This window comes from Zingiber officinale, chromosome 1B, assembly GCF_018446385.1.
Source record: "Zingiber officinale cultivar Zhangliang chromosome 1B, Zo_v1.1, whole genome shotgun sequence".
NCBI lineage: Eukaryota > Viridiplantae > Streptophyta > Magnoliopsida > Zingiberales > Zingiberaceae > Zingiber > Zingiber officinale.
The window spans coordinates 101,078,928-101,149,038 of record NC_055986.1 but is presented as its reverse complement, the minus strand read 5'-3'; the positions used below and the strand labels follow the sequence as shown (position 1 = coordinate 101,149,038).

The 70,111-nt window shown below is 37.6% G+C and overlaps 7 protein-coding genes and 1 long non-coding RNA gene across 9 annotated transcripts; 5 read left to right on the top strand and 3 right to left on the bottom strand.

Annotated features, from left to right (window-relative positions):
* The first annotated feature begins 7,879 nt into the window (after positions 1-7,879).
* LOC121981970 lies at positions 7,880-8,308 on the top strand. Its single transcript, XR_006111980.1, has 3 exons — positions 7,880-8,041; positions 8,139-8,198; positions 8,281-8,308. It is a non-coding gene; the product is annotated as an uncharacterized LOC121981970 (long non-coding RNA).
* A 4,319-nt stretch (positions 8,309-12,627) lies between these two features.
* On the bottom strand, positions 12,628-15,438 carry LOC121970465 (guanine nucleotide-binding protein subunit beta-like protein A). Its single transcript, XM_042521215.1, has 2 exons — positions 14,503-15,438; positions 12,628-12,890 (listed from the first exon to the last, which is right to left on the bottom strand). Exons 1-2 carry the CDS (start codon positions 15,376-15,378, stop codon positions 12,792-12,794), a joined length of 975 nt encoding a protein of 324 aa, XP_042377149.1. The 5' UTR covers positions 15,379-15,438; the 3' UTR covers positions 12,628-12,791.
* A 136-nt stretch (positions 15,439-15,574) lies between these two features.
* On the top strand, positions 15,575-17,563 carry LOC121970458 (threonine synthase, chloroplastic-like). Its single transcript, XM_042521203.1, has one exon. It carries the CDS (start codon positions 15,648-15,650, stop codon positions 17,301-17,303), a length of 1,656 nt encoding a protein of 551 aa, XP_042377137.1. The 5' UTR covers positions 15,575-15,647; the 3' UTR covers positions 17,304-17,563.
* A 10,146-nt stretch (positions 17,564-27,709) lies between these two features.
* LOC121970451 lies at positions 27,710-34,680 on the top strand. Its single transcript, XM_042521193.1, has 9 exons — positions 27,710-28,100; positions 28,424-28,608; positions 30,138-30,316; positions 31,024-31,308; positions 31,402-31,460; positions 31,587-31,623; positions 31,714-31,785; positions 33,693-33,993; positions 34,131-34,680. Exons 1-9 carry the CDS (start codon positions 27,968-27,970, stop codon positions 34,521-34,523), a joined length of 1,644 nt encoding a protein of 547 aa, XP_042377127.1. The 5' UTR covers positions 27,710-27,967; the 3' UTR covers positions 34,524-34,680.
* Positions 34,681-36,198: 1,518 nt separating this feature from the next.
* Positions 36,199-40,657, top strand: LOC121970442 (ER membrane protein complex subunit 6-like). Its single transcript, XM_042521183.1, has 4 exons — positions 36,199-36,417; positions 36,995-37,190; positions 39,574-39,593; positions 40,198-40,657. Exons 1-4 carry the CDS (start codon positions 36,311-36,313, stop codon positions 40,226-40,228), a joined length of 354 nt encoding a protein of 117 aa, XP_042377117.1. The 5' UTR covers positions 36,199-36,310; the 3' UTR covers positions 40,229-40,657.
* Positions 40,658-41,611: 954 nt separating this feature from the next.
* On the bottom strand, positions 41,612-53,691 carry LOC121970430 (probable isoprenylcysteine alpha-carbonyl methylesterase ICME). 2 transcript variants are annotated; one of them, XM_042521170.1, is made up of 12 exons: positions 53,357-53,691; positions 50,703-50,779; positions 50,436-50,505; positions 50,272-50,352; positions 50,089-50,163; positions 49,900-50,001; positions 48,228-48,365; positions 47,727-47,792; positions 47,467-47,610; positions 46,432-46,522; positions 44,652-44,834; positions 41,612-42,132 (listed from the first exon to the last, which is right to left on the bottom strand). In XM_042521170.1, the coding sequence occupies exons 1-11, from the start codon at positions 53,608-53,610 to the stop codon at positions 44,673-44,675; spliced, it is 1,260 nt and encodes a 419-aa protein (XP_042377104.1). In that variant the 5' UTR covers positions 53,611-53,691; the 3' UTR covers positions 41,612-42,132; positions 44,652-44,672. The 2 variants fall into 2 exon arrangements, with proteins under 2 accessions (XP_042377104.1, XP_042377096.1); XM_042521162.1 differs by having other exon boundaries at positions 41,612-42,137; positions 53,357-53,690.
* Positions 53,692-64,262: 10,571 nt separating this feature from the next.
* Positions 64,263-66,573, top strand: LOC122040511 (cyclin-D4-1-like). The gene is made up of 6 exons (XM_042599857.1): positions 64,263-64,589; positions 65,319-65,408; positions 65,550-65,648; positions 65,755-65,956; positions 66,038-66,159; positions 66,325-66,573. Exons 1-6 carry the CDS (start codon positions 64,377-64,379, stop codon positions 66,571-66,573), a joined length of 975 nt encoding a protein of 324 aa, XP_042455791.1. The 5' UTR covers positions 64,263-64,376.
* A 105-nt stretch (positions 66,574-66,678) lies between these two features.
* On the bottom strand, positions 66,679-69,195 carry LOC121970422. The gene is made up of 7 exons (XM_042521149.1): positions 68,712-69,195; positions 68,455-68,541; positions 68,160-68,378; positions 67,865-68,029; positions 67,722-67,775; positions 67,504-67,650; positions 66,679-67,300 (listed from the first exon to the last, which is right to left on the bottom strand). The coding sequence occupies exons 1-7, from the start codon at positions 68,904-68,906 to the stop codon at positions 66,911-66,913; spliced, it is 1,257 nt and encodes a 418-aa protein (XP_042377083.1). The 5' UTR covers positions 68,907-69,195; the 3' UTR covers positions 66,679-66,910.
* Positions 69,196-70,111: the final 916 nt, after the last annotated feature.

Sequence of the window (70,111 nt, the reverse complement as noted above, 5' to 3'; positions counted from 1 at the left end):
CCTCCCTCCGACCTCCAGCGCCGCTTCCTCCCAGCGTCAGGGACCTCCATTGCTGCCCTCGTCGCTTGCGGTCTACCGTCCTCCACCTCCTGCCGACCTCCAGCGCCACCTCCTGTTTTGTTTAGGTATTCTCCAGCAAGCCTGATTTTTTGTACGCTTTGAACATTTCTTGGTCGCCCGTTTCGAAATTCTCCATAATAATTCGTCGATTGTTTTTCCCTCGACTGAAATCCTTGTCTTTTAGAATTTGTAATGTCTCGTCTGCCTTTAGCAAAATGATCAGTTGGCGTTGTTGCCTTTTGTGTTTTGGCCATCAAAAAGTTCAGCTTTTCCTATTGTTCATGAAGTCTCTGTTCATCTCCGAAAACCTTCTTCAAAGATCCCTTTTTTATCATGGAAGAATCGTTTTCTAAGTTTCAAGTATTTATCTGTTAAGATTATGAAACATTTACATTACGTTGCAAGGATAAATATATATTTGGTCCTAAAGTTTTTGCATGTGCTAGTTGCTAGTTGCTAGTTGCTAAGATTATGTTAAGATTATATTCTGTTAGTTAAATGTGCTAGTTGCTAGTTGCTAGTTGCTAAGATTATGTTAAGATTATATTCTGTTAGTTAAATGTGCTAGTTGCTAGTTGCTAGTTGCTAGTTGCTAAGATTATGTTAAGATTATATTCTGTTAGTTGCATGTGCTAGTTGCTAGTTTAGGGTTTTCCTATATTTGGTCCTAAATATATATTCTGTTAAGATTATGAAACGTACACGACCTTCCTTTTCATGTGCTAGTTACTAGTGTGATTATATTATCTATATTCATTGATGCACCAGAGTTTCAAGTAATTATCATGGAGGGTGAATCTACGAGTTGTCGTCATTTGAATTTTAACGAAAATAAAGCTAGTCGGGAAGGGGACTTTGATGTTATTGATGAAGGTAATAAGATTTATATTGGGAATGTATGGAGTTTCAATATATCAAAATTTACTGGATAAATTTATTTTTTCTTTGTTTGTCTGATTTTATAGGCTTAAACATTGAAACAGATTTGGATATACCACAAATGGGGTTGGAATTTGATACAGAAGAAGATGCATATCAATTTTATTTGTCATACGCTAAAAAAGTGGGATTTGGCATAAGGAGAGGTAAAATCCACAATGATAAATCGGGTAAATTACTTGATAGAGTTTTTTATTGTTGTGCCCAAGGCAAAAGAGGAAAAGACAACGAGATATTTATGTCAAAGCAAGTGTTGGGGATCTTGCGGCCGGCTAGAAGGGGGGTTGAATGGACGGCGCCCCCAATTACTCGCTTCCTACGTATTCGTTAGTGCGCAAGCGGAAATACAAATACTAATTACGAATACAAAAGCTAATGACAAAGAAAAGAACAAGCAAACCAATGCATGTTGATGTAACGTGGTTCGGAGATGATGCTTCTACTCCACGGTTGTCCGTAAGGTGGACGATCCCGATCCTTGGGTGGATTAGCCCCCTGCAAACTCCGGCTAATCAAGTAACTCCTTGTGGGTGGAGAAACCTTACCACAACACCAACCAAGAACACTTGGACACAAGAGACCTTGAGCACTTTGGTGACTACTAATTTGGCTTTAACCAAGTCTAATTTCGTCACCTTGGCCGGCCATCCCAAGCTCCTTTTTATAGAGCTTGGAGCAAATCAGTAAGCTGATTTGTCCGTTACCAATTGACTGGTCCTTGCACCAGTCGACTGGTGCCAGCCCAATGGCTCTCTCAACGGCTCTCTACCAGTCGACGCTACAGTGCACCAGTCGACTGCTACAGTGCACCAGTCGACTGCTACAGTTACTGCTACATTGCCCGTTGACTGCTACAGTACCCCCCACGGGATTTTTCCTCGAGTACAATCTCTCATGCACTCGTACCCTCACGACTCACTTGACTCTTCTTTGCAGCCTTGACTTCTTATCTTCAAGCCTACTTCCTTTGGCTCTCGTCCCTCGGATGCATCCAAGCCCGCGGCTCGTCCACAATGTCATCCTTCGCGTATGCCTCGAAGTCGCTTCCTTCGGCCCTTGTCCTTGCTGCCTTGTCCACGGTCCCTCGGATGCTCCATCCTTCACCGGACCCGAAGTCATCAAGCTGAATCATATGTGTCCTGCAAACCTGCACACTCACATACACATATCAAATAACGAGGGTAATCCTAACTTAAACCCTTTGCCCAAACACCAAAACACATGGTCTCGTGGACCATTGGAATTGCTCCAACAATCTCCCCCTTTTTGATGTTTGGCAATACATTTAAGTTAGGGAAAACAAATAGCAAATAAACATGCTAAAAACAATGGACTTACGATGCCAAGGCTACACACTTGGACTTACACCGCCGAATGGACTTATGTTGCCAAGGCTACACACTTGGACTTACACTGCCGAATGGACTTACGTTGCCAAGGCTACACACTTGGACTTACACCGCCGAATGGACTTAGGTTGCCAAGGCTACACACTTGGACTTACACCGCCGAATAGACTTACGTTGCCAAGGCTACACACTTAGACTTACACCGCTGAAACAATGCATCATGCATTTGAACCTATCCCAAGGCTTCCCCTACACCTAAGCTCCCCAATGAGCTAGGATTTTCCCACAGAGATTTTTAAGAACCTATCACAAGGCTCCCCCTATGCAAAGGCATTTAAGGTTTTCCCAACTAAACCTTACTTCTCCCCCTTTGCCTAACATCCAAAAAGTTCTCCAATAATATCCCAATTGTTGAAAACTTATCATCCAAACTGACCCAAACTCATGTATTTATCCCCCATGGATTCCATACATTTAAACGAGTTGACACGGTCACAAACAGCACTGAAAAACAATATCAGACTAGTATCAGTCGACTGCCCCTGAGTGCCAGTCGACTGCCTCCTTCGACAGAACCTTACAGAAGCATTCTGTGGTCGAAATCTACTGTTATCAATCAACTGGTCTCGGAACTAGTCGACTGCCCTTATAAAAATGAGCTTACAGAGACATTCTGTGCTCAAAAATATTGTTACCAGTCGACTGGTACCCTATTTCTGAAAAAATCAGTCTTTTCAGGCCAACTTCAGAAATGCACCAGAATTTTCCTATACCTCCAAAAATCCCTAAATTTTGTGGAGAGGTCTATTGTACCCTTGTCTACTTGGAAAAAATATATTACAAAATGTATCTATCACCAATCCCAAGATTGACACAAAATCCAAAACTAGCTAAATGGTTCAATTGAACCTTGACCTAAAGTCCTAGTTTTGGCTTCCTCTTGATGTATTTGCTCATACCAACCCATAATGCATCCCTAGCATTGGTTTATATGCCATTTATACATCCAAAATCAATTATCATGTCATATGACCCCAAATGTCATATTTCTTGCATGAAACACAAATCATGTGTGTCAAATCCCTAGGTTTGAGACTCAAGTCCGTCTCTAAACCACTTGGCACATTCCATGACCCAACCTAGACTCCCAAGTAGTACCCACCTGAGATCCATTGGTTATGGATCCTAAATTGACTCTTTGAGCTCCCCCTAGAGCTCTTAACCTTAGCCATCTTCTTAGATGCTTTCTCCATTATGGCTAAACCACAGTGGTGCACCTTGGACACATTATCCTTGCCATAATCATATGCAACACTAGCATATTTCTTCTCATTGGTTTTAGATGACTCTCCCTTGCCCTTATCATGTGTCACCCTAGCACATGGTCTCCTTTTGGCTTTGGAGGGACTAGATCGGTATCCCAAGCCCGATCTATCATTGTTGGGTCTTTGACTACCCAACACCATACTTAATTCCTTAGATCCAAAATTGAATCTCTTAAGGAATTGTTCTAACTTATCAAGCTTTACCCTTAAAGCTTGATTCTCCTTCTCTAGGTTCCTAACCCTAGAGTTAATTTGTCCACCTTGGACATTCCTAGACCTACCCTTCCTAGGCATATGTCTCCATTTCTTGGGATTAATGTCTTGGTTCTCTATTACCTTCTTCTCCTTAGGTAATGAGAATTTAACTTTCCTAGATCTATCATGCATAGGTCTCCTAGGGTTATGATCGATATTTACCCTATTCCTATCATGATATTTAAATCCAAATTTTGCATGGGTAAATGATAAGAATTATTCCTAGCATGCATGGAGGAATTTAAATTGGACTTCAAATTTAAACTAGGGTTTACCTTACCCTTTACCTTTGGAGCTCCCCCTTGACTCGAGCCTCCATTATTCCTCCACTTCTTTTCCCACATCTTCAAATGTGCCAATTTCTTGAGCTCTCCCTTCCTTGGGCATTTGGTGTGGTAGTGACCCATTTCTTCACTTGTGAAGCATCTAATGTGCTTCTTCTCTTTCTTCTTCTTCCTACAACTCACATTAGTTTCTAAATTAACTTTAGTGAGTTTAGGGTTTACCTCCTTTATCTTCTTGAGCGAAGGACACCTACTCTTGTAGTGCCCCATCTTACCACACTCAAAACATTTGATGTGGTCCTTTGTGCTCTTCTTGATAGTTGAGGTGGAGGGTTGAGCTTCCAAGATCTCCTCTTCCTTGGATTTCTCTTCTTCCTCTTCACTTGAAGATGTGGATGATTCCACTTCTTCCTCCCTTGAAAATGTGGATGGCACCTCCTCATCTTCCTTCTCCTCCTCGGATGTTGAACTCGTGTCAACATTCGATTGGTCCTTCTCTTCTTGGACCAATGAGTCTTTCTCCTTGGGTTCCTCCTCTTCTTGGATTTGTGTAGAACTCTCATGAAGTGAAATTACCTTTTTCCAAAGGTCGTTTGCATTCTCGTACTCACCTACACTCAAAATTATGTTAGAGGGTAATAGATTTAACAAAGTTTTTGTTACCTTCTTATCCGCCTCCGCTTGCTCTCATTGCTCTTCGGTCCAATGCCGAGGTCGGAGGCGTTTACCCTTCTTGTCCGTAGGAGCTTCAAATGGGTCACTCAAGACAACCCATTGGTTCCAATCCATTTGAAACCATGTCTCCAACCGCTTCCTCCAATAATTGAAGTCTTCTTTGTCGTACGGAGATGGAATTCGGATATCCCATCCGAGCGGTCCTTCAGACTCCATCTTCTTCCTCTAGCCGCTCTCTTGGCGATTAGTCCAACAAGAGCTCACCTAGCTCTGATACCACTTGTTGGGGATCTTGCGGCCGGCTAGAAGGGGGGTTGAATGGACGGCGCCCCCAATTACTCGCTTCCTACATATTCGTTAGTTCGCAAGCGGAAATACAAATACTAATTACGAATACAAAAGCTAATGACAAAGAAAAGAACAAGCAAACCAATGCACGTTGATGTAACGTGGTTCGGAGATGATGCTCCTACTCCACGGCTGTCCATAAAGTGGATTAGCCCCCGGCAAACTCCGACTACTCAAGTAACTCCTTGTGGGTGGAGAAACCTCACCACAACACCAACCAAAAACACTTGGACACAAGAGACCTTGAGCACTTTGGTGACTACTAATTTGGCTTTAACCAAGTCTAATTTCGTCACCTTGGCAGGCCATCCCAAGCTCCTTCCTATAGAGCTTGGAGCAAATCAGTAAGCTGATTTGCCCGTTACCAGTCGACTGGTCCTTGCACCAGTCGACTGGTGCCGGCCCAACGGCTCTCTACCAGTCGACGCTACAGTGCACCAGTCAACTGCTACAGTGCATCAGTCGACTGCTACAGTAACTTCTACAGTACCGTCAACTGCTACATTACTCGTTGACTGCTACAGTGCCCCCCCCCCCCCACGGGATTTTTCCTCGAGTACAATCTCTCATGCACTCGTACCCTCACGACTCACTTGACTCTTCTGTGCAACCTTGACTTCTTATCTTCAAGCCTACTTCCTTTGGCTCTCGTCCCTCGGATGCATCCAAGCCCGCGGCTCGTCCACAATGTCATCCTTCGCGTATGCCTCGAAGTCGCTTCCTTCGGCCCTTGTCCTTGCTGCCTTGTCCACGGTCCCTCGGATGCTCCATCCTTCACCGGACCCGAAGTCATCAAGCTGAATCATATGTGTCCTGCAAACCTGCACACTCACATACACATATCAAATAACGAGGGTAATCCTAACTTAAATCCTTTACCCAAACACCAAAACACATGGTCCCGCGGACCATTGGGATTGCTCCAACAGCAAGTCGTGATGAAACTAGATTTGGTTGTGAGGCTAACATGAAGAGTAGTAATCGGAGAAAAAGTAAGTTTACTGTGGTGTAATTTGTTAAAGAGCATAATCATTATCTCTCAAGTCCAAACAAAACTCATCTCTATAGAAGTCATAGAAATATATCTTTTTATGCAGCGAAACATATTGAGTTTGCAAGTGATGTGGGAATCCCCCCAAAAGCATCTCATGATCTTATGGTGAGACAAGTAGGTGGGAGGAAGAATTTAGGATTTATTCCTAAGGATTACAAAAATTACTTACGATCCAAAAGAACAATAAATATGAGAGTTGGGGATACAGGAGCTGTATTGGAGTATTTGCAGAAAATGTAGTTTGATGATCCTAATTTTTTTTATGTTATTCAAGTTGATGAAGATGATTTGATTACTAATATTTTTTTGTCTGATGCTAAGATGAGAGCTGATTATGCTAATTTTGGAGATGTTATTTACTTTGATACAACCTACAGAAAAAACAATGAAGGTCGGCCAATTGCATTGTTTGTGGGTGTTAATCATCATAAACAATCGATACTTTTTTGTGTTGCTTTATTATATGATGAAACTAGTTTGACTTTTGAGTGGCTGTTTAATACATTAACTAAAGCTATGGGTGAGAAAAAACTAACTACTATTCTTACAGATCAAGATGCAACAATGGCAAAGGCATTAGATTCTAGATGGTCTAAAATACATCATCGTTTGTGTATTTGGCACATTTATCAAAATGTCGTCATACATTTGAGTGGAGTTTTTTCTTAGTTTAGAGACTTTTCTAAAGATTTTGCCTCATGTATATATGATTTTGATGAAGAGGAAGATTTTATTTCAGCATGGAACATGATGTTGGCCAAGTATGCACTTGAAGACAATGATTGGTTGAGGCGCATGTACAACATAAAGGAAAAGTAGGTTTTAATATATGGACGGCAAATGTTTTATGCAGATATGACTACAACCCAAAGAAGTGAGAGCATGAATAGTATTGTGAACAAATATGTCACTTATAAACACAAGTGTTTAGACTTCTTCAATCACTTCCAAAGACTCCTTGATGATCGTCGATATGAGGAATTAAAAGCTGATTTCAGATCAAGTACAACTGTTCCATATTTAATGTTTCCAATTGAGATTTTAAAGCATGCTAGTGAAATTTATATTCCTGAGGTATACAAGTGTTTTCAACAAGAATGGTGCTTATCTCATGATTCTAGTCTTGAAATTTGTGAGGATGCTGATACATTTACAAAATATAAAGTTACTCCTCACAAAAAGAGACACCATCATATAGTTACACTTGATAAGAAGTCTAAAAAAATTGAGTGTAGTTGCAAAAAATATGAATTTGCTGGAATTTTGTGTTCTCGTATTCTGAAAATATTTACGTGGAATAATATCATGAAGACCCCAAGTCAGTATGTACTGAAAAGGTGGACAAGAAAAACAAAAATTAGATTTTTTGGAGTTAATGATTCAATGACCAACAATGCTAGTTTGGATCCAAAAGTACTTCAAAACATGCGATACAAAGATTTGTATGGGTTGAATGTTCAGTTGGTTACCAAGGCAGCAAAAAGATATGACACTTACAAGGTTCTTAAAGATGTTATGTTGAGCTTGTGTAAGATGGTGGATGTTAAGTTACAAGTTAATGAATCTAATATCCAACAATTAAAAGTGAGCCAAGAATCTTGGGAATTTGATTATGGTGAAGGGAACTCTACTGGAGTGAAAGGAATTAAAACCAAGAAGAAAACAGTCTCAGGTAAAAAGTTGAAAGGTGGGTTAGAGAAGACTTCAAGGAAAAGAAAAGCATCGAGCAAAACAAATCAAGCTTCAACGATTGTAATGGTTTTTACTCCATAACTTCCAAATTTTTATTTATTTGGTATTATTTGTTAAATTTGAACAACTTAAATTAATTTTTCTTTTCTATACACAGGGTGTAGATCAAACTATTTCCAGCATGGCCATCGTACAATGTGACCGGATCAATCAACAAGTTAGTATTTGTTTGACTTATGTTAATCTAAGAAAATTTATGTTATAACTTTCTAAAACTGTATTTTATTTTTTTGTTGTAGTCTATTAATTTCTCATCAATTGGTAGCTCTGTTGATAATGTTAGTATGACTGAGACTCAATTCCCACCATTATTAGCATCACAACTTTCTCAGGTATTTATTCCTCCTACTTGCAACTTGAATTGCTTTCACTGATGTTGTAGTTAGCAGCATTTGCCATTGTTGCACTGATTGCAAGTTGTAAGCTTCAAGTGCTTGATCTTGACCATGTGCATCTTCTCCTGTCAGTCAGCTCTGTTTAATTTAATGTCATCAATAACACCAACAGAAGCATTTAATAATTAACATGTACGAGGCATAACTTTGTTTCTAGCATCTAATTGAAGATTCACTGAGATGTGTTGCATCAAAGGTTGTCTAATATGATAATTTGTTTATCTGCTTCAGAGCTGTCGGGTAGCTAAAGATTGAATTCAGTTCAGTGCAACGATCCTTGGTGTATGTGATCTGGTAGTAATTATTGGATCCTAAACTTTGCACCAATCTTGTCGCTCTATCTGAAGTGTATATAGCCTATGCATTTGATAGAAAATCTTACACCATTTAGTAATTTAGCTTGGTTTTTTAAATAATTTACAGTTGAGCAAGTTAGTATTTGTTTGAAGGATGTTAATTTAAGAGAATTTATGTTATAACTATCTAAAACTATATTTTTTTTTTGTTTTAGCCTATAAATTCCGTGCCAACAATTGGTAGCTCCGTTGATAGTGTTAGTAGGACTGAGACTCAATTCCCACCATTATTGGCATCAAAACTTTCTCAGGTATTTATTTTTAATACAAGTTCATAATCTTTCATTAAATGACCTAATTTAATACTGATATTTATTTTATATACAAATTACACCATTTAAGAATTTAGCTTGGTTTTTTAAATAGTTTACAGTTGAGAATACACTTGATAATGTTTTACTATTATGTCATAGGTGCATCAACCATCTCATCTTGGTTATTTTCCGACAAATTACCTGGAATAATGCTACAAAGGGTATGGTGAATTTTTTACTTTTGGTTTTGTGATTAAAGTGTGTATGGCATAATCTGTGTTAGATGACATAATACTATCAATTTATGGTGCTAAATGCAACTCTATGACTTAACCAAGTTAATTGGTTTTTTTTTAATATTTGTTTTCTCTTTAGATGTTATGGCTTTTTTTATGAATTTCTTGAACAACGAATTGTAAGTCTTATACCTACACTGTGCAGATAATCTACAAGAGAATGGTTGCTATTGCAAAAGTACGAAGAGATATGAAAGTTGCTGTTGAATTTTTCAACAAGTACTTAGACATGTGGGAACTTATCCATTAGTATTTGAATTTTTCATTAGTGTTAAACTAAAGTTCATGTTGATTTGTTTGTAAAGATTTGGTTTGGTTATCAGAATTTTATTGTGAATGTATTGATGTGAGATGTGCATTTGATCTTGTGATGATATTATTTTATGGTGATAAGTGGATGAGATTGTGATGTGTTTGATTGGCATTCGGTTGGTTTTGCTATATTGTGATGTGTTTACATCTTGTATGAAGAACCTGCCCTGTGGTTTTGTCATCTAAGATATGTTTTGAGCTACTATGGTTTTGGACTGAAGAAAAGATATATTCTCCCATTTTTCCTCCTATGTAGATAAATCTGTGGCCACCTTTTCTTTTCTTTATTTTTTTTCTTCCTCCAGCGGCTTATGAAAAATGAAACTTCATAAAAAAGAATGATAATGCATGAATATGGCTCACGAAATGCATGAATATGCTTCTACTTCTGCATGAATATGGTGGCTTATGATCATGCATGAATATGCTTCTGCTTCTGCTTCTGCTTCTGCTTCTGCTTCTGCTGTGGTTTTTTTCTTCCTCCGGGGGCCTACAAATGCATGAATATGGCTCATAATCAAACAAGCCAAAGCATGTTGCCAATGATTGCACACAGAGCTGATAGAATAATGATGAAATACTACTAGGAATGTTAAAATAATTAGAGTTTGAATCTAGAATGGAATACAGTATTCTAGAGGTCGACTCAAAGATTGTCAATAATTTAACTCTGAAGTTGCACGTCTACATAAGTTACATAAAAAAATAAGTTACTTCAACCACATATTCATCATCACAATCCAAGTACATACAACTACAACGATAGCAACTCTAATAGCAATTCTAAATTTCCTATTCAATGAACATATTTCATCACTCAACTGCATTATTACATGGTTGTTGTTCACATCATCCAGAACATCCTTGTATTCAACATCATCCTCGTAACTAGTACATTTCTTCAATCCACTAATTTCCAACTTTAATTTGTTGTTATTCTTCTTCAACTTATTAATAATTGTCTTACTTTTCTCTGACGATTCTGGGTCAAACCATGAGAAGAAGTCATATCCTCTTTGCTGAATTTCAAATCAACTTAATCAAAACTCAATAATTAAAAAACATACAATACCGTGTTGATATAACAAAAACATACAATTTTTGTAACATTTATGTTGTTTTCAGATAGTGTAATTGTCTTTCTCTGATCTGTAGGAACGTGACAGCATCTTCTCAAAAGACTTCAAATGAGCCTAGGATCATCGTCCAGACAAGAAGTGAGGTTGATCTTCTTGATGATGATGGCTACAAATGGCACAAATATGGGCAAAAAGTAGTAAAAGGAAATCCTAATCCAAGGTAGTATCTTAAAGTACATTTTTACAATATTGTCATTCTCGTTTGCATGTATATTTTGATTGTATTTATGTCTTATTTTCACTTCTCTCTAGTAATTTAGGATAGCATATTAGTTACAGGAGGTTGTAATTGTGTTGGAAAGTTATTTTATCCTATTAGCAAGCCTCAAAAATATTAAACTACCAATGGAGAGAGACCTGGAAGATCAACAGTTTACTTCTTTATTTAACTTTCTTCTATGCTTGTTATTTAAATCTGGATAAGTTCTCAGATTAATCCTTTCAAAAAATAATCTTTGGTTATTGGTATTTCATAAACAATTCCACATGGATCATGCAAATGCCTTTTGACAATATGGATCATAAAATTTAACATTGTTAAAATGACAAGACAAACAAAATGCCAGAAACAATTAAGTAAACAAAATACCTTTTGACAATATGGATTTTAGCAACTAGCAACTAGCACATGCAACTAACAGAATATAATCTTAACATAATCTTAGCAACTAGCAACTAGCACATGCAAAAACTTTAGGACCAAATATATATTTATCCTTGCAACGTAATGTAAACGTTTCATAATCTTAACAGACAAATACTTGAAACTTAGAAAACGATTCTTCCATGATAAAAAAGGGATCTTTGAAGAAGGTTTTCGGAGATGAACAGAGACTTCATGAACAATAGGAAAAGCTGAACTTTTTGATCGCCAAAACGCAAAAGGCAACAACGCCAACTGATCATTTTGCTAAAGGCAGACGAGACATTACAAATTCTAAAAGACAAGGATTTCAGTCGAGGGAAAAACAATCGACGAATTATTATGGAGAATTTCGAAACGGGCAACCAATAAATGTTCAAAGCGTACAAAAAATCAGGCTTGCTGGAGAATACCTAAACAAAACAGGAGGCGGCGCTGGAAGTCGGCAGGAGGTGGAGGACGGTAGGCCGCAGGCGACGAGGGCGGCAATGGAGGTCCCCGACGCTAGGAGAAGGCGGCGGCGCTGGAGGTCGGAGGGAGGGAGGCGGCGTTGGTCGTTGAGAGGGTAAGGCCTTTGCGCGGAGGTGGCACTGGAGGGAGGTCGCGGGAGGGACGCAGCTTCAGAGGGAGGCCACAGTCGACGAAGGCTTTGGTTGCGGAGGAGGCGACGCTGGAGGTCGGAGGGAGGGAGGTGGCGCTGGTCGTCGAGAGGGTAAGGCCTTTGCGCAGAGGTGGCGCTGGAGGGAGGTCGCGAGAGGGACGCGACTTCGGAGGGAGGTCGCAAACGACGAAGGCTTTGGCTGCGGAGGAGGCGACACTGGGAGGAGACGACGTTGGAGAAGAAATCGAGAGGAGAAAGAAATCACAAGGCTAGGGCGCTGGAGCTTGACACGTGAGAGAGTTTTATAATACTTGTGCGGACCAAGGAGGGACCAGGAATTTTGGGACCAGAAGATCCGACCCACGTAAAGACGCCTAGTTTCAGGGGAAGAAGCAGAAATCCATAGAATCTTTTTAATTAAAAGCTTAGAACCAAAAACTCAACCGACATATTGATCATGCACATTTTTTAATTCCTAGACTTGGGTTTTAAAATGTAAAAACCGCTTTTGTAAAAATTGAAAGTAAATAGTTCATTCAAGCCAGCAATTAATACGAGCGAGTACTACACTTGTGTAGCATGGTGGAAACTTGAGAAAAGCAACTTAAAATTCCAATGACGGACAAAATGAGACATAAGCAGAAATGAGTCGGTATCTTAAAGCTAGGAAAGCATCAATAGAATTTGTTCATTCAGAAATAAAATTTTGGCTAGTAAAATGTAACTCCAAAGAGGAGAAACTCCATCCATGTCTCTAGTATCGTATCTCCCACACTCTGATCGCTCCGTCCGTGTAACCGGTGAAAAGAGTACTGCCATCAGCGCTCCAAGTCAAGCTTGTGCAATACAGCATCTGCGTACATTTAAACCAATCAAAGAAACATGAATCAGATAATTGAACTAACTTGATTGGTATTTGCTAATTAACTATCCAATAAAAAATTTAAGCGTACAGACAAATGAGAGATGTAAAATCACTTTCAGAATCTGATGAGGATAAAACAAATAGTTCAGCAATGACAATTTAAAGTTTTGACCAAAAAAATATAGTATCAGCACAGAACCATGTTAAGCAAAAATCTGTCCAGCATGACAAAGAAAAACCCAAACCAATCTGTTTAAACTTTATAAATTCAAAGAAAGGAGAAAGTATTAAAAAACAGCGACTAATCAACAGAATTGAATATATAATAAAAGCTATCAAGTTTGCATATGGTTTTAGTGGGAAAAAAAATTCCTTGCCGCTTGTATAACCTTCAGTCATACCTATCATGTCTAATATCAGGATCCAACAATATGATCACCTTAAATGCAAGAGGACAAGTAATTCAGCCTATCATGAGACTAAAGTAACTCAAGAATTGAAAACATCAGCTCAAGCATATCTTAAGGTATAAAAGAATTTCATTGATTGGCATTTTTCATCTCCCATCTGAAATCATGAGTTTGATGTAATATGTAAAATCTTAAATGTTGCATTCTTCCAATCTTTAGCAACCATTGCCTAAATCCTTCAACTTTAAAATCTTGGTACTTCATCTTTATGAATAAACAAAACAACAGAAATGATAAAATTTCTACACCTTTGAATAGTTCGCACTTTATTTCATATATACTAATCTTGCACTCACAACATCAACATCAGTGAACAATGTTAATCCCAACTATTTAGAGTCATCTGTATGCATCTTATTCGTTTATTCAATAGTAAGATACAAAAAACTAGTATGCATGCTTACAGAATTAATAAGCACTGATTGCCAGGGCTTAAAGTTATCACTTTAAGACATTTTTTCATCTAGGTTTGAAATAGACATTGGCAATTTTTGCACTCCACAATTGAAAATCATACAAATCTCTAAATTAACAAAAAAAAACATAACATATACTAAAAGAAATTTCAATTTAATTCTCAAAACCAAATGACAATAAGAAATCAAGATATAAAACATATCCTCCGAAAAACCACTCCAAATAAGAAAGAAAACAATGCCTCTACTTTTTTATCATATTTTCTGAAGAATAGTTACCAAACGAGAAGCCAGATATGAAAATGAACAATTAAGAAATGAATCCGAGAAATTAAATAAAAAAATCTGTTTTTTTTAAGTGTACAGTTCAATCCAATGTTTTGAAAAGTAAAGTGGAAGATTTTGTGGACTCTGAACAGATAATTAGTTCAACACGCTGGGCAAATCAGAACCTGGCTCAGATCAATCAAAAACAAAGAACTGGCGGGGCTTCTGGTTCACATATTCCAACACATTGGTCCAATCACATCTAATCCACAATCACACTCTACCCATGATCTCTTAATAATAATAGAAATTAGAAAACTGAAAATGTATCGTTATCAAAGCAAGAGCCTCAAAACACATTAGAAACCAAATAAGAACATTAATTAGAGTAACAAAAAACTAACCATGACTTAATCTTGCAGTGAAGTAAAATGAAAACCTAATTACCTGGTTCTTGGTGGCAGTGGTCTCAGGCTTAAGATCCTGCACAACAGACTTACTCTCGAGGTCCCAGATCTTGACGCTCTCTTGAGTGGCAGCGCAAAGCCAGTAACGATTGGGGCTGAAGCAAAGAGCATGAATAATAGCTCCTGCATCAAGCGAATAAAGGCGCTTTCCCTCGGCCAAATCCCAGAGAAGCGTAACTCCGTCCTTGCCACCACTAGCACAAAGGGATCCATCGGGGCTAACGGCAACTGTATTGACGTAGCCACCATGACCAGCAAGAGTGCATCGAAGTTTGCAGTTAGACAAGTTCCAGACTTTCACAGTACGGTCCCAAGATCCAGAGACAATGGTAGGCTGGTAAGCATTGGGACTGAAGCGGACGCAGCTGACCCAGTTGGTGTGCGCATCGGCATCCTGAATGGTGTACTTGCACTCCCCGAGGGTATTCCAAAGCTTGATGGTCCGGTCGCGTGAGGCCGACACGATCTGGCGGTTGTCGACGGAGAAAGCGACGGAGATGACGTCCTTGGTGTGGCCGCAGAAGCGACGAGTGGTGAGTCCGGTAGCGAGATCCCAGAGGCGAAGGTCGCCATCCCAGGAACCGGATAAGGCGAACTGGCCATCGGAAGAGAGGACCACGTCCTGGACAAAGTGAGAATGGCCGGTGAGTCGACGCCGGGGCACACCATAGGAAGATCCCCCTCCGGCACCATCAAGGCTGGCGGCAGGGGCGTCCTTGGTGAGATGCCAGACGAGGACGGACCTGTCCCGGGAGGAGGAGACGATCATGTCGGAATTGTCGATGGGAGCGGCGATGGCAGTGACCACGTCTGAGTGGCCGCGCATGGTGCCTCGGAGGACCAAGGTGTCAGCCATCTTGCTGTCGGCGGAGTAGAACACAGCAGCGGGGACAATGAAGCGAGGAGGGCGAGCGTTGGGCGTATGAGATGTCAATTTATAGTGAAGGGTTTGGCGTCTCGGCTAGGGTTTCGAAATGGTGTGGTGGATCAAATCGTTAAAGATGCTTCTTGGGCCTGTTCCCGGCCCATTACAAGTTTTGCAATTAACTCTTCACTTTTGGCAATTGCCCAAATCTCCATTCTATCCCCACAATCTACTCTCTCCTCCCCGACGCCGCCGACGCCATGGCCATAGCTTCCCACGCCGCCGTGTCCTCCCCTTTGTTCTCCTCTCCCCGTCTCCACCGTCAACTTTCCTGCAACGACGACGCCCGACGAGTCCCAACCCTAAAAGCGTCCCCTCTCCTCCGGAACCCTAACGTTCCCTTTCTCGTCCTTCGCCACTGCCGTCGGGGGGTTGGGATCTCATGCTCCGCGACGGCCAGTGAAAGCGGCGGAAACCAGCAGAAGGTCAAGATCCGGCGGTCAGCGGATGAGAACATCCGCGAGGAGGCTCATCGTCGCGATGAGGCGAGCGGCTCGCATGGTTTTTCGGCTTGCTACGTGCCCTTCAACGCCTCTGCTGATTCCACCGAAACCTACTCCCTCGACGACGTGGTATACCGTAGTCGCTCCGGCGGCCTCCTCGACGTCCGCCACGATTTCGCTGCTCTGAAGCGCTTCCCGGGCTCCTACTGGCGTGATCTCTTCGATTCTCGCGTTGGCCGCACCACCTGGCCGTATGGCTCCGGCGTCTGGTCCAAGAAAGAATTTGTTCTCCCTGAGATCGATCCAGATCACATTGTCTCCCTCTTCGAGGGAAACTCGAACCTCTTCTGGGCCGAGCGTCTCGGCCGCGATCACTTAGGCGGTATGCCTGATCTCTGGGTCAAGCATTGTGGCATCTCCCACACCGGTTCTTTTAAGGACCTCGGCATGACCGTCCTCGTCAGCCAGGTTAATCGCCTTCGCCGCGCTCCCCTCAACCGCCCGATTGCCGGCGTTGGGTGCGCCTCCACTGGGGACACTTCTGCTGCCCTTTCGGCCTACTGTGCCGCCGCCAGGATCCCCTCGATTGTCTTCCTCCCTGCAGATCGCATATCTCTCGCCCAGCTTGTCCAGCCGATTGCCAACGGCGCCACAGTTCTCTCCATCGACACGGATTTTGACGGCTGCATGCGCCTAATCCGCGAAGTTACTGCCGAGCTCCCCATCTACCTCGCTAACTCCCTCAACTCCCTCCGCCTCGAGGGCCAGAAGACTGCCGCCATTGAGATCCTGCAGCAGTTCGATTGGGAAGTGCCAGACTGGGTCATCGTCCCAGGCGGCAATCTTGGCAACATCTACGCCTTCTATAAAGGCTTCGAGATGTGCCGGGAGCTTGGACTGGTTGACCGTGTGCCGCGTCTCGTTTGTGCGCAGGCGGCCAACGCCAACCCTCTCTACCTGCATTATAAATCTGGGTGGTCTGACTTCAAGCCGATCGTTGCTGCAGACACATTCGCATCAGCTATCCAAATCGGTGATCCGGTCTCCATTGATCGAGCTGTTTTCGCGCTCCAGGCAACGAATGGCATTGTCGAGGAGGCAACGGAGGAGGAACTTATGGACGCCATGTCCCTCGCTGACCGCACAGGCATGTTTGCCTGCCCTCACACAGGAGTTGCTCTCGCGGCACTGTTCAAGCTGAGGGAGAAGGGAGTGATTGAGACCAAAGACCGCACCATAGTAGTTAGCACTGCGCATGGCCTAAAATTCGCACAGTCCAAAGTTGACTACCACTCCAAGGAGATATCAGACATGGCTTGTCGATTTTCAAATCCACCAGTAAACGTGAAGGCTAATTTTGGCTCTGTCATGGATGTCTTGAAGGAGAAGCTCAATGTTAAGGTTGGCCTTTGAACAATGTGAGTTATCTCAAATCTCAGATTCATTGGCTTTGAACTCCCTCCGTGTCTTATTTTTCAGTAAGAATTATGATCTAGTGCACCAATGCTTTGAAATCCCTATTATTTCTCAACTTAAATGATGAGGAGTCAGATAACTGTAGGATGCTATTGAGGTGAGTTTCATTGAGTTTGTGCCAGTATGTTCTAATAGCATTAGCTTTGACTGAGTATTAGGATTGTTATCGATTTTGAGATTGCTGAATCACTTCTTTACTTTCCTTTTTACCTGAATTGTGCTTCTAATCTATATGTTAAATTATTGTCTGAGTGTTTGCAATGGGATAGAATAAAGTTAAGTCTTGCAGTAATGGCAACCTCATTGTTCAGTGAAGAACTTAGGATTTTGACAACAATTTTGAGAATTTTATCTTCTTGATGAAAGCACTTTCTCATGGTTGACACAATCTGGCAGTTTGATCATAGAGATTTGTTTTCGAGGCGACCTTAAATTGATGTTAAAACTGAAAAGTATGAGGTGAAATAGAAACTTAAAATGGTCATGAAAACACAAAAATACTTTATTGAATCCATTGGCCCATATAGATACCCCTTAATCTGACCTCCTTCCTTATCCAGAATTCTTTCCTTGGAGCCCCATTGTCTATGTGGCTCAAGTGAGGGAGCTCCCTCATTTATGGCAAAAAGTGGCTCCTTAAACTTGCTCCTTGCTCTTTTTTTTTTTTATTTTCTGTAAGTTTATTTTTTTAAATAAAAACAATAAAATATCAAAAAATAATAATTTGTGAGAAAATATGGAGCTCATAAAGGAGTTGGTGAGAGGTGTCTTTATAGTAGAGAGGTGTGTGAGATTGTTTACTTTTGACGTGACACTAATGTGACATCGAGGGAGTTTTTGGAGAGCTCCCGCCATGTTGTGGGAGCTCTCCAAGAGCTCCACATTAGCGGCGCATCAAAGTAAAAATTTCTATATATCTCTCCATTATATAAAAAAATCCTCTAACTAATTTTTTTATGGGCCCCACACTTTTCCATTATAATTTATCTTATATATAAATAAAATTTAAGAAGGGGAGCCTTGGCGCAACAGTAAAATTGTTGTCATGTGATCAAAAGGTCACGAATTCGAATCCTGGAAATAGTCTCTTGCAAAAAGCAGGCTAAGGCTGTGTACAATGGATCTTTCCCCGGGATCCCGTATGACGAGAGCTTCGTATATCGGGTTGCCCTTTATAAATAAAACTTAAATTCATAAATTATCACTAAATAATATTAATAATTAAAAAATAAATTACATTATTTGAAATAAAAGACCTAAATAAAAAATTTATTGATTTGTTAATTTAAATTAAAAAAAAAAAAAAAAAAAGGAAGAAGCAGCTTCTTCCCAAAAATGAGATAGCTACCTCCCCTATACCACATCCACAATGGGAGCTCCCATTCAAGGAGCTCCCATTGTGGATGCTTGTAAATCTCCCATTATGTTTCTAGATTTCTTCATAATTTTCTTCTAATATAAAAGTGTTTATTCTCTCTGTAAAGACATTTGTAATGACTACGAGCATCCACAATCGTTGGAGGAGCTCCTTCGTTGCCACATCCACGCCACGTCAAAAAGTAAAAAACCTCACACATCTCTCCACTATCAAAAAAAAAAAAAAACCTCTCAACAATTTTTTCATGGGTCCCACATTTTTTTAAACCCCCACACCATATATCTATGTCATAATTAAAAAACACCTCCAGTATTATATTTAAATTAAAAAAATTATTTTAATTAAAAAAATAAAAAACAGGTGAAGGAGCGGCTCCATCTGTGGATGCCCTAAGAGGTAAGAACTAATCCCCGTCATCTTCAACATCAACAGTCTCAACTCTCAAGAATCAAGATCAAGGCCCAGCAGCATTTTCTAATATTTTTCAGACTAAGGTTTGCAACTTCCATTGTCCTCTTTTTTCATCTCTGGAGATATGCCATTATGTAAATGATTTATGAGACATAAACTTACTCATATTTGGTCGCGGGGAATGGAAAGGAAATGTCCTGGTTCCCTCTATGATTCACATTCCATTATTTGGATGGAGAATTTAAGACTCATTTGCTCATGGTTGATATGGTGCTTGTGAACTCCAAAACATGTTCGGGTGGAGCAGCGTGAGTGCAAGAATGACAGAATATCAGGTTGGAGGAATCGATCAAGTTGGTTAGACTAAATGAAAATTTATGATTGGTGAATTGGGTGAGCTAGTTCGTTCAATTGGGCTAGATGGGTTGAATAAGTTTAGAGCTTCGGGAGGGTTGGGTAGCCTGACAAGATGAGTTGTCTCATATAACAAAGAGTAATATGGTTTATTTGAGTGAATAGAGAGAAAGGGAGAGGCAAAAGAGAGAGGTGGCTTGTGAATATGCATTTTGTGTCCTTCTCTCTATTCCTCTTATTTTTATTTCTTCACTGGAGTAAGCCATGAACCAAGCTGATTGTCCATAGAATCTCCCATGAAATCCTATTTCGTTTGGAACCATGTCATTCATAATGTACAAGAAACTTAGAGGTAAGTTTTTATTGGATCAGTTGAGCTTCAAATTAATAACTTTTAGTTATTTTAAACATTTGAGTTTCCAAGTAGCAGGTGGAAACAGCATCCAGAAGCAGAGGTGCAGAAAAGGATAACAGCAAAAGCACTTTACAAAGAATATCTGTCACTTTTAGTTGGTGCAATTCTATCTAGTCCCATCATTTTCTTGTCCCCTTGCGCTTGTGGTTGGCAACCATTTTCTTCAACAATGCAAGCTCACTGTTTATAAAATCTAATGGGGAACATCCAGTTTAATCAGTTAATCTATAACCAGAAGGTCCCACTTTAGAACGACTGTCCTCTACTATATGAACTTTCATGGGCAAAAATCAAGGCGTCCTGTTTTTTTAAATCATTAAAGGGCATTCCTTATTGTTAATCAAAACACACCCCCAACAGAAACCTGTGTATAGCTCTCCAATACATTATTTTCATACTATTTATCGTCTCCACAGTTCTATCATAACCAGTTAACAAAATAAGTCTTTTCTGTAATCTCCTATAGAAAAAAATAAATATGTATTAAAGCATCGATAAAATCATAGATATTGTAATATAAATATTGTCGAACAAGATAAATTTTTATTTTAGTAATTATAAACTCATAATTATTTATTTTAGTAATTATAAACTCATAATTATTACGACATGAATATTGTTGAATAAATCAAATTCATCTGGCATTACATTTAAAATATGTGGCAAAGATATCGAGGATAACATTGTCATTGCACAGGAAAAGATGATGGGTGGGACGTTCTTTTGATTAAAAATATAAATTTTGATGATTAAAAAAAAAATGAGATATCTTTTGATTTTTGTCAAACTTTCATAAGTTGTTTAGTGTTATGCCCCTTAGGACTTAGTGTGGATGTAAGAAGCAGAATGTATTTTTTAAATAATTAGGGTTCAATTCTCATGTAGGATATATCTATAACGATTAAATCACTTGTGAAGTTAGAATTTATATCAGGAGCTATTGTACTTTCTTAATTTATAGAGCCGGACTCTATTCCAAAATTAATTGAATTGTAAAATCATTATATCTGATTGATCAGTCTGAATTGGGGAGGATGGAACCTTGGATAGGTGACTTCGATGTTGACCGCGAGGGAACTTTAGATGGGTGGGACCTTGTGCTGTGAGTGAACCTGCGTATCAAGTAGAAGAATTAGAAGCAAAAAAACATCAATCATCGGCTCAGGGAGAGGTCTCTGGTGCAGACACTACAACGTTTAAGTCAGACAAGCGGTAGTGGAGAAGATAAAGAATAGAAACGATGAACCATCAACTTTGATAGCGAAGCCTCGCGTACATGCACTTGTAGATGGAGATTCCTTATATAGTGTTACATTTCTTCTCTGTACGAATCTCGATACATTATTAAAATAGGGCTGACCATTATAATACTATGACATCTTTCCTAGAATAGACCTTTCAATTCCTACGCTTTGCAAGGTAGAAGTTTCCGGTATACAACTTGCTCAGGGAATATTCCTATGATTTCCTAGCAACGATTACATAAAATGTCAAAAAGAAATGTTGAGTTGGTGGACCATTGATGCACTCTATAATAGGCTGGCTAAGTCTCCTCCATCATTCGATCGGACCTTGCTCTCGGAGGAGGTAGACTCGGCTAAAGGTTGTAGACCACCTTGAGGACTCGGCCTATTTAAGAACTCAACTTGACCTCTTTAAGGACTCGACATGGCCTCTCTGAGGATTCGGAGTCCGATCAAGTGGGGGGACTCGGGATCCGATTGGTTAAAAAGTTTGATCGATTATATCGTTCGGTTGAACCATGCGATTATGTGCTTCTAAATCGAACTAAAATGGCTCAGCTAGGGATTACCGAGAACCATGAGAACTCGAGTTCCGATTGGACAAAAAGTCTAATTTGCTGGACTTTTTGGCTGAGCTATATAATCATGTTGGCCCCGAGTATTATCTCCTCTTTGATTTGATTACCATATTCGTTATTGACTCCAATCCCAACTTTGGAAGCCCTGCCTTAATCATCTTATCGCTTATATTAAAAAAAAATGTTTAGTGTTCCCCTTCGATGATTCAAGGAAAAAAAACTTAGGATGTCCTTTTTATTTCTTCCCCAATTTTCAGTTTAGTTTTACACTTTTACTCTATACTTTTACCCTGCTAAGCAAGAATGACTGCTTTGCGATATGTTGCAGGCCCTTGTGCTCCCCCACATGGATCTGCCAATCGCATGTGCGGTGCAGGCCCCAGATCGTGGTGCGCCACTAATTCACCTTTAATGGGCAGGTTTCGTGGTTGGTTTGCAAATTAGGAGAATAAATGAAATCTGAGATGTGAATTTATTGTATTTTATCATATGCAGCATTGAGTATGCAGTGCATGAGTGGGTGCCATGTGATGCACGGCACGGCATGTCATGGCATGGCATGGGTGCTGCTGTTAATAATTGAACATCTAATTCGTCTGTGAATAAAATATATATGGCTGGAAGACGGAGGAGGTTGACCTAACCACACCTGCCTAACTGGTCACTTTCTTAATGCTGCCGTCTTCTTGGACGTCTTGTTTAATTAAATGGGCCAAAAAAAAAACATTTAGTTATCGAAAGAGCTTCCCTACTTTTATTCTTTTAAAAAAGTTAAAGCTATGTTATCATATTTTTCATATTAAAAATGTTTTAATCTCCATGGAGTTCTATTATTACAATCAATAACGGATCCAGACAAATATTTAGAGGGGTGCTAAAAAAAAAGACTAAAAAAAATCTTACTATCAAATAAATATATTAAAAGATAAAAGTACTAAATTGATAATGATAATGATAATGATACAAACATAAAAATATGTGCATATCAATAATATAATTATTTTTTGATACTTGAACTACCGAATAAATCATATATCAATTCCCTCTCTCTAAAAATATAAAAAAAGGGAGTCTGTGCACCGATATCCGCCATAAAAGGTCCAAGCCATATCAGATCTAGACATACAAACAAGAGGAGACAACTTGATCCTACGAGTGTTCATCTGTTGAAAATGTTGTAAAATTTACTCATTTTCAATTGTAGCAAAAATATCATTCTCGATGTATACTATCAAACTGTCATTCATCCACTCATCCCTGTCCTATTACACAAATCAGTCTTGATAATTTTCATCGCAGAAAAAACTCTTTCAACAGAAGCAGTTGCAACTGGTAAAACTAATGCTAACTCGATCAAACGATATACCAATGAAAAAATTATATTCTTGCCCGTTTCAACCATCTTTTTAGCAAGACTTCCCAAATATTCAATCATAGAAAATTCACCTAGTACATTTTGAATGTAAGTCTCAAGTTGGTCCTCAAGTATTACACAATCAGTCAATGAAAAGTCCTCCGGATAAAGTTCAAAAAGGTGAAGTAGCTTACCAATATCAAATTGAGAAAAATAGTCCTTTGGATCTAAGCAAGCAATGTAAGTAAGTACCTCCGTACTTGATTCTGAAAATCGATTATTCATCTCTTGAACCATCATATCAAGAACCTAATATTGTAACAATAAAAAAATGAATAAAAAACATTATTAGAAAATTAAAATTCAATAAAATATTTAAAAATAATACCTGACAAAAAATTTTAACACGATAATGATGAAAATTAGTAATCATTTGTCCATTACGTCTACTGTAACCACGAGTTCTCATATTTTTCTTCCATATTCAGGACTGGGATCATATGGTTACTACAAAATTTGTTGACGACATCCAAAAAATTCTCCCATCCTTCCTCACTCAATTTTTGTAATCGATCTTTCATTGTCTTGATCAAACTGACAGCCAGTACAATGTTTTGATCCTTTTATTGTAAGGCAAGTGACAATTCATTTGTGATTCCCAATAAAGATTTCATCAAATGCATCACAAATACAAATTCATAACTCTCCATCTTATCAATCAAACTGATGGTGATACCACTATTATCATCATTAGTACCATCATCATACACATTTTCAAGCACTTTTAAAGCAGAAGTCCATGTAGACATCAAACGGATAATAGTCATGTAATGTGAACCCCAACAAGTATCCCCTGGTCGTTTTAAACTGATTTCCTGATTTTTCCCTTTTCCACTAACAATATCTCCTTTCTCCAAACATTCTACAAGTTTATCATGTTCAAGTTGTTGGTGCGGTTAGCACTAACGGTCTAACTCAGGTTTTGATGAATAACAAATCGGGTTAAGTTAGGTTTGTCGTGATCTAACACTCTGACCGAGTGTGCAGACGAAGTCCAGACAGGTCGACGGACTGACCAGATGTCTGGTACGAAGTCCAAGCGGGTCGACGGGCTGACCGGACGCTTGACGAGAAGTCCAGCTAGGTCGACGGGCTGACCGGATAGCTGGCGAGAAGTCCAAGCGGGTCGACGGGATGACTGGACGCTTGGCGAGAAGTCCAGACGGGTTGAAGGGCTGACCGGACGTCTAGCAGGTGAGTAAAGGTAAGTCACTGGAAGGGAGTGACTGTGAGGACGCATTCCCGGGAAGGGAACATTAGGCGTCGATCCAGCTTAGATCCATTTCGGATATCTAAGTCGAGATCGTGACTAGATTCCGGTCTCGGAAAGACGGAATCTAAGTCATACTCTTTTTGCTAAACTATAAACTGAACTAACATTCTGTTTTGCAGGTTATAATTTATATATTTACCTCGGACTAACCTTATTTTGCAGGAAATGTGCTCCCTGGAAAAAGGTGGTCCGAGCGCCCGGAGGGGATCTAGGCGCCCGGGAGGCGAATTTTATCAAAACTCGTCGTCGTCACGTGGAGCTCACTGGTTGGACTTGCCACGTCCCACCAGGGCGCCCGGAGGGGATCTGGGGCGCCCCCGAGCTTCATATAAAATAAGGGGCAGGGGTGGAGCTTCTACAACAACTCTAAATTGACAATCTGCTCTCTTGCGCTCCTGCAATGCCGCGACTCTGCTCCGACAAGCCCCATTCTTTTCTTATTGTGTTACATTTGTCGGTATTCTACTTTTAGCTTTTCTGTACCTAATCATTGTAATACATTATTCGAATTGCTAGTGGATTGCCCAACGAAAGTACTTAACGAGTACGAGCCTTGGAGTAGGAGTCGACATAGGCTCTGAACCAAGTAAAAAGAACCTGTGTTAGCATTGTCTTTCTGTTATACTTTTCCGCTGCTCGTTTCGAACGTTTTTTGATATTCACCATCCAACACAAGTTGTCTAAACTTTTTTTTCTTTTGCATGAAGCACCAGTAATATTCACAATCATAGTAACATATTGGAAGAAATCACTCACAATTTGATTGCTTTTAGCAACTGCAACAACAACTAGTTGAAGTTGATGAGCAAAACAATGGGTATACCTTGCAGATGAATTTTCCTTCAATATAAGAGCCTTCAATCCATTATACTCACCTCGCATATTTGAAGCTCCATCGTATCCTTGACCTCTCAATCTTGATAATGACAACTTATGTTTTGCAAACAATTCATCAATAACCTTCTTCAAAGAAATAGCAGAAGTGTCGGACACATGTACAATAGCAAGAAATCTTTCAATAACACATCCATGTTTGTTCACGTATCTTAAAACAACTCTCATTTATTCTTTGACTGAAATATCTCGACACTCATCAACCATAAGAGAAAATATATTGTCTTTTATATCATTAAGAATGACATTTGTGACTTCAGTAGCACAAGCCCGTGTTAAATCCTTTTGAACTGTTGGAGACTTCATTGATTGTTTCCAGGGGCATTTTCATTCATGGTCTTGGCAACCTCATCATTTCTTTGGGTATACCACTCAATCAATTCAAGAAAGTTACCTTTATTTGAGGAACTCAATGACTCGTCATGTCCACGGGAAGGCAAACCTTATTTCACAAGAAAGCGTGTAACATCTAAAGTTGTCGTTAATCGAGTGTGATATGCAACCTCCATTCCACGCCCCTGTGCTTGTAGCAAATGTGACACACTTTGTCGTTGATTTTGAAAAGCCTCAAGTTGTGTTCTTGCATCATTGTGAGCACTAGCTACAACACCAACATGCGTATTAAATACTTCCAGTGCTTTTCTCCAATTAGTCATCCCTGAATTAGTAAATGCCTCATCTCCAACTCGACATCCTCTATGAGAATTTTTAAAGAGAACACCAAAAATAAAAAACTACATCTTTTGATATGTTGTACTCTAACTATAAAAAAATTTTAAACCAAGCAACTTGGAAACTTCTATGCTCTTTACCAAATTATCTTTGGGGATAACTATAACCAAATGGTTGACAAGGTCCTCTAATCAAATATTTTCTTCGAATCTTATCTCTAATAAAAATATCCAATTCATTAATTAGTTTGTGTAGCCCTGGGTCACTAACAACATCATCCGGGTTGAATTCAACGCGAGAATATTTTTTCTTACTATTTTCTTCCATAGAATTCTTAGAAGACTCAATACTTCATTTTAAAATTTTTTCCATAACCTATGTCAATTTCTCAAAATTATTAATTTATGCAATCAACATAACAATTAATGTACTACCAAGTATAAATCATGAAATTAGAAATTAGATAAAATAAGAAATAAGATTCACCTAAAATTGAAAAGATTTTGCTTGTTGTGGAGGATCACCGGTGGAGCACAGTGGCAACGGCGTCAACAATGGCAGTGGCATCGACGGAACAGGCGACCCACAAACAGTAGTGGTGTCACTGGCGTGAGACGTCGACGAAGTGAAGAGGCGACAAAGATGAGTGCAATGATTTGCGGAGACCGGAGAGGGGGAAACAATGAGATCTCTTAGTGAGATTAGGGTTTTTGGTTTGAAGAAGAAAGGGTTGGCTTAGAAAAAGAAGGTTTGGCTGTTGAAAAAGCTGCTAGAAAAAGGGCCGGGAACGAGAAAAAAATAAAATGAAAGCTGCTTGGTAAAGGATCGACAATGAGAAAGGAAGGAAAAAGGTGTTTTTATGACACTTTTGTGAAAAAATTCAATAAATTTAAAAAATTATAATTATGCCCTTTATTGTTTAATCATGATTATATATTTATTTATTTATTTATATCAGAAGCAAGGGGGTGCTTCTGCACCCCCTCGCGTCCCCTTCCTCCGCTAGTGATTACAATTTGTAGTAGTTATACTGGATCTACAATATTTTTTTAAAAAAATTCAATTTATCAAATATATTATATATAAAATACTTTTTTTATCAATATTACTTAAACATAATTAATATCATTTAAAAAAATATTATAGTATATATTTATGGTTGTTAAAGTAATCAATGGATGCTACAATAATTTTAAATTTTTTTTGATCAAGTTTAAAAAAATCAAATTAATAAAGAATTTATTTTACATAATATTTAAAATTAAATTTATTTATTTTTAATATATTATAGTAGTCATTATAACAATTACTCTGTTAACTAATATAACAGAATATTTTTAAAATAAAAAATATATTGAAATATCATTTTATTTTTTTAAGTAAGAGATTATTTTTTCTATCAATCTAATAATTTGGGGTGTCATTTCTACCCTGCTTGAATAATATTTCGATACCATGAAGAATAACCCTATGACTTAAGTATTATTATTATTTTTGAATAATTTAGCTATTCAATTTTTACATCCATCGGATCGTCCAAATAATTATTCGATTTCATGGGTCAATTCAGAAAATTACTTAATGATATTTCAGATAATTAATTAGTAAATAAAATTAGTTAGAGATTTTTTTATTCTTTTTAGGCGATTTGGAAAAGTCTCAAATCTGTCAAATTAACTACTATTTCCCCTTCTCCTTTATTTATTGCGTCTGCCTCCCTCCCTCTCCCCCTCCCTCTCCATGTGAATGAGTGTTTTACCAGTGAGACAGTGAACTGTTGTGTGAATCGCAGAGGACATCCCTTCTTCTGTCCTATTGCCACCCTTCTCGCTTAACTTTGGCCTCATGCATTTATAGACTCCCGTCCCCATCTCTTCGCGGCGTGCCCGAGAAGGGAACCCTAAAAGCTCGCTCTTTTGGTTCCCGCGATGCCCCCCTTCTTCTGCTCAAGGTCGCTCCCATGAGTACATGGCCATGCCGATCGACGGGGGAATCGTCCTCTTCTCCCTCCTCTTCCTGGCGTGTCGTCCTGTCGCAGCGGCCTCCGGAGCATCGCGTGTCATTGTCGGTGGAGGAGGCATCTCCCCAAAGTCTATACTCGGTCCGTTTCTGCGTAGATCGCGTCGGTCTACGCCTTTGTCTTTACTCTTCTCTCCTTGCGTGCCCTACTTTTAGTCCATTTCTAAGACCAGCTATGTGGATGTGGGCTCATTAAGTCGTTTTCGTAGAAAAAATTGCATTTTTGATTGATTTTCTGGATATGACGATAAATGTGTCTTCTCTCGCTATCTTTCGTCGGGTATAGACAACTTCGGAACAGTGTTACGGAAAAAATAGTGTTTTTTTTTTTTAAATTTTCTTGTTGTTAGTTGAGTTGTTTGGATGTTGATATGGAAATTCTCTTCTTATTTTGGCGTGATGAAGGTGGGGAGAATTTGGCGCCGTGGGCAAATGGGCTACTGAAGTTTTCTCCTGTGGCTTCTGCTCCTGCCCCTGATGGGAAAGCTCCGCTGGTTTTGGCACGGAAAAGAACAAAGCGGCCAGATATGCTTAATAGCCTCAGGATGTATCGTGATGGTTGGGATGTTACTAACAAGCACTACTGGGCGGTAAACTACTGCAGTTCTTTGACTTGATGGACGTGTTTTGTTATAATTTGGAAGAGTAGATACACATAGATTTCTCAGTCCTTTAACTTGGCATCGATGAAGATTCAGTTAGTCATACTGTAAAATCTCATGATTCACTGAAGCAGGGACAAGATAAACTGGAGACTAACTAATATTTAAGAAACAATAATGTGACAAACTAATTTCAAGTGTTCTCTACCTGACCTAATCTCATCGCATCTTCAACTTTCCTTGCAAGGTTAGACCTTAGTGCATTCTTATTTCATCAGCTCATTTCCTACAACATAAACTATAGAATCAACACAAAAATTATGACCTTGGAAAGATGGGTTCAAACTAAGATATTAATATGGGGCAAGAAAGTATCAATATTAACTCATTTGCAAAGCAAAAGCTAAGAGGAATATGACAAACTGTTAATAGGGAATTATGATGTTTTACTAGCCTATGGCTGACGATCATTAATTTTGTGACATGTATAACTGTTCTGTGCTAATAATTTACAGATTTCCAGTACTTATGGACCAAATCTAGCATCCACTCATAAGTTTAGTTTGCTATGCACGGGTGTCTAACTTGAATACTAGAAATTGACCTGTTCACTAACAAGTTCTGTGCTTATTTTTTCTTCTTCTTTAGGTCCACCCTATGTATTTGTTTTTGACCCTTTCTTTTTTGGTTTCTAGATTAATTCATGCAATCCTTTGGCTAGCTAGCTAATCTTGAAGTTGTTAATGTTACATGGCATTTTCCAAGATGCATACTCAGAGGAACTTTTTGTCCATTGTATAATTTCCAAATGCTGTTTTAGTCTGATTTGGGGTGGGTCTGATGGTTGTTTCCATGAGACATGCTTACTTTGGAGGACACAGACAAGTCTCAGTTCCACATGCTAGCATAGGGGTTCTTTGTGTCCATAATTCATACATTTGGGAGTGAATTTCCCAAATGGGTCGATCGTTTGTGGTAGTGAATGGACATCCTGCATATATATGGTATAAGTGACAAATTGACTTCTAATTGTATAGTCTGAGTGGATTAGCTTAACCAAGGAAAGAGCTTGGACCTTGGGCAGGTTGATTGACACCAGATGGGTCTGGATCATCATTGTTACCATGAGAGACAGCAAGTGAAGGACATAGGTTCCTTTGCAAAGATGCTGATGTAGTTAGGCAGAGGCTTCACTGTCATATTATTATGTTAGTGGTTTGTTGATGTCTCTATATGTAGGAGTGAGCCTTACTTGAAATGGCTTAGTCCTTTTCTAGTGAATTGGCCTCCCACATTGTAGTTCTCCACTGGCAATCATGTTAACTTTTCCCTTAACTTTATAGAAAGAATCTGCTGCATCTTGGATTTCCTTTGGCTGGTTCCCTTTCTTCCTTACATTATGATCAATGGCAATAGTTTTGAGTTCTTGCATCTCAACCTTGCATATTTATAACTGAGGTATAGCGTTGAATCACTTATTTGATTTTATTTATTTTATTTCTGTTTTTCTTTTGCAGTCTGTTGGATTTACAGGTGCTCCTGGATTTATTCTTGCATTCATATGGTTCGTCTTGTTTGCATTGGCACTGGTTACACGAAGATGTTGCAGATGGAGAATTGAACTTGACAAGGAAAAATTGATTTTCTTAAGGCAGATGTCTCTTGTCTTGCTCCTGGTTTTCACTTGCGCAGCATTGTAATTCTCTCAAGCTCAAGTCTTAGTTGTCTAGTTTTGAATCCTTTTGCTTTGCATTTTGGAGCCATTGATATCCTTTTTTCTATGTGCTTTTGTGGCCACTCAAGGCTATTTTCTCACAGCAATAATTGGTTTCCAACAGCTGGTGTTTGGTTTTGTGAATTGTTAAAATCGAATGAGGATATAGCCTCCTATCATAATTTCTTAAATGTGATCTCTCATGTCCCCAGGGCGTAGTACAGCTGGGGGTGCACGGTTTCGTGGCCGAGAGGTCCAGGGTTCGATCCTCGGGGTGTCATTGCCTGGGGTTAGCATCCCGGCTATGCGCTTTCAGCTGTATACCTGCATTTACCTCCCTCCATATCCGTAGGACCGGCTCTAGGGGGGCCGCTAATGCGGCGGTTCCACATTTTTTTTTTTTTTTTTTTAAATGTGATCTCTCATATAGCTTGGTGTTATTTGACATCCTAATTGTAAAACCCTCTTATGTTTGACCTTAACTTCTATTCTACTATAAGTTCAATGCCCACAGAAAGCCAACAAGATGCAACTGGAATTCATTTATTTTCTTTCTTCCTCCCTTTTTTTCCTTTTTTAAGAGTTTGTGCTAATCATTGACATAATGAAATAGCACATCAACTCAGGAAAATGAGTACTGGTTTTACCTCTTTGAAGTTCTAACTTATCTGTTAGTGTATCTCTCTCAGGATTGGATGCGTTCTTCTTTCAGTTGGTCAGGATGAGTTCCATGGTGAAGTAATGGACACCTTAAATTTTGTTGTTAATCAATCAGATTTCACTGTAGACATCATTAGGAACGTCACAGATTTTCTGTCACTTGCCAAATCAATCAGTGTGGATCAGCTCTATCTTCCATATGATGTTCAGAACAAGATTGGCAAATTAAATGTGGATTTAAATGATGCTGCTCATACTCTATCAGGTGAAACAGCTGAAAGTTCTGCAAAAGTAAGACGAGTTTTCGACAACATGTATGATCCCAAAATTCTTTCCTGGTTTATTTGGTGAACATACTTGCACAAAATGCCTAACATGCCTTCTTGCTTTGATGTCGGCCATGGCAGACGTTTCACATTAATCCTGGTAGCAGCTATAATGCTTCTTTTAGCCATCATTGGTTTCTGTATGTAATCAATTTTCATTTTGCAAAATTTACATCTTATTTCTAGTGTTCTCTACCTTCAAATTTCGACTGTTTGCACTTTATTTGATGCCTATATTAACTCATCCATTGGCTTGTTTTCTGCAGTGTTGTCGGTTCTTGGGCACAAACATGCAGTCTACATGTGAGTTCTTGGTTGCAAAGTAGTTTGAAATTTGTTTGTTGGATTTAGATTTTGAGCATCATTACTGACACTGTTAATTTGAATTTTCAGATTTATCATAACTGGGTGGTTGCTTGTGGCAGTTACATTCATACTCTGTGGATTTTTTATCATTGTCAGCAAGTAAGATACACACAACCACTTTCCATGTTTATTACTTGGTAATTATTCTTATGATTTAAAATGAATTGTCTTGTTTTTGAAAAATAATAAAAGGAAACCGAGCATTGGACAAAGAAGAAAACCTCTTGATTTTGTATTCCACTTTGTAAACCGATTAAAGTATTTTGGTGCATAGGCAAAACTTGTTGCTTCATGACATTTTATTATGCTTCAACAAGCTATTTCAGTTTGTAATAGCTTTCTTTGGCCAGTACTTTAGTGAGTACCATATTCTTTTCCCATGCTTTGTTGTCAAAGAAGCGTCAACTTCTGGTGGATCTACTGTCATATGAGGTAGTGACTGATTTGCTTTAGGATGTTAAGGACTAACCTTTTGGTTGTCGAAATGAAAGGCAATTACCCTTGTTTACTCTGAAACATGGAATGGGGAAGGAATTCAAAGTGGAAAAAAATCCCTAGGGAAAGTAAAGAAAAAACAAATCTCTACGGGAAGGGACGGAGAAAACAAAAAGAAAAGAAAAGTGAAAGAGAAATACGAAGGAAGAAGAAAATAATGGCGGCTTTGGAGCCACACAAGGTGACCTCATGCCGGGCCGCAACACACAGCTGCACGAGGCAAATCTTGTGTGGAGCGCCCAATTGCAGGGGCACGAGGTGACCTAATGTGGGGCCACCAACCACGATTGAGCAAGGCGAGCTCACGTAGGGCTACCAACTGCGAGAGGTGACCTCGCGTGGGGTTGCCAACCGTGGCCGCGAGAAGCAACCTCTCGTGGGGCCACCAACCGTGGTAGCAAGAGGCCACCTCATGTGGGGCTGCCAACCTCGGCCGTGAGAGGTGACCTTGCGCGGTGCCACCCATCGTGGCCGCTCGAGGCGACCTCACGCATGGCAGTCCATAGAGGCCACGAAAGGCGACCTCGCAAGAGGCCTCCCACCGCGGCCATGCATGGGGCCTCCCACCGCGGCCATGCAAGGCTGCTGACTAGGGTCGCCGAGTGGGACCACGGTTGCCGGTCACGCTTGCAGGAGGCGCAATCATGAGTTGAGAGAAATTCGACTGCATCGTTGGGAGAAATTCGACTACACCATTGGGAGGGAGGAAATTGCTTTCCGTCTGATTTAGACTGATGAAAAAATGATCAAAAAATCATTTGCGGATGAAAATCTTTCCACCATGGAAATCGGTCTGCCCATTAGGTAAACAAAAGAAAAGATAGTCACATTGAAATAAACAGGGAAAAGTCTTCCACCATGGAAATATTTTTTATTTTTGTCCTCCCAAGTAAACATAGGGTTAAACTTTGCTTCCATGATTGTGCATGGCCAGTGTCTTGATGCACTAAACCATGGAAAGCTGAATTTTTAGTAGCATTTACACAGAAACCAAGATCTTTGTAGTTTCATTGGCATCTGTTTAGCTGGTTATTTAGACTATAATGATTGCTTAGTTATATACCTATGGAAAATAATAAATTCGGTTTTCAATTACAATTAGGAGTAACATTGAAAACTAAAATATATTTCACACATTTTTATCAATTTATTTCCTGAAATATTTATAATTTTAGATGCTTTCAATTTAATTAAAGATTCCTAACCGAGTTAAACAATTGTTCTTCCCTAACAATTAAATTGGTGTTTAGATGCATTTGACAATGTTTATATCCATTCAATATATATCATGTCTGACAATCTAGCTGATGAAAATCACTTGTTCATATTTAACTGATTTATAATCTTTGGAGAATGGTTTCATGATCACAGAACTACAAGGAAGATCATAGACACTAGCCAGTCTGTTATATGTTTTTCTTTTCCACATGCAAGAATTCATTAGTTCTCTGAGTAAACTCGGCTAGTTCCCAACTAAGCTGAAATTTGAAGATTCTATCATTTTGTCTCAGTGCCGTTGGGGATGCTTGCGTGGCTATGGGTGAATGGGTCCACAATTCTCAAGCAGAAACCTCACTTAGTAGCATTCTCCCTTGTGTCGACGAGCAAACAACAAATCTGACATTGTACCAGAGTAAAGATGTCATCGTCCAGCTTGTTGGTGTTGTCAACACTGCAATATATTCTCAAGCTACATCTGTGCATTACAACCAATCTGGTCCTCTAATGCCATCTCTCTGCTCTCCTTATGATTCTAACCTGCACGACCGACAGTGCAAACCTGAAGAGGTTTCACTGGTGAATGCTTCAACGGTACATGTGCAGATTATTTCCTTATACATTTAGTGCATTCGTATCTAATTAGTTCTAAGGTTTCCAACATTCTATCAAAGATAATATGAACTCTCCGTCTATTAGCTCATATTCTATCTGTCTGTGGACAATGTCAGGTTTGGCAAAACTACACTTGTGCTGTCTCTGAATCAGGACTCTGTGTCACAGTCGGAAGGGTGACCCCCGACATTTACCAGCAGTTGGTTGCAGCTGTAAATGTTAGTTATGCCCTCGATCACTACACACCATTCTTGCTGAGCCTTCAGAATTGCCAGTTCGTGAAAGAAACTTTCGACGCGATCACAACTTTCTTCTGCCCCCAGCTGGAGCTTGATCTCCGGGTTGTGAATGCTGGACTAGGCCTCATCTCCACAGGGGTCATGCTCTGCCTCATCTTCTGGTTCTTGTATGCAAACCGCCCCCAAAGGGAGGAAGTGTTTGCGAAGCAATATGAAATAAAGACTGCAGTAGTCAATCAAACTCCCACCCCATCTCAAACTCCCTCCTGATGTGAAGCCTCTCCGTAGTCTGTACTTAACAGCATCTAAATCTTTTGTCGATGAAATGCATGTTTCATTTGCCCATTTACTTGATGTAAGTGAAACGGCTTTAAGTAAATCCTCTACATGCTTTGCACAGCAACTGTTGTGAAAGCAGATTTTCTTATGTTTCTGCTATGTTTTCTAGAGATTTAAACACAATGCCTCGATGACATGCACTGAAAGATGAGAACTCTTTCGCGAGCAAAGTTTGAATCCATGGGATTCTTGTTACACTACTAGACGACGATACCCACTGAAAGATGATAAAACTCTTTTATAAGCAGGTTTGGGTCCACGGAATTCTCGTTCATGCTTTGTCACACGAGGCATTCTTGAACTCCTCTCGGTATATTGTTTTTTGATATAGCAAAATAGTGCATGCTTTTCTCGTTCATGCTGTTCTTTCAGCGTCAGTTATATCAAAAGGATAAGGTTGTGTTGTACATAACTGCTACAGATAATACTGATTTAATCTATTTAAAAATATTTAGATTGTAGCAGTTAATTTCATAATTGTTACAATACAAATTTAATTTGTTGATCTAATATTTATATTATAATAATTATGAAATTCATAACAGTTACAATTTAGATTTGTCCTCTTCAATAATATTTACATTGTATTAGTTACAAATTGTAGTTATTACAATTCAAATTTATCATGTAAACCTCTTTAGATTTCTGCTCTATTTAATTTTGTTACATCATTGTTACGTTTAATTTTTTTTTTATTTTTAAAAATACAAAATAAAAAATAAATAAATAAATAAATTACGGATCAAATAACGGTAAATTAGAGAAAAATCTTCAATCACAATGTTAACTTTGCATGTAATCCTCATGTCCAAAAAACTTTGTTTCCACTCCCTGCATGCAAAGTATTACTTGTTTCAACTCCCTCATGCAAATATTGATACCTAAATTGCCCCTCAAATTTTCTAGGTACAAAAATTCTAAAATTAAGTACAAAAAGTCCAAAAATGAGTATAATTCTTCTTAAAGTCAGTACTTTATATTAAAAATCGAGTATATTTTCTATCAAAATTGTCTCTCTTATTTTTTAGGTATAAAAAGTCTAAAAATAAGTATAATTCATGTTAAATTCAGCACTTTACACTATAATCTAGTACTCTATTCTAGGATCGAGTATATTTTCTATCGAAATTAACCCTCATTTTTTTCGGTACAAATAGTCTAAAAATGAGTATAATTCCTATTAAATTCAGCACATTAAACTAAAATTGAATATATTTTGAGGTGAAAAAAGAATCGTACTCAATTTGATAGAAAATATACTAGATTCTAAATTAATATACTCAATTTAAGAGGATTTATATTGATTTTTAGACTTTTTGTACCAAAAAATATCATGGGCAATTAGATAAAGATGTTTAACTAGGGAGTGAAAATAAATATTTTCATGGATGAAGACTACATGTAAAAATTTATTTACTAATAGGGACTGTATGTAAAATTATCCATCAAATAAAGCAACTTCGTGTCGAGCGCGCACATGGCCGGCCTGGAAGATTGAGGTAGCTCCTAAATGGGCCGTACTGGGGTGCTAGGGAGGCCTGCTGCCTGTTCGAGAGGCCATGGTTCCATCTCAATCAGACGCAGATTGGGCTATTTGAACGACGTTGCCGAGGGCAAAGTAGTTCTTCCAGATTCCAACGCGGTGCTGATCAGATCAGGTCGACGAAACTTGTTTTCTGATTGTAGGGTTGTCACTCGCGAGTAAGCCAAAAGTTGCCATGGCTGGGGAAGGAGATCTCAGAACCTCCGCCAAGGAATCCGAAGATGATTTGCCCATCTTGAACGCCGAGAATCTCCAGAGCAATATCAAGTCAGTCTATTACAGGTGATCTCCTCAAACTACTTTATGCTTGCGGTCAACATCTGCCAAGAGCGTAAAAAGTTGGATTTTTTTATGCCGATGATTTTGCATATTTGTGACAGAAGACCGTTTTCCTTTTTCTTTCTTCACAACAAGTTCATGCATGCGATTGCAGCTTCCCGTCCATTTTTGGATTTATAATTTTTTTTTATTTACAATTGAATATTTTCTGGCGATCAATTAAGCCCCAGAGTTTGAATCCATACCTTAACAATGTTTGTTCTTAATCAAACATTAGAAACGTATGAAGCTTGTTGACTGTTTAAGTTTGGTGAAATTCTATTTCTTAGAAGCACTGCTTTTTTATATGCTTGCGTTGATAGTTCCCTGCTATTCTGTGTAACCTGAAAAATAGTGTGAAAACTAGTAAAACTTAATGAGGGACGAAAATCTACTTCCTTCTGTAATGGGAGTTCTTTTTCAACTAAGCTTTGCACCAGAGAGATGATGATAAATCTATTGTCGAGTTTATATGCAGTTGGTTTTCATGACAAGTTTGTTGAACATAATCAGATGTTTGATGCTTGTATTTATTTTGCAGCCGTACCTTCCTGTCTATCATTGGTGGTGTGGTTGCTGGAATATGGGGATTTACTGGCTTGACGGGGTTTGTCTTTTATTTCTTGGTCATGGCAGTTGCTTCTTTGGGTCTTGCAGCTAAAGCAAAATTTTCCGTCAACAAATACTTTGATTCTTGGAACCGGATACTAATTGATGGAGTTTTTGGTGGACTCATGGTATGCTTATAAAATGAATTTTTAGTAGTAGAATGCACCATTATGTTTCTTTCTGCTTCTTCCTATGGTTCTGCACTGAATTTTTGTTGGAGTGTGTGAAGTATTTTTTTGAACATTTGCATCTATTTAGTTAAGGGAGCTTGAATTGCCCAGCGGGCGAGCCTGATTCTTATTCTATACACTTGACACACAAAAGTTAGTTTAGTCTGATAATAGAAATTCTGGCATAAATGCTTCATTCCTCATAAGGTTATATTACTGATACCATGGCACTATCGACCTTTTCAGCTATCTCCTAACTCTTCCTTTGAAAATTATTGCCAAATTCACTATTTTCTGTACATAAGGTTTATATGCCAGAAAGTTATCTATTACTAAGAAATTTGATCATTGAATGCATCCTTTATTTCCATTAGTGATGTTTTGGAGAACACAAGTTTGTTGAAAGCTGCACAATCAGGAAGCAAGCATCCTACTGATTGCTTTAAAGTATGAATGAAATGCACTCTACCTGTTGCTTTTAATATGAGATACAACTCTATTCTATTAGTTGCTTCTTAACATGTATAAGACATTAGGACGTGATTGCAGTTTAAGATGTGGGATAGATTATGTCTAATGTATTTTCAGGAGTCTTCTTTGAATGATGCTTGGTTTGGTTTTCTCACCCCATGACTTTTAGGTTCATATTTTGGTTGGTTTTTTTCCCAATAGTATTCGATCATGAAGAATTGCTGCCAAAATTTATCTTTTTAGTAGTGTAGTTCTTTTCGTGTTATCTTCTGCAAAGTTGTAGGTTCATCCAAAGCAATTGTTTCACAAGATTCTCATGTGTTTATGATTTCATGTACATGGGAAATGAATTGATTGGATCAGTGAACAGAAAGAAAGAGAGCTAGAAAAGCTTTTCTCATCTCCATAAATAGCAAAAGTCAATGTCAACAAATAACAAAAATTTCCCTAAATTTGCTTGCAACTTATTTAGTGTATGGAAAAGTTGGATAAGTAATTAGTATTAACTGCAAAACTCAAGATTTCGTTTGGTGACTTTTATGGCTTCATAAAAAGCCCACCAACAGAAAATTAATCCATAAATGCTTCTTTGAGAGGTTGAATATTCATGCAGTTGATTTAGAAAAGTGTGTCTTACATAATTCAAATCAATTTTACTTTTTCCAAAATTGTGCCAAAAGGATAAAATGGCTATTAAAATTTGCTAAAGTGACTATAGTGACTATCATGTATATTTTAGGGCAAAAATCAAGAAGGCGCTCATTTTTTTTTTCCAAATCATCAAAGGCCCTCTTTGATTTTTTTTTATCAAAAGGGTGCCCCACTCCACTTAAAATGACACAACTATTCTTCAGTAGTGTTCTTATTATTATTCCACCTATATCTCCCGCTTAAATCCTAAATCAGTCGGGCGCGTTGTAGCAATTACGAAATCGTAGCTACTACACATGCAACTATAGCTTCGTAGCTCCTACAACTATAACAATTGTAGCTTGTAGTTGTAGTAGTTAGCGGTTTCATAACTGCTATAACAATTGTCGCAGTTACTAGTGGTTTTGTAACTACTACAACATGGAAAATAACCTTAATAAAGAGGACTAAAATTCTTCGGACCTTTCGAAAAAGGTTTTAAATGACATTTTTTGGGCCTAAGACTGGGCCGTTACGGGTTACACTCAGTAACAAATGTAGATCTCTTAACGAGTTTCGATTTGATATATTGCATCTCATGGTTCAATCTAAGTCAAAAGTTATTGTCTTCCAAAGCTTACCTAACATTTATGTTGTAGCAGTTACGATTTCATAGCTACTACAACTGTGTGACAACTCAATTGTAGCAACTATGAAACCTGATTCAAGATTTAGGCGAAAAATATAGGCAAGAGATAATAATGGAAATAGTATAGTGAAGGGTAGTTGGGTAATTGTACATGGGGGCTAGGGCACCCTTTTGATAAAAAATCAAAGTGGGGTGTCATCTCGATGATTCCAAGAATAATGGGCCCTTTTGATCTTTTCCCTATATTTTACTTCATGTTAATCTTGATGTATAAAAATGGATACAACTGTTAAACTAATTAATATACATATGATTAGATTAAAACTGTCACTACTAAATGGAGGCGAAAAATTTGTTGTTTGTATATTGTAGGTATGGCTACACGTGTTTTTTGAAAGTCAGAAAATTATTCTTTTATTGTTGAAATAATTTTTCTTTAAGACAGGATTTTTTGTTTGCATTTACAATATAATTGTCATAGCTGTTTTGCAAAATCACTTTCATCAGTGAATGTGCTTCATAAATGCCTATCTGTCTTTTTTGCTCATATGGTAGCTGATTAACCTTCTTATCATTTTTCCTTTGTTGCAGTCGTTCGTGCTCTCCTGGGCGTATCCTTGTTTTATTGTTTTTTTCTGACCTTTCAGTTTAGCAATTCAAACTATTTGCATAATTCTAGCAATACTGTTAGTTTTCTTTTCTACTTGTTCTTTTTTGACCTTGGAATGTATGCATTTATTTTAGTATGTCATTTATTTAAACTCCATTCTAGTTGATCTTGGTAAAGGCTGTCATGAGATACCTTACCTGAGATATACATCGCACTCATTGGCTTTCTGTTAGCAACCAAGTTGGAGAACAATGGTAAAGGTTTAGAATTGCTTTTGTAATATTGAAAGTAGTGTGAGAAGTAAGAACCTTACTGATCTAGTATTTTGCTTGTGTAACCTTTGCTAAACTAGTGATTGTTTTGATATTTGACTAAACAAATATGAGGACTCTAGTTTGACCTTATCATGATAGTCTTCTTAAGTCGTAGATGTTTACTGATGCGTATATAGCAAGTTCTTTGGATGTTTACTGATGCGTATATAGCAAGTTCTTTGGATTTATCAATGATTTGTATTACTTTGTGTCTTCCGTCAACCACAAGCTAAAATCGTAAGGGTTCGTGTGATGCATATGCTTTCCCATGTAAATCCTTGACATATTCAGATTTGCATATGACATTGTTCACATATTCTGAAGAAGGGCACGTAACGCAAGATGATGACTTAGAGCTTCATAATTATCTTCATCTACAGTCACGGAGCAGTGTCTACCTTGTTAGTCTCTCTTGTTGCCAAAGCTACTTAGACGCAGTGGAGACCATCATCTTCGATGTTCATGTGTTACTTATTTTGGTACTTCAATTGACGGCTCAATTTCAACTATTTGTTTACCTATGCTCAACTCGAGGATCTCAGGGCTTCGATTTTCGTTTGCTGATAATTGCTCCTGCTCAATTTATTGCTTTTGTTTTTCATCTCTGCTCAAGATCATGTTTAATTGGGAGGAAAAGTAGGACTAGGGAGATGGATAAATTAGTGAAACAGGAAGGATATCTGGAATGCAGTTCTTGGAAGACATTTACTGGTAAGGCATTTCTGACTAAATGATTCTGTTTCTAGTTGTTTCTCAAATTGTAGGTTTCTGCTCAATACCTCATACATGGTAGAGCTTATCCAGCACATTCCCTTTCTATAATCCTGAACCTGAAGTCAGAACATTAAACTACCCAAACAAATCATTAGGAGCAGCACTAGCCGAGAAGAGTCATCCTCACCGTCTTCGTACAACCACAACTTGCAGCAACTATACTCATACCCTTTGTTTGTGTCGCGACACATTACCATTGTCATTGCTCTTAAGCCATGACCACAACCAACAAAGGAAGAATGTCTGTGAACTAATTAGATCCAATGACAACCTACCAGACCAACAAGTAAAATCTCTGTAAGCTCATCTGCAGATAAAATCTCTGGAACCAATGGCCAAGGCAACCTGTAATCCTACCTTGAGCTTCCAAATCTTTGGCGCTAAACAACCACTGCCTTAAATTTGATCAAGCTTTCCCTAAATTACTCTCGAAAATAACCAGAATCTAAGATAACGAGTATTGGATTCGTATTACCCAAGCTAAGCAATGCTTCGACCAGAATGACACGATCAAAATACAATAATCCATGACAGAGAAATCTTTTACCTATTCAAGCCCACCTAGAGAAGACTTCATTGCAACACCAACCTGAAGAAGACAAACCACCAAGAAAACGCATGCTCGTCTGGATCATCAAGTATCATTCCAGACAATGAAGTTCTGACGTTCCTCAATTGGATTAATGCTAACTGGTAGAGGCTTGAAGTTTCAAACAACCCCAAGTGCCAGTCATCAATTTTAGTTTTCTTTAGATTATACTTGAGAATTAGAGAATTAGTTCATCGAGCAACCAAGCAAATTTGACGAAAGGAGCAAATCTCGCTGGCTATTATAAGTGTTTGGGTGAAATATAGAAACAGCTGTAGCCGATTTAAAAAGGCAAATGCAGGATCAAATGGTAACAATGCAAAATTGAAACCTGAGAGAAGGTTTTTGTCAACTAATAAGAATAACGACTTTGCGATTAAATATTGCTAATTGTAATATATACAATAATAATAACAACTAAGCATTATCCCATCTAATAGGATCGGTTATATAGATCCTTTACTAATTGTAAGATATATAAAAAATCTAAAAACACATAACTTGATTCAATTGAATCAACACAAATTATATCTGTAGAAGGTTCAAATTGTGACTAAAAAAGCCAATGTAACACCAAATTGTCAGATGTGTGAACTACTTCAAATATAAATTCTTGGCATCAGCTGCACTATTTCACAGGATGTCAATCATTTTATGCCATCGAGCAGTCACTTCATTTCTTTGGTATGCCACTGGTATGCTTTGGCTATCGCTTGATTTCAATTCCAACACTTGAAGGGTTCCACAAATTACAGGGTTAAGATTCTTCTGGTGCTGGAAGAGAAAAATTGTGGTACTTATTTGATTTCACATAACACCGGAAATTCTGGTACTTCCTTGATTTCACATAACACCAGACAAACCTATCCTGCATAATTACCAATGAGGATTTATATAATTGATAGCAGCTTCAAGGGAAGACAATAGACTGCATAGCCCAATCTAAACATCATTGGAAAAGTTTCAGGAATGATAGACAATGACACTCCAAGTACACACTTGATATTTATATTGATCACGTCTAAATTTTTTTTAAAAATAACTATATCAGACACTTGAATCTGCATCCATATTGGATACTTGTACCCGAGACCAAGTAAAAAGGTGATATTATCTCACAGATGGGAGTATACAGCAGCCAAATGTAATCCTGTTCGGGCTAAAAATGAATGTTCAGCCTTCAGTTAATATAAATAAGAAGACGTTCTGGTTTTTGTCCAACTTCACAGACATAATTTAGTGCCTCAAAATATGAGTTAAACCATGCTGAAATTAGTTTCATGATTTACTTTTTTATTTCAATTAGGTTGCTCCATCAAATTAATTTGACTGAGGGATATGAAAAACTAATTGGGATGCCCAATCAACACTTTTAGGCAAAAGAATTAATTTGAAAAAAAAAAATCTGATCAATTATCTCTCCTCTTCTATTCCCCCTCTCAGATTCTCTAGTCTTGCCTCTTATTCTCTTTCTAACCTTTGGGTAGCCATTCTTGCCAGCAATAACACGTAAATTCCATCAAATGCTGTATCAAAGGTGCAGCAGATTCCATCATTTTGCTGGCCTAAACACTACTTATTTGCTTGCCTAAACACCTTCACCAACACCCCAATACAACTGTGCTGCTTGTCCTTACAGATCCAACACCATGGCATTCTATGGAGAAGCGCTACCATGTCAATAGACCGTGACTACAGAAGATACCTCATCATTGCCGCCAGCCCAAACAAGATCAATCTAAAAGCTGAGTGCCCAGAATCTTTTGTTGGTGTGACGGGAATGTGGTCTAAAAGCTGAGTGCCCAGAATCTTTATTGGTGTGACAGCAGTGTGGGGGAAGCATTGGCAGGGAGGAAAGATGACAAAGTACAAAAAATGTGTACCTCAATTGACGATGGCACATACAGTTGCATCTGAATCAGCAGTCTTGCATGAGAAAGAAGATATGAGACTAGAAACTTGTGTAATAGACTAGAATCAATATAGCAGTGGCACGGAGACCTCTTCTAATGACTTAAAGAATAATCTTAGTGGTCTCAAGCCCAGATACAGAGGAGAGTTTGAGTTAGGTTCACAGTTAACGTAAAAGATAGGCAAATGTAATGTATGGAGGATCCATATAGTTGATCCCATTAAAGACTTGATTGTTACATGACATCTGGAGCACTAGTTGCTTCTCTTCTCCTAGTTTATAATTGTCTATGATGCAAAATTAATTTTTAAGAAGAGGATTATGATGGAGAAAGCATGAGGAAAAGCTAAGATCTGTCATCTCACAACTGAGAGCGTGAGATCAAGGGCAGAAGACTAGCAGTGAGGATCTGCTGATATCCTAACCTCAGGGATGGTGAGTGAATCCAACATCAGGGAAGAGGTTGGTTCAATGAAATAAAAGATAAATTCTGTGTGCCTCAGGTAAGAGTCTCCTGATTTTGTGAGGAAGAAAATAGATATGAGAAACTTATTGCTTGACAACAAATAATGGAATGCCTCTTTTTTACACTTATAAATAACTTAATCTCATTAAGTTGTAAGAGCATCCACAAGTTTCCCTATCACTATATCTAAAATTTAGAGTAAATAACCCACTTTATAAAATTTAGACAATCACTTTTCACTACACACTACATCAACTACCCTAAAAATTTCCATCATCCTTAATTTTTTATTATTTCCTTCTCTTTCTTCTATTTTTTATTATTATATTTACAGAATGAATAGAAGGAGAGAGATTGAAAAGAAATATTATTTTATTTTTAGGGTAGAAGCTTCATTCTCTAAATTTAAAGAATCACTATTCATCAACTCTAAATTTAGAAAATGGATAGGGTAGCTTATGCACAGATTTTTTAGTTACCCTATCCAAAATTTAAGGTAAAATCTTTAGATAGGGTAGTTGATGTGGATGTTCTAAGTAAAATAGGCTAACTACACTAGAAATAATAAAAGAAAAAAATAAATTAAATTTCATATATCGTAAAAGTACAATATCTCCTGAGAACAATATTAGAAGAAAGGAGAGAGAAAAGAGAAAGGAGGGATGAAATCTAGACCACAAAACATTAACTAAATGATATTAACTTGGGATCCTTTTCATCTTTCCAGCCTTGTCAAATAAATTTGACCCAAGTTGATGACTTGATGATTGTGATTTCAATTTTTAAAAAAGCGCATTTACCTAATTGCAACATTGGGTATAGTTCATGAATGATTTAAGATATTAGCCATGACTCAAATAATCAAAACTTAAAATGATAAGTGCAGGAGGAAAGTACCCACGATTTGAGTGCATTACATAAATAATTTATAAATGATGGAAGTATGGTGGGAAAATATTCAGATAACCATTAAATAGCATAAGTGTACTATAGATTGTCATTACCTAGATATTCTGTCTGTATTCTCAGAAGGGACTTATTTCATGAGCCAGTTTCAGTTGCCACTCAGGAACTAACCGTCTTGCTTGAGGGGCTGTTGCATGTTTTGCTAATGCAACTGCATCACCAGCATGAATTACCGAAATAATATCTTCAAGAAGTTCATCTCTACCACCTCTTAGGGGATCCTGTTTGCAGAAGATCTGTTGTCAGAGTAAATCAAGAAAGTTTTTAAAAGAAACACACAACTATTTGAAGAGGAGGAGATGGACACAGCATAAAAGATTTGTTCTGCCGTTGCGTCAAGAAAGTAGGTGTGCATTAAGAGAGCAATATATGGTGCGACTAACATCTACAATGACCTTCTAGAATGCCACCCTATGCTAACTTGCTTCTCACCTGATACAGAACCCATATTACCCTTTACATTCTTCTTCACCCAGTCAGTTACTCTTTCACTCATTTATTCTGTTTCTAGGTTATTGGCCTTCCAATTTAAAATAGGGGAACATACAGATGAAGACAAAGAATACAAGAGGTGAATCAGCAAAAATATTTCTCCTTTCTCTCCAAATGATCTCAAATACATGTTAACACACAGCAGTTCATACATCAGTGTCAGGCCACTATTTAGTATTCACTCTAGACTCTATATTGGAATCAAGTTCAAGGCAAGCAATTTTTTAAATATAAATTATTTCATGCTACAATTATGTTAAATGTAATATTTTGAACAATTTTAAATTAAGCCAAGCTCATAATGTATCTTACTCCAACATGCTAAAGCAAAGAATCGAGTTTCTCTGGCTGTTGTGATTATTCAACTTAACTCTGGATTTGTGGGTTTTTAATGTGCTTTTCTTATACAACAAGAAAAATCAGTTGTGTGCCTAATTTTTACCAGAGATGAGAAGATTTTGGCAGCTTTTCAACACAAAAAATCAGCAATTTGCAGCTCCTTTCTCACTTTTGGTTCTGTCCAAAAATGGAGGGAAATGATGGAGGCCTTAAAAACGGTTAAAAAACTGGTTTAGCCCAGCATATCTTACGAATAACAAAATCAAAGTGGGAAGCACTGTGAATTTGTCTACTTGAGGGGAAAGGAGCCAAATGACGGCAATGAATGGGAAGGCAACAAAGTTGCCTTGTCCACTTCAGTTGATGAAGAAAAAGTAAGGGGAAAGAATGGAGCAATTCAGAGCTCCTTTTCCAACTTCTGATTCTATACAAAATTGGACAGAAGAGAATGGAAGAATTGGAAAGTGGTAAAAAGACTGGTTTAGCTCAGTATGTCTTTGGAACAACGAAACTAAAGGGCCTATTGTTATTTTCTCTCATCCCTCTTTTCGTCTCTTTTCAAGTAGACAAAACAAAAGAACCCCGTCCTCTCCTTTCTGTCTCCTCTTTGTTTTTCCCTAGCTGAATAGTGCAAAGAAGGCACATAAAAGAGACAAAAGATTGAGAGAGTTAAAAATAGATGGATGGATCAAGAAAGGAGGAATAACGACAAATGGTTAAAAGTAAAAACTAAAAACTAAAAAAAAGGCGCAAATTAGTTTCATTTGGAAACCTATTATTTTGGTGGCCAATTAAACTGGTTTAAGCCAGTAAACCAGTTAGTGTGTCATATATAGACCAGTTTTTAGCACCATGATGGATTATATGCCATAAAGATATCTTTTGATTCTTCAGTAAATAAAAGAACACAAGAAAATAAACAAAGGATATCAGCTTAAACTGGGGGAAAATGATAAAATAAGTCAATTGTTCAAATGCTCAAATTACCTGCAAAAACAAATCAGTGTGCGTCTTGCCTTCATACAAGACTAATCTAGCTTGAGCTCCAGCACTCTTAAGAGCATTAGCGAAGTCTTCACTGCAAAATTAGGTAGGTTGCCCACAAAAGGCCAAACCAAAAATTTGAATCAAATAATTGGAGTATTAATATAAAACAGTGAGAAGAACAAAAGAGGCAAAAACAAATATTTTAGCAAACAGGTAAAAGAAAGATAGGAAAAACAGCTAATCATCTTTATCTTTTTATATATAATATAGTTAACAAAATGTCACTGCATCCTATAGTAATGATTTCATAATTAACCTTCACATTATAGCCAATTTGTTTCAACTGATTACTGCAATTGGTAAAGCTAACAGAAAATAGTCATCTGAAACATGGCGCTTAAAATCTCAAGATTAAATGGTGATGCTGTTCTAGTGACAGATCTGAATTTAAGGTTAATTATAACTATTGCCAGAGTCATTATATGGAGTTTTCAAGTCCAAGGAATTAGATTAAAGCAAAATGCACATACCAAATTTGTCTCAGAGATCAGAAGTGATAAATAAAATAACGCATGGCGATATGAATAAGTTCTAACTTCTAAGAGCTAGTTATTTCAACTTCCAACAAATATGTTTTTTAATAGAGTATAACTGTTGAATTTAGATTAATGGAACAGAATTCAATTTCTGAGTTTGAAAATTTGAGTTTCATTCATCTATTCTTATAATGACAGTATGCAGACAAATATAGAAAATTGCTGAGATCAACAATGCACTATGTTTGAATACTAATTTGATTGTCAAGAATGAACATATAGAAACCTGAACAAATAACTTCATAAGCATAAAATTTAAACAAGTATGATGGTAGGAAATAAGGTATATACGATACAAACATACTAAAGCAAGTCCTAATTATTTTACATAACTTTCATATTTTCAAGTTCTTAAGAAATTTCAGAAACTGTTGTTCAATCAAGAGTATATTTTTCATTGTAATGTTTTAAAATCTCCTATAAGTTTGTCATGACCAACCTTGCAATAGAAGGTATCGAATAGTCGCCTGTTCCATGGAAAAGAATAATCTGCGGGAGATAAGAAATAGCCGGCTCAACACTCTTGTCCCGTGCAGTTAACTCTGGAGAAAATAGCTGCAACGATTCTTCCCCTTCCATTATGCTGTCATAGGATTTCAAAGTTGTGGCATTGATATACGAGAGTGCTATTAAGTAGAAAATAGAAAATAGAGTAAAATAACACAGCAGTGCCAACCATGCAAATGACAGAAGCATTACCTGAGAAAGATTCTGCGATACAGGCCACGATTATGGAAGTGATCGACCAACTTGAGCAAGTTGTATCTGTTGAAATTCAAGAACATCTAAGAATTTCTATTTTGTTATAAACTGAGTACAAGAAAAAGTAAATACTAAACAGGACATGGTGGCAAAAGGCGAATGCGCTCGCCCCCAGCACCCCCGCCAACCCGTCCCAAGGCCAACACGGAGGAGGTAAATCACGGGCGGCTACTAGCCTTTGGAATAGTGACTAGCGCATAAGGGAGGCATTTATCTCGGCTTTGCCGAAATTCGAACCCAGACCTCATGGTGGCAACACCTCATGCGCTAGCCACTAGACCCATCCGAGGGGACCAAATACTAAACAGGACATGCTCTATACAATCATAATGCAACAGTAAAAAAATAGCTCTGATTTGGAGCAGTAAACTGAATTAATCAAACTAAGAATAACATGACATAAGACACCAATGGAACTTAGAAGAACTCAAGTATTACCCCCCAGACAAACCAAAGTAGGTCTTTATTTGGGATAGACTCCAAGTTGTCTTTTCTCCTTTCGATTGTTTCACTGCCTGATCCAGAAGCACACATGCAGCTATATGTGCACCAGCTGATTGGCCCATTAGATGGATCCTGCATATTAAATAATTTATAAGGTAACATATGTGAGACATTTGGAATGCTGATATTACCCAGCATGCACAAAACTATGGCCATTACACAATTTTTTTTTTTGCCATTACATAAACTTTGTTGTGCCATAGTTCCTTCTATTACTTTATTAGGTACCTTTACTAGTCAATCTGCTTAGATTGACACTATGACAATGAATACATCAGCTGCCATTGAATATGAGTAATTATGTTACTCAGATTTGGACTTGAGTACCAGTATGCCAAGGTAAGAATGAGGATCTTAGAACTAAATGTTCTTATATAGGGGATGGGCTTCTACTCCTTGAATAAACAAGAATAGACTCAAGTCTCAAGGAATGTGTTGAGAAGCTAATAAAAGAAAATATTTCCATACAAATATATGATTCAATGAATATCTAACCCGTCAACAATATTATCAAATCCTAGAGTGCACCACCTTTAACAATCACATCATCCTATGTTTGGAGAAGGCTCAAGCTCCTTTTATGTATACCCTAATAAGCATAACACCACCAAATTAGAGATCAATTAGAAGTTCCAATAACACATTTTAGATTGGAAGAAACTTATTTGATGGTCAATCATATCCAAGCACATTCCTATATTGGTTAATTGATATAGAAAATTATTTTTACTGGTACGACATCATCAACCACCACACACAAGCATTATTTGCCAAGATAATTAAAATCACTACAAAACTTAAACAAAATGCTCAAATCAAATTAGAATAAATAGAAGCATCAATCAAACATTAGAGAGAAATGAGGCATAACAGAGAAAAGTATACTTCATACACTGTCAGTGTAGTGGAATACAAAAGGCAATATAAAAACTGCATAGGCTTTCTAACGTTAGTGAAGAACCTTGATCTACCATAAATTGATTCATTAATGAACTTAGGCAGTCTCTTCGGAGACATCCGATAAAATTAACGAACTTAGGCAAGAATTTAGGAGAGAGATCAAACTATTTTCCCTGACATAAGGTTATAGAGAGTGAGCATTACTTTCAGCATGAAATTCCACAAATCGAAGACATAAATTGAAGATGAAAAAAAAGTAGAAGATCCAATAGTTTCACAGATTTTAGTGTAACAAGATAATCTCCAAACCCCACTACTATACCACATTAGTACTCTCCTTGCAACCCCCCACCCCCCCCCCCCCCCCCCCCAACACACACACACAAAAAACAAAAAAACAATGTCAAGCACCAAAAGCTGATACTTACACACTGAGTGGGATACAGACTTCCCCATGAACACATCTAAAAAATTGTAGAAAATGAGATTCATACATCTAAATCACTATACTTTTGTTGGATACTTTTACTCAAGTTCTAGTAACATAGCTACTCCTAGAATGCATGCAAGTATGCTATACATGTCCAAGCCCACATTAAATCAAAATTAGCAACTACATCCAAAAGTTAATCTAGATGTCTTTATTAGTTTAATTTGCAGTGAAAGTTGTTTAGAAGCATATATGTATAGTGATCAATAATTATACCTGTTAGGATCACCTCCATAGCTAGCAACATTGTTGCATATATATGATATCCCCTGGGAAGCATCTTTTATCATATCACTTATTGTCCCTTGAGGAAAGTTTCTGCAAAAGAGAAAAATTCCAAACAAGATCAAGTTGTGTATCTAATTAAAAATATATAAGTTCCATTTGTATGTGTCTCCGCATTACCTGTAATCTATGCAGGCAACTATGACATCTCTTTCTGCTAAACGTTTCCCTAGAAGAGCACCCCATGCTTTATAGCTGGAAAAAAGAAAGAAAAATAGCTAACTAATAATCATTTAACAGTGTACAGATGTTAAATCATAAGTAACTCAAGCTTTGTCATTCTTTATGATGAACTTAACTCACCCAATGATCCAAGCCCCACCCGTTACAAATGCAACAACTGGCTTAGGTGTACTAGTATCAAGAGGCAAATACAGATCCAAACTGTTTGGAAGAAATGAGTAGAAGAGAGGAATCAATAATAAACAAAATTAAGAAAAGAAAATTCACAGTTTTTGTAAGCCTACCGGTTTCTTGGTTGTTCTCCATAGATTACACTTCTACGTACATGTTTAGAGAAGAAATAGTAATAACCAACTAGAGAAAAAGGACAAATGTTAGTTAAGGCACTTCCCTCAAGAGCAACTTGATAAATTATATTGACTTGTAAGTTAACACCATAAGCCCTGGTAGCAAAATTAAAATTCTAGTACAAACACAATAGCAAAAAGGTGATCAAAATAAGAAAATCATGTACCAGATGCACTAGGACAAAGTTTAGTAAGAGGTAGCACCTTGTATGAAACCAGGCATAAGTAATACAGCATAAAATCCAAGAGCAAGAAACCTTGAAATCCACCGATAACCAACTCTGCATGAAAGTAAATACTTAGTAATAAGCATTCCACTTGTACTTCTTCTAAACAAGCCTAACCAAAATGAATATGTAACTAAAAAAGAATAAAATTGTCATAAGTATATCCTTTTAGGCAACATAGCCACCCTCCAAACACAAAATTGAGAGCTAAAAGGAATAAATATGATTATGGTATGTATAGTTTCTTAAAGGTATTATCCTGGAGTTGTAACCAATTCTTTTTCGCATGAATAAATATGATTTTCGAAAAAAAAAATTGAATATATCTTCTCAAGCACAAAAGGTCGAGTGTTTAACTACTTCAACAATTTCATGCTAATGTTGAAAGGAAACGAGTACTCCATGAAATGTCTTTGCTCTAACAATAAACAAGAGCACATCTCTCATGGTTTAAGGTGTACCATTCCACACGTGACATGGGCATGAATTATTAGCAACAAAATTGCAACCAATGCTGCCTAAGTAGCTTTGATTTATCAGCTGATGGTTGATGGTGTTCTATGAGATCTCATGGAAAAAGAACCAAGATTTAGTGCTAGAAGATATTAATTATTGTCTCTTGAGCTTTGATGGTTCCTTTAGATGAACTATCTCAATCATGACTTTCTTTCTCTCTTAACTTGTGGAATGTCAATATGTAAGGACTAAGAAATGTTCTCAAATTAGGGAACTCTTACTCATCTTTATGATTATACTACTTCAGGAGACTAAATTGAAATAGTTTTTGGGCTTTTAGATGAAAGAACATAAAAGAGGAAGTGAACATATAATGCATGAAAGAGAAGAAAGGGGATATACTAATGGAATTTAGATGGGTTATCACAATACAACTTGAGGTGCATGGACTCTCAGTTGCACAATTTTGAATTTCATAGGATTGTCATTTTCACAATTTCACCTTTCTTGTGAGTCATACTGTTTTATATAGCTCCATTTTTCCATCACCTTCTCATTAACCATCTGTGACCTTTGGGGGGAAAAAGGTAGATATTTATTCATTAAATACCAACTGTTATGTACCATTGATGTTTAGGCCCTTGATAGTTCTAGGGAGCTTCAATATTGCACTCTGAGAGTTTCTAGTGAGCAAGATAAAAATCATGGACTGGTGAGAATAGGTTGGACTTGAAATTATTCAATTAGATCAATGAAATATGACATATTGATGGTCAGTAAGCTTACTAGGACCAATAGATATACAAATTTCAGCTCTTGACAGACAGGATAGTACCCCAAAATATGTGATGGGTTTTTGCTTCATGAAATACCAAGAATGTTATCCTGATAAGGTAGATAAAGTTATTGTCTTGTCTTTCACCGGAGTAAAAAAATTCTTGAGAAATTCTTTTAATCTTTTATAAAGCACCAAAATGTTCTTATATTTTCAGTTCCTATAGCTGTACTTGCTGCTCATGTCTTTTATGAATTTTTAGCTTCCATCATTTTATTTATCTATTGAAGGTTACATCATCAAGAACCATTATTTTTATTTCTCTAACTCTCCTTTTATTCTGTCATATGAATCCTCGTGACAAGGGATCAGGCTAATTCCTCTTTTTCTTCTGAAATAATGGAGGAAAACAAATGAGCTATATATTTTGCAGGGTTGAACGGTATTTATATATTTCTTGTAAAGTTCTCCTGACACTTGAGTATGAACTACTCTTTCTTCCCATTGTATATGCTGAAGGAACAATGTAGTAACTGATCATATGGTAATATAAAGGAAGCTTCTTTGAGAAGTTGGCAATTTTCCTGTGGCATTTCTATTTTGATTATCATTTCTTAGTCAACAAGTTCCACAATTTGGAGTGTCAAATTAAAATCGTCATTTTTGATACCGTCCATGGTTACCTTCCTAGGATGTTTGGGTACTCTAAAAAACTGACGCCAAACTAGAGTGATTTTATAAATGACATTATAGTGCACTACTAACCTGTGTTGCTCCTCGAGCCATATTGTTCTCCAACAAAACTAATTTTTCAATTATTCTAACCACGAAATCTCACAGTTTCTAACAAATAAATTTGAAACAGTCGGATAAATTAGAGACGTCAAAAAAAAGGGCATATCTTGATGTGCTTGCTGTCAGAAAAAATAAATGCAAGATTTTGAGAAGTCGGAACTGCACAATTATAATCCGAGAATTTCAAGCTAAAAAGAATATCTTTAGTATTTCGACATAAAGGTACCTTCAGAAGGGGAATTGAGACAATAAAAAAAAAACTCTTTCATAAATGGCTCCATTGAAAAACAGCTTTCATGAACCTGTGGACGTGTACTAGTGTTCGATAGGGTTATTAAAACAAATCTACTGTACCCAATACGCGCAAACGCGGAATTTAAAGTCAAAAAGTCAACATCAAGACTGAAAAGCTACGACGCAACCGAAAGTCCGAAAGAAAGAAGTACTAACTGGAAACCACGAAAGTCGAGCAAACACGATACCAAAATACTAGTAAGAATAGCAAATGGCCAAAACAATAACAATAATAATAATAACAATAATAAACAAAGGGCGCGGCGCAGGCATAAACTTTCTAAATGTGAGGATCAAGAACAAGGACGTACCCGAGATATTGAAGGAGGATAATGGTAAGACGAGTAATGAGGTACGTCTCTGCGGCAGCGTGGCCCATTTCCTGCCGGAAGGATTGGCGGCGAGGCGGGGGCTTGAACGGTAGATCACCGCTCCCCCTTCTTCTCAGGCTGCCGGAGGAGCCCCACCAGAGGAACGGCCTCTCCAGATCTGAGTCACCTGCGGCCGACGAGTCTGTTCCTGCACCACTTCCTGCGGTGGCGCGACGCCCGAGATCGGACCCCATCGCTTATTCCAGGAAGAGAGAGAGAGAGAGAGAGAGAGAGAGAGAGAGGCGAGTTTTGAAACGCGAGAGATAAACAAAAGAAGGCAGGCGCGATGTTTATGCGGGCGTGCTTTTTTTCTTTTCCTTGTCGTCAGGTATCGTAACTCTTAACCTTTTACACCCTAACTTATAGAATATTCACCTTTCTTCCGTATAAATAAAGAAGAGAGACCCTCCAATGGAGGACACGTAGGTCACGTTCATTTTAACATTATTTATGGATTTAACTGTCCGATCATTATTTATGGATCCGATTGATCCAAATCCATACTCGCATGCGCCCGAATAATTTTTTAAAATTTTACTTGTTAGCTGCGTTCACACAATTAACTCATGTGTGTATTACTCATGCATGTTTATTCAAAATTATTATTATATTTTAAAAAATATAAATTAATTAATAAAAATTTCTTAATTAACTAATAATTTAGAAATTATTATTATCATATTTAAAAGAAAAATATAAATTAGTTATTAAATACTTAACTAACAATCATAAATGTCATTATAATATAAATCATCCTAACATGATAAATCATATGATAGGAACCCATAAGATATTCAAATCTATGTCACATCATTAATTTTTAACAAATATTTTATCCATAAAAATATACTATCTGTATTAAAATTAAAACAAATAAATTAAAAACAATCTATATTTTAAAAAATTAATTGAATCCTCGATTCGGATATTATACCTACATTATCAAATACCAAAACTCAAATATTAAGACTCAAGTTTAGGTTAACTCAAGCTTAGTCAACCTAATCAATCTTGATTCAGGAGGAATTACACCAACATCTCGAGATGGACAATTAGCTAGTGCATGGTGGTGGTGATGTTGTACTATGAGATATGAGGGTCAAATCTAGGCTAATAGTCGCTCGTGATTTTTCTCTTCCATATTGACATGAGGACGAACTGATAGAGATAATAGGACGAAAAAATTATCTTCTACCACCATAGACGCGGGAACTCATTTAGTTATTATAACACTCGTACAGTGTGAGATGAATATGAATATTCCCATGGATCACCGAATCTCCGCTTCCTTATTAATTTAAAAATATTTTTATATTAATAGAGTTATAATAGTTACCGTCATTAATATTATAATATAAAATAAAATTGTCTAAATTCAATAAAAATTATTATATATCAAATATTTTTATATTAAAATATGTGGGGAAAATAAATATTGTGAGTAAGTTGAGTATTTAAATCGGTAAGAATTTATTTATACTTATTATATATCCAGTAGTCTACAGATGTAACTGTGTTCGTAAGATTTGACAGTATATAAATCTCATATATACTATTTAGTGTGAATACTATAATCTAATTAAAAAAAATCTAAATATTAAGAATAAATAGTTAAAAATAAATTATATTAAAGAATTTTAAGACTTTATTTTAGTTCAACTTTCTCAATTATATTATAATTTTTAATTAAAAAAATAAAAAATAAAAAAATTAGAAATTTATAGATAATATATTTAGAATTTATACTAAGAAAATGTTGATTTTCACTCGTATAATATTCACCAATAAAATTAACAGAATTAATGAATCATATTTGATTCTTAACAACATATAAATAAATAAATAAAAAATTTTTTTAAAATAAATAAATAAACTACTATTATTGAATTTAATAATCAATCAAAAAATTTTAAAATATAAAGTTTTTAAATAATTAAATAAGTTTGAATGAAACTTAGATAATATTAAAATAAATTATGAATCAAGTTAATGTCGAAGCTTAAATTTATAAAAAAAACCAACATTGAATAATTATTTAATAATTTAATTCATTTTAAATTTGAGTTAATATATCTTAATTATTTTATCAAATAAATTTAAAAAAATATAAATTTTATTTCGATTGGATTCGTTTGCCGCCCTAGATGAAAAGATAATGCTTTGATGTCAAGCCCATACTCCACTTTTATTAAAGTTCCAACGAATCGTTTCAATTAAATATTTGTGCGGTTGCAACTAAAACCGTATAGAACGGTGACTAGATGACACCGCTAAAAAGACATGCTTTGCCACTGTCTGTTTGGCTGGAAATTGGTAAGCTACACCATTTCAGATTCTAGTCTTTTCAATTTATTATTATTATTATTTTATAATCGAATATCTAATTTTTCAGACAGATTAATATTAAAATTAACAATTCGGTCCTATAATTTTTATTATTATTATTCATCAAAATAAATTGGAAAGCAATGGTAGAAGTCTGTAGTGACTGTCATCCTTCTCGATTTCATTATGAAAAAAATCTCCCACGGTGTCAAAGATGAAGAGTGAGGGACAGATGTCAGTTTTTTGGAATTAATGGAGTAATTAACTAAGCATGAACATCGTTTTTTAGTTTTCGTACCAAAACGTGACACCAACCAAGCGGTAGCAGAAAGCCGAAGTCAACTAAGTTGGAAAAGGACATCGAAGGCATTACGAACAAGGAAGGGATGACGTCATGTCCTACACCTGGTTTACAATTTTTTTTTCCTTTATGGACGTCAATTTTTGTTTTTAAAATAACGAAGAAAAAGGAAATGGAAATATAGAATTGTTTTGGAGAAAACCAATTGTTAGAAAAATTATTTAAAATATTAAGAAATTATAATTGACTAATCCACTAATGAATTGATTTATTTGTTAAATAATTGATTTAAGTGGGTGATATACCAATTAATTGATTTATATATTAATTAATATAGTAATTACAAAATAATTTACCCTTATAGTCCGATAAGTAATTTCCTTCTCGTATGACTAAAATACGTAACGGTTAAGGTTTGAATTTTTCTTTTCAACAGTTTCTTTTCAAGACTTCAAAAGTTTGTCATACGTTATTTTTATTGGAAATATGGATTGAATAAAGATAGAAAAATAAACAGATGTAAAGATTTTTAGCTTCATTTATTATTATGGATACATAGGGATATAAATTTAGTATTCGGATTATACTGAATTAAATTGACTAGTGTACGAGCATGATCTACACATATTGTTGAATGTCAGATCAGTAGAGGTAAAATATGCCTAAACGAATGAACCAATATTTTGTTACATGCTCAAGAGTGTAACAGAAGTATTAATCTGAAACTGATAACAATTCCGTAACTTTTCGGTAATAATAGATGACAATAAACTCATTAATGGTGACGACAATAATAGCCGACATTAAATTGAACGTTAAATGGTCATAACTCGATCATTCATTGCAGTCAAGGGTGAGCGCTCCTATAAAAGGAGGCCATGAGCAAGTGCAAAAAATATAGAGAAAGCAATAGCAAAAGAATTCTTCCACTTTCGTTCATCGATTCTTTCCTCTCAGTCATGCATCGACTCAGTTGAATCACTCGTAATAGCATTCAGGTGCATTCTCGGTTTGCCGTGATCCACCAGTACTTGGTGGCAATTACGATCTGTCGTTGTATTATAAGAAATAGACGACCCAAAAGAGCCTTGAAGCATAGACGGAAGTGGGATGAATCTGTTTCAAGGAAACTACGTTAAGCGTAGACCTTGGCATCTTCCTTCCCGACTCGGCTTCTTGACTTGGTGACTCTACTACCCTACTCCCGGCTCGGCCACTCTGCTCTCGGACTCGGTAGTAGACAGTCATCTATACAAAGACAACCTAGTCTTCCAGACAGTCTGGTCATCCAAACAGCTCCTTCCCTACTTGGCAGTTTGGGATTACCAACTTGAGTCTCTCAATAAATAAATCTGAATTTAATTTATAAATTCAATAATTTTTCCCAACCGATAATAGATTGTCCAAATCTTAAAACAGACTCGTTTACATTTGAGATTGCCACAAAAAGTGTTGAGGTGCAACAGACTCATCACACGAAGGCCTCCTCAACCCTAATTATAAATGTTCCAATCAACAATGGGAGGAAAAAGGCTAAAAAAGTTCACTAGGTTGAATTTCAAGAGGTGCCAGCAGAAGATGCTCTTCTACTTGTCCACGCTTAATCTGGCTCGTTTCTTACCAAGGATCCTCCCAAGCATGCTGATGATGCTGATATTTAGAACATCAGTTCAGTAGAGGCATTGACTCATTTTGAGTTTCTATGCTGAAACTACATCCTCAACTAGCTTGGCAACTTACTGTATAATGTGTACAATACAAAGAGAACGACTAAGGAGTTGTGGAAGTCCTTAAATAAGAAGTATGAGATGGGGGATGTGGGGGCTAAGAAATTCATTGTGAGCTGATTCATGGACTACAAGATGGTTGACTATAAGACGGTAATCAGCCAAGTTCAGGAGCTTCAGGTGATCCTGTATAAGATCCACTAGGAAGATATGGTTCTGAGTGAAACCTTCTAGGTGACTGCTATAACTAAGAAGCTGCCTTCCGTCTGGAAGGGCTTCAAGAACTACCTAAAGCACAAATGAAAGGAGATGAACATGAAAGAACTTATTGTTAGACTTCGAATTAAAGAAGATAACAAGAGTTTAGAGAGAAAACTATAAGTATCCCAAATTAGTTTTGATGTGATTAACTGAGTTAAGTTAGGTCTTGTGTTATTTTGATATCTTGTGTTTAAGTGTGCAGAAACTTAGAAACATAAGAAGTTGAGCGAAAGTGAGTCGACGAACTCTGTGCATTCAAGGGACGAAAACCTACTAAAGAGTACACTAGTGGGCGAGAAGGATGTGCATAACGTTCGAGGGATGAGAAGGCGAGAGAAAGCCTGCTCGAGGAGAAGGTCAGAGTTATGTTCGGATGAGCTCAACTCCAGATGGTTGGAGAATCACCTAAAGAAGAGCAAGGAAGAGTTAACTTGTTTTTGAAAGTTAACTGGTCGAACTGCTTGGTGGAAGGAGCCTGCAGCATGGTTGGAGGCACCCTTACGTTGGAGGTGCCCATGTGCCTCCTTTAGAGTCGCCCTGGATCATCTGAATGTTGGTTGTGGTCGTTGCTATGACCATTGTGAAGAGGATAAAACCTTATCCATTGGAGACACCCTAGATGTCATTGGAGGTGCCCTGGATGTTATTGGAGGCGCCTCTAACCCACGGAAACCAACAATAACATCTGCCCAGAATGTTATAAATAACATCCTGGAACTAGGAGTTAAAGATAAGAACTTGTAATCAATTTCTATACTGCTTAGTGAATTGTCAACGATTGTAAGAGGCTTCTCCGACTTCAACAAAGGAAATTCTTATTGAGCTTTCACTTATCTTGGATTAACAATCACGTAGGTTGTAACTAAGTAAACTTTAATATCTCTTACTCTTTTATGTTGTTTATTTTTAATGTTTAAATTAATTTGATTATCCTTGCTAAACAAAAGTAAAAGATTTGGCTAACTTATTGTTGAGACTATTCACCCCTTTCTAGCCGGCCTCATAGAGACTTTTAAAAACTATTCTCTCAAGCTTCTGTGAAAGCAAACGTAGTCAAGAACGATTAAAAATCGAAATAGAAGAACCCCAAATCTCCCAAGATAGGATCCAGAGGAGGTATCAACAAAAAGAAATTATATGAGAAGTGATTCAACTGTGACCAAATTGGTCATAAATCTTCGAAGTGCAAAAAACCAAAGAAGAAGCAGGAGACCAACCTAAATGAGGGACCATAAATGGACAACCTCTGTGTCGTGGTCTCTGAATTAAACCCGGTGGGTTCAAATCTGCACAATGGTGGATCGATACCGATGCTGCCAGACATATCTATTGTAACAAGGAGCTACTCCACAACTTTAAAGATATTAAATATGGAGAGAAACTGTTCATGGGAAACTTAGCAATATCGGACATCATGGGCCAAGGAAAAGTGGTGCTGAAGTTGATCTCGGACAAGGAATTAACTCTTAACAATGTCTTGTATGTTTTAGAGATTTGGAAGAATCTAGTGTCCGGATCACTGTTAAATAAGCATGACTTCCGCATTATTTTTGAGTTAGACAGAGTTATTCTATCCAAAAATAGAATATTTTTAAGAAAGAGTTATGTAACTAATGGGTTGTTTAAGATTAGTATAATCACAGTTACGCCTAAGGTCAATTAATTATAAACTCTTCTATTTATATAGTTGAGTCTTCGTGATTATGGCATGGTGGACTATGACATGTTAACTACGGTATGTTACGTAAATTAATTAACACGCAGAGCATAACAACATTCTATAGGAACAGGTGGACCGGCTAGAAGGGGCAAATAACCTGCACAAAGAGTTAGAACTTTCTCTTGCTATCGAACTTAGCAGGGACACACTTTAATTAAATAAAAACAAATAACATAAATAAAAATAAGAAGTAACTCCATATTTACTTGGTTTACAACTGGCGAGATTGCTAATCCAAAGCAATGAATGCTCAATTAAGATTTCTTTTGTTAAGGCGGAGTAGCCTCTTATAAACTTTTAAAGCATAGAAATAAGACTAAGAATTTGCATATGAAAGTATAGAGTGTGTTATTGCCTATTGGTCGAAATGACCGTTATATTGACATGGCACTTCCTTAGCGCTTGGAAGCGATCCGGGTGCTTGGACTCAGTCGAATCGAACCACTTCGCAATGGATCTCTTTAATAGTTTTGGTCTTTTCGGGCGCTTGGAAGGGATTCAGGCCTCTGTAATCGACTAACATGGAATGTATTGGTATAGGGAGCACCAGATAATAGCAACCAACCTCTAAGATTTTGATGTTTGATAATATAAAAGGGTATGGTCAAATTGACCAAGGTTTTTTTTTTAAATAGGACTTAATGTTTAGAAGTGAGTGAAGTATAGTTAGGTCAAAGTTAACTAGATGACTAGTAAGGAAAAGTATAGTCGGAACTAGATGACTAGTAGAGGAAGTCCTAACTAAAGGTTAGACAAGAAAAATTTCTAGTAAGTGAAGTTAGACCTTAGTGAGTAAAGCTAGGAAGTGAAAGTTTTAATGAGTGAAGCTAGGTCCTGATAAGTGAAGCTAGGAGGTGAAAGTCCTAGTCAGTGACGTTTGGTTCTGGCAAGTGAAGCTAAAAGGTGAAAGTTCTAGTGAGTGAAATTAAGCTCTAGTGAATGAAGCTAGGCGGTAAAAGTCCTGATGAGTGAAGTCAGGAGTTAGAAGTCCTAGTGAGTAAAGCTAGATAGTGAATATCCTAAGAAGTAAGCCTTAGGTGGTAAAGGCTTAGATGTAGTACAAGTATGAAACCTAGTAGGTCGGGTAGACTTACATGAGTGCGGTTTGATCCTAAGGAATTGATCCTTAGGTGGTAGACTTGGAGGAGGGGCCTTCAAGCAAAAGGTAAGTTTGTCTAGTAGGTTATATAGACTTACAGGAGTGCAACTTAATCCTATGGGATTGACCCTTAGATAGTAAACTTGGAGGAGAGACTTTCAAGCAAAAGATAAGTCTAGCATGTTATGTAGAGTTACAAGATCAAGGGTTAGGTTGATTGTTTGTTGTTGTATAATTGTTTTATAGGAACCTGAAGCTGAAAGCAAAATAGAGAGTAGACAATTATAAATGGGTGAACCGAACTTGACTAGGGTCGAACTGGACCCAAACCAGTTCAGTAGACCGAACCAATGATTTAGTGGATTGACTGGGTTTGGTCCAGATTGCTGAGTTCTCAGAAATATTGACTATAACTCAAGTAGGGATGACAATTTCATCCGAACCCGATGGAGGATCCGACATCCGACCCGAATGGAGGAGGGTATGGAAGGACTATTAATACCCGATACCCGACCCGAATACCCGATTAAATAATATATATACATATATTAAAGAAAATTTTCTTTTTCTAAAATCAACTTATTATTTTTTATTGATATTAGTAGGAGACTATATAGATGTTGAATCTATTTTTTAATTTTATATATATATATATATATATATATATATATATATATATATATATATATATATATATTTTAATAGGATATTAATTTTAATATGTTTTTGTCGAATGATAATAGTTCGATAGAAAGAAGAAAAATTACACATATAGAATATATTCGGTCCTTTAATGGGTATGGGTACGGAGGATATAGAATCTGACCCGAACCCAACCCATTGCCATCCCTAAGCTCAAGTGCAAGTTTCCTTCGACTTGAGGTATACAATTCATCTTGATCATGGAGACTTATACTTTGACATTTTAAGCAAGCACATCATTGAGGTGTGGACCTAGAATGATTGGGTATAAGTCAAAATACCCGAAGATGTTTGGATAACCCATAGAGGATTCACCGCTCCTTGCGAGGAGACGTATACCCTATGACCACTCGTAAGGATTATTACTCAAAGTCTTTAGCCAAAACATCATATGTTAAGAGTACGAGACTCTTAGACACATATACGAGTAATTTGAATCCGTAGAACAAAGAAGTGTTACTTGAGTTAGGTGTGATGTAGTCAGTCTAGTAGGGATAGACACATAGACCATGTCTTGAACCTAGTGAGTATAAGACAAGAGAAAGGAACAAGACACGACTCACTGTAACTACTGAAGGGTTTAGAATTAGTTCTAAGATCAACTATGATTTTTCATATAATTGGAGATCATGATGTACTACTAAGTGCTACTCATGATCGTTATATAATTAAGTAGTTAATTATGGGCGACAAAGATAAACCAGGAACCTATTGGGCCACACCCACTAACGAGTCTCTAAAAGACATAAAACAAGTTAAAGAATATGATTCTTAGATCAAGAGATAAATGTTTGATTGGACTATACATAAGACAAATATGGAAATATTTGTCATAATGAAAGCGCGGATGAGTTACATATCTTATGGTAGAGTTGAACCATAATTGGTTTAATCATGAATTAGTCATGAACTAACTTGGTTTAATTGTGAACCAAACCAAAGGGGTAATGAGCTAATTTTTGGTTAAGGGATAATGAGTTGGATTTGGACTTTCTAATCCAACTCATTAAAGAGGATTATATATAGATGAAATTGGGAGAGAATTAGATATAAATTTTATTATTTGGTTGATTGACTTTTGAAAAACTCAATCCTCCTCTCCCTCTCCCCTCTCTTTGCCGTCACGACAACAAGGAGCGCCACTCACAACAAGGAGAAACCTTCTCCTTGTTGTCGTGACCACCAAGCAAGGAAGAGACATCTTCCTTGTTTGCTTCTTCTTCCTCTTGATCCCTCTTCTTCGCTCATGACTAGTAACTTCCGAATGAGAGACTTGTACTCATGGAGTTATCTTTAGGATCTCAGTGTGGATACGAATAGAGGCAAGGTTCGACAACTTCACTACGGTTGATGCCCTTCTCGTTATAGGTCATCCGTAAGAAATATCTAACGTAAATTTACTTCTCGTAAAATTTTAATTATGCGATCATGTTTGACATGTTGTATCATTGTATGCGTGTGACGTGTGTGATGTAATAATTAAGAATTATTATTGTTTTATTTTTTACTATGCATATTTACAAAATATGTTTTAGCACGCACCCGCATCGGGCATATCCCAACATGACCGACTCAGACTTTCTCACTTATTTTCCAGTTCTCCTTAACCTAGTTGGATTTTCCTCTTGTCAACTTTTCCATTAGACTTCCCTTATCTAATCTCTAGTTAGGACTAGTTACTCGATAAACTTCTCACCCTTGTGTAACATCTAGTTAGGACTTCCCCTTGCCTAATCCCAACCTCTAGTTAGGGTTTTCCCTTGTTTAACCTCAGTTAGGACTTTCTGTTGCCTAACCTTCAGTTAGAGTTTTCCCTTTTCTAATCTTAATTAGAACTTTTTATTATCTAACATCTAGTTAGAGTTTTTCCTTGCATAACCTCAGTTAGGATTTTTTTATTGTCTAATTTCTAGTTAGGACTTTCCATTATCTAACCTCCAGTTAGGACTTCCCCAATTAAGTATTTAGTCTTCTCTCGACCTATTTAACTTCTTTCTCATATATTGTCAAATATCGAAACTCAAACTCGAGTTAATTCGAATTTAGTTAACTTAATCAATTTTGACTCAGAGTACAATTGTACCAACAAATAATATATATAATTTAAAAGTCAACGTAATATATAGAATTTTAAATCAATTTATCTAAAATAAATAAATTGGGCCAATATCCAAAAGAACCATTTGTTAGCATGTTGAAAAAAAATATCTCGCTCTATTTTTTAAAAAATATATTCTCTTTTACTAAACTAATCCAATATTTTTGTATTAAATTTAACCAATATATTTTTAACAATATTAATCAAAACTAATGTAACATTGGTTAAGATTTCTGTAATATTGATCAAAATTGCTTCAACGCACTAGTCAAAATAGTTACAATTGCTCTAACATTAGTCAAATTTTAACAATTTGAATTGCTTCCTTGCTCAACAATTCAAGTCGAATGATTAACACTCATATAAAAAGATTTCATTTGAGAGAAAAAAAAATTGCACTCAGTAGAATTAACTTAAAAATTGATAGAGCTACGTTTATCTGATTAAAAATTTTGGCGGGAAATTTTCAAACTGAAATTTGGTAGATTTTTTTTTTTTTTGTTTTTTGAATCGATATTGAATTTTTTACTTCGTAGAATTAATATTGTTTTCGATTAATTTCGCTGCGCGCTATAAATAGAGCTAAGTTTTCGATTCAGTTGCATCTCCACACTTTTTACTCTTCGAGCCCTAATCGCCATCGCGATCCTTTTTCGTTCCCATCAAGCGCCGGATCTCGACGAGAGAGAAGGAGAAGGAGAAAGCGAGAGCAGGATTCGGATAAGCAATGATGTCCCTGGGGTTTGAGGAGTCTGATGCTGCGGAGAAGCAGAGTTGGGATTCCGAGTTTTTTAGGTTTCCACTGCCGTCGGAGTCGTCCTTGAGGTCGCTGATGAAGAAAGAGCAGGAGTACGCGGTTAAGAGTGATTACCTCATGCGGCTGCTCTCTGAGAGGCAATTTTCCGCCAGGAGAAACGATGCCATCGATTGGATGTGGAAGGTACCTCTCCTGTCTTTTTTTTTTTTTTCGTTTTTATTTTTGTTACCTGTTTATTTTTTGAGGTTTTTATTTCATTAACGAGGTTTATTTATTTTTTTATTTGTAGTTTGTTGATTGTAGATAAGTAACATGAATATCCATTAGCAATTCAGTGCAACTCTAATACATACCAAAATGAGAGAAAACGGGCTAATATGATAATATAGTGTTCGTTCACGTAACTTTTGTTTGAGTTGATTGAATCGTTTCTAGTTGATGAGTGTAAGGAACAGAAAACACTCAATGGACAACTTTAGTTAGGGTAATCAATAATGAGTTGAAAATTTTGAAGATTATTATTATGATATAGCATATAAAGGGGATGTTCATGTAACGACAAAAAAGTTGGGGTATTACATTACTTGATCTACATAAGTGGACGTGATGCAAACCGAGAATGCAAAATTTGATCCAATTCCAATGAGTTTAAGTTGTCATGGGATGAATTACTTGTAATTTATCTACTGAAATATGCATCAATAGGCTTGATAAAGCTTGACACTATTCAGAAGTTCATTCATTTAGGTGGTAAGATTGAGCTTAAGGTTAAATCATACTCTATGGGGCATGCAAACTAAGGGAAATGTTTAATGGTGAAGACCCAAAGATTTAGAATGCAATAAATATAATCATGTCTTGTTTGTGAGCTTATCCCTTCTAAACTAATGGCATCTGTAATCTATTTAACAGGTTCATGCGGTTTACAAGTTTGGTCCGCTCAGTGCTTATTTATGTGTCAATTACTTGGACAGATTCCTCTCCTACTATGACTTTCCTGAAGTACGAACCATCATCAATTCCTCTATATTTTATATATTGCATTCACAGATTTCTCATGTTCATCATGGCCTTCATTAGTTTTTGTCTCGTAGTTTTATATAGAATAGTCTAACTTACTGCCGCTTGTGTTTGTGATTATAGGAGGATCAGCCATGGTCGACACAGCTACTCTCTGTGGCCTGCCTATCTGTGGCTGCCAAGATGGAGAAAGACAACGTTCTTCCTCCTTTCTTATTACAGGTTAGAAAATCCAAAATTGTCATCTCTTATTGTATGAATTAGATAATTTTGTGAAGTGACCACAAATATAACTGTGCTTGCATTTTATTTGTAACCTCTTTGATAGATTTGTGAGCCAAAGAAAGTATTTAGTGCTAAGACAATCAGAAAAATGGAGTTTACACTACTTTCCAAGCTCGGGTGGAAGACGCAAGCTGTAACACCCTTCACTTATATAGACTTCTTCCTCAATACGATCAGTGGTGGACATCCACCAAGCCATTTGATGGTCTCCCGGTGCACAGAAATTATTCTGAATACTGTCAGAGGTAGTTATCCTCATGCAAATTCTGCGTTTTTTTAGTGTTGGATTCATGCATGGCTAAAACAAATGACCCAACCGGATGCAGCTATTGACATGATGGAATTCTGGCCTTTTGAGGTTGCTGCATCGACTGCATTGCTAGTTTTGGGAGATGCCAAGGTTGTGGATGTGGTGGAAAACTTCCCCCATTGTTCGCTTGTATCGAAGGTATTTCCTTTTCTGACCAAAATATCCAGCTTTTTTTCAGTGATTGTTAGGTTTACTGCCCTTTGTTGCATTTCTTCTGGTTAAAGAATTCCACACAACTAGAAAGACTAAACAAAGAAGCTGATGAAAGTGAAGCTTAATTTGGTGATTCCTTGGTTGTTTCAGAGAAAGGTCTGGCAATGCTATGGAGTTATCCAATACTTGGAGATGGCGAGGCAGCGCGACCATCTGCGCCAAGCTGCTGCTTCGTCCCCCGTGCTTAAGAGCCCAGTGGGGGTCTTGGATCATGCCAACCTGAGCATCAAGAGTGATGATCCAATTGCTGACCAGTCTCATAAAACATCGGTCTGCAAGAGGAAGGCAAGCCGATTGACATGCCCTTTCATCAAGCGGAGGAGAATTAGTAGATTATGATCTATGAAGTTCTTCTGATCAGTCGATCTGATCCACCTGATTCTTTGATTCTTATATTTTATCCGGAGATTCTGACTGGACCTTGGAGCTACTGCTCAGACCAACTGTATCATAATTCACACAATTAGTTGCATGGTTACACATAGGATTGAAATATTGACACAACTGTATCTATTATGTGATGTCCTTCAAAATGTACATGCTCCTGAAGCTGTATACAATTGATTTGGCAATCCACATCAATCTTAACGGAGAGTTTAACTGAAAGAGTTGCATGTGTATAGCCATGCAAGTAATTGACTGCATGGGGGTGAAAGTGAATGTAATTCTATGTCACTCAGGTGCAGCTATCGTCGTTGTTGTCGTCTCTTCCGGGTCCGCCGTAGTAAAAGTAGTTGCCCCACACGGCGTTAATGCCGCCCTGGATGTTGTAGCAGCCGGGGTGGTCAGCCAGCACCCTGAGATTTGGCACCGGCACCAGGCTGTTGTCCCAGTCCACCACCTGCAAGTTCCGGAAGTAGGACGCCTGACCGAACCCCTCGCTGGCAAACCGCCCGCTGCCCATCTGCGTCGACGTGTGCTCCCCCATCGGCCGCGAGTTCACCACCTCGCCACCGAACTGCACCATGCTTGCGTGCTCCGACAAGTGGCTGAACAGGAACGACGGCCAGTACCCCACTAGCGTCCCCGACCCCAGCTCCAACCACCAGTTCCCATGGTTCGGATCCTGCAATCACGATTTCATACACCAATTAATCAAACTTTTGATTAAATCTAGCTAAAATTAAGCTACAAAACAACTGTAACTTAAGGAATGCATTTAAGTTAAGGTAGTTAGAAGTAGGTATCAACTGGTGGATATGCATTCAATCACAATCTCTATTTTGTTTTAATTTTCTCAAAAAAAAAAAGTGTAGATTGGCAAAGTACCTTCCACACTAAAAGACTGATATCAAACTGTCCGCCAGTGGGCTTTGAAACAGGGGAAATGGCAACTCCAATGGCTATCATGTTGTTGGTTTGAATGAAGCCTGAGCAGAGAAGGTTGTAGCATCCTGTTGCTTGATATGCATCACTCTGAAATTTTTTCAAGATTCAGAGAATGATTTTACAAATTTAATTGACCAGGTATATATGCAGAAACTTACAGTCCAATAAGTGAAGAACCTGGGAGAAGTATCACCATATAGCTGTGGACTTACCTGAAACACAAAGAAGCAGAAGTATATCTCTCTCTGTATCACATGAAATATATTGATGTTAATAGTTCTTTTTAGGTTAAATTTAGCACCTGCCATCCAGCTTCAATAGTGTTGAGGTCAGTGCCAAAGGATCCAGAGATGATCCATATTTGCGATAAGCTGAATTCAGAAGGGCTTGTCACTTTGGGTGCCCACACATTGATGCTTGCTTTTGCACCATAATATTGATCTCCCACAACGTACCCAACCGCATGCTGTCGATCGTGTGAATCGCAAGGAACGAGAGAATGATCAAACTAGACGAATTCAATGCCTTTGGATGGAAGAAAGGGTAAAGTGGAATTGAATGAAGAATCTGCTTTACGATCAAGAACACAAACTGACCTCGTGGTCGTCGCTTTCAGAATCAAGTCTAGTTGTCGCGATAGGCTTCCTGCCGAACCTCTTCGCAGAGCTGGCGCGCAAAATGTCTTCTTCTTTGGTCCTCCTGATCGGCACCGACCCCTCCGGACACGACTCGCCGGACGTCCTCCACAGCTGGAAGTCATGCCCGGTGGTAGCCGTGCCGTCGGGGGCATGGCCTCTCGGTCTCTCCGGCGGATCCTAATACAAATTCACAAAAAAACTTTGAGCTCTTTGAATGAAGAAACGAGCACAGAGATGAGGACACAGAACTGACCAGAGGTCTTGATCCTTTGAGCTTCGGATGATCAAATGCCGGCTGAAGATGAGAGAGCACACAGTCTATGAGATCCCCGTCGGGACTCTGTCAGCAAGAAAAAAAAATGTGAGAGATCTTGTATCACGGTAGTAAAAGGTCAATCAGTCCTAGACAACACAAAACACGGAAGAGATAAATACGGATAACTATTAACGTTAAAACGGTTGTATCAAGAACAATATAGAGAAGACAAAAAGGAGTGGCAATTAAACTACCTCAATTGTCTTTACCGGAGGCTTGTTCAACCTCTTAAGATGGGCTCTTGCTCTCCTATACTTCCTCATCTCCTTCTCCGGCCAGAAAACAGTACTGTTCGCCTCTGAGACTGCCGGACCGACAGCAGCGGCGAGAAGAAGAAGCGAGAGAATGACGACGAGCACAGGAAGGGATCTGTGATGGCTAGCAGCCATTTTTGTGGAATTTTGGCAGCACTAACTCTCCTCCCTTCACGTCGAGCTCCAAAAGAGAGGACTAATTGCTCTGCCGCTGGCATGATGAGTGGAGGTTGCAGCCATGGGAGGTGCAATCAAGAGTCCCTGCTTAAAGTGATTCGAGCACGCTCTTTTCCTCCTTTTTCTCCTCGCCTTCTTTTTGTGCCATGTATTTTATTGATAAGCCTAGTAAAAGCAGGAAGGAGGAGGTCAGTCAGGGCATTATATATTACAGCAAACGAGGGCCAGCATCTTCGGCTTTTTCATTTCTCGGGGTTCTTCTCATTCCATTCTTTTGGATTGCAAAGGAGGCAACTCCACTCGAGTCATTTCTTTTCTCATTTTCCAAGATGTTCTTCTGTGTCAGTTATTGTTTTCTTCGAGGAGCATCTGTTGCAGATACTGTCAAACGATGATTTTTTGGATACCAAACCAATGAGCTTGTACTTCGGATTGAATGCTGGTGGAAGAAGACGACAAATTAAATTTTCTCCTGTCTAATTTAACTTAATCTTGGAGGAACTTTCCTGTTCCTGATTTAGTTTCCGGTTGCTGGTAAATACGGCACAGTTGGCCGCATAGGTGTGTTCGGTAAATTTTCTGAGTACGTAATGCATCCAACTTTCCGTCCGGCAGCAGTGGAATCACAATTTTTTTTCTAGCACATTAAGGTTTTGTTTACTCGGAGACAGAAATAAAAATAATGTTTCTCTAATTTACTTTCTTTCTTTTGCTAAATAAAAATTTAAAAATTCAAAATCTGTTTTTTTTATTATTTTTTACCTGAATTCAAGTTTATAAATTTATGATTTTTTCTACGTATTTTCAATATGAAACTGTAATCCGAGTGAGATGGAAATTAATTTCCTTCCTCTCATGTGCATCTCATGTGCAGTCAAATTTCTCTTTGACCTAACTCATTAATCGTCCTAGCACTAGCACGGTAGCAAATGGTAATCCCGTGCCACCGCGGTTAGTGGCCCTGCTCGAGATCGTCTCGCACTGTTGCGATCGTTAACCCTCACTGTCAGCGGCCCTGTGCGCGCGAAGCCGCCTCATGTGGCCATTGCCGGTGGCCTCGTGGCGTGAGGTCGCCTCGGGTGACCACTGCTGGCGGAGCTGCAGCTCTGCACACACAAAGTTGCCTTGGGCGGTTGCTTCCCACGGCCTTGCACGGGCATATC

What these genes read in the sequence shown, in the direction of transcription:
- LOC121970465 (XM_042521215.1), bottom strand. Translation starts at nt 15,378, where the DNA reads ATGGCTGACACCTTGGTCCTCCGAGGCACCATGCGCGGCCACTCAGAC. An exon ending in CCACTGCCACCAAGAACCAG is followed by an intron (nt 12,891 to 14,502) that starts GTAATTAGGTTT and finishes AAATGTACGCAG; the next exon opens with ATGCTGTATTGCACAAGCTT.
- LOC121970458 (XM_042521203.1), top strand. Translation starts at nt 15,648, where the DNA reads ATGGCCATAGCTTCCCACGCCGCCGTGTCCTCCCCTTTGTTCTCCTCT.
- LOC121970451 (XM_042521193.1), top strand. Translation starts at nt 27,968, where the DNA reads ATGGCCATGCCGATCGACGGGGGAATCGTCCTCTTCTCCCTCCTCTTC. An exon ending in GTTTTCACTTGCGCAGCATT is followed by an intron (nt 30,317 to 31,023) that starts GTAATTCTCTCA and finishes TATCTCTCTCAG; the next exon opens with GATTGGATGCGTTCTTCTTT. An exon ending in CACTGGTGAATGCTTCAACG is followed by an intron (nt 33,994 to 34,130) that starts GTACATGTGCAG and finishes GGACAATGTCAG; the next exon opens with GTTTGGCAAAACTACACTTG.
- LOC121970442 (XM_042521183.1), top strand. Translation starts at nt 36,311, where the DNA reads ATGGCTGGGGAAGGAGATCTCAGAACCTCCGCCAAGGAATCCGAAGAT. An exon ending in GAGTTTTTGGTGGACTCATG is followed by an intron (nt 37,191 to 39,573) that starts GTATGCTTATAA and finishes CCTTTGTTGCAG; the next exon opens with TCGTTCGTGCTCTCCTGGGC. An exon ending in TCGTTCGTGCTCTCCTGGGC is followed by an intron (nt 39,594 to 40,197) that starts GTATCCTTGTTT and finishes TGACATATTCAG; the next exon opens with ATTTGCATATGACATTGTTC.
- LOC121970430 (XM_042521170.1), bottom strand. Translation starts at nt 53,610, where the DNA reads ATGGGGTCCGATCTCGGGCGTCGCGCCACCGCAGGAAGTGGTGCAGGA. An exon ending in GGTGGGGCTTGGATCATTGG is followed by an intron (nt 50,164 to 50,271) that starts GTGAGTTAAGTT and finishes TCTTTTTTCCAG; the next exon opens with CTATAAAGCATGGGGTGCTC. An exon ending in GTTGCCTGCATAGATTACAG is followed by an intron (nt 50,002 to 50,088) that starts GTAATGCGGAGA and finishes TCTCTTTTGCAG; the next exon opens with AAACTTTCCTCAAGGGACAA.
- LOC122040511 (XM_042599857.1), top strand. Translation starts at nt 64,377, where the DNA reads ATGATGTCCCTGGGGTTTGAGGAGTCTGATGCTGCGGAGAAGCAGAGT. An exon ending in CCATCGATTGGATGTGGAAG is followed by an intron (nt 64,590 to 65,318) that starts GTACCTCTCCTG and finishes TCTATTTAACAG; the next exon opens with GTTCATGCGGTTTACAAGTT. An exon ending in TATTCTGAATACTGTCAGAG is followed by an intron (nt 65,957 to 66,037) that starts GTAGTTATCCTC and finishes AACCGGATGCAG; the next exon opens with CTATTGACATGATGGAATTC.
- LOC121970422 (XM_042521149.1), bottom strand. Translation starts at nt 68,906, where the DNA reads ATGGCTGCTAGCCATCACAGATCCCTTCCTGTGCTCGTCGTCATTCTC. An exon ending in CTCCGGTAAAGACAATTGAG is followed by an intron (nt 68,542 to 68,711) that starts GTAGTTTAATTG and finishes TCTTGCTGACAG; the next exon opens with AGTCCCGACGGGGATCTCAT. An exon ending in GGTTCTTCACTTATTGGACT is followed by an intron (nt 67,651 to 67,721) that starts GTAAGTTTCTGC and finishes AAAAAATTTCAG; the next exon opens with AGTGATGCATATCAAGCAAC.